Here is a 70645-nt window from a genome sequence, read left to right as displayed (position 1 = left end):
ATTCCTGCACTCCAGCTGGAGGTACCTGATTGTGCAACACTTGTTCCCATGGGTGATGGGAACACACCCCACTGATTGCCCACGGATGTGGACTGGCACCAGCAAGTGATTAAACCAGCAAATATGGCTGGTTCCCTTCCTTAGCTTGTAACTAAAGAGCAGGAAAAAGTGAAATAAACAAAGCGAAGCTGCAGAGCAGTCACGCAAGGCAAAGGGAACCAAGGAGCATCAGCAGAAAGTGCTCTGGGAGCACCATCTGTGAGCACTCCAGGGTCAGGAAATGCTGCTCCTGATGGGGTTCATGGTACGAGCGTGCATGACCGGAAACAGACTAGGGGTGAGGCGATGCAGTTGTGCCTTTCATTTGCTCAGCATCTTTTTCTTTTTTCTTTTCCCTTTTTACATAAATCCAGCAAACGGGGAACTTAAAGTCGCATTTCTCATAGAAGGTTTTTGACTGCAGAATTGTTTGTGGATTTTCTTCTGTAGGGTTGCTTTTAGCTCATATCCTTGCTGCTGTTATCCTGAAGCGTAAGGAAATGGTGGCAAGTGGCCGTGGCAGAGCCCCAGCCCAGGGACGGGGCACCCCTCCAGGACTGGGGTGCATTGCACCATGAGCTCACATACAGGGTCCTGCAGGCTGCTGTGCTGACATGTACACACAGGAACATAACCTTTCTCCAGAAATAAACAGAAAACCAGACAGTCTCGGGGCTGTCTGATTGCCTTTACAGTTACTGTCTGGTTACCTTTACCCTGTGCACCTTTACAGTAAGAGGTGCAGCTTCTGTTTCATCTTAGCAGCTCCTGAAGCAATTCCATTGCCTCATTGTTTACTAGGTTTCCTGCTCCCCTGAGCTGCTGGTCGGGAAGCTGTTTGCCTGCTCTTCCTTTGTCTGTCCCCAAGAGATGGCACTGAGGGTCAGAATGGGTCAGGATGCCATGTGCCCACCGTGTAAAAGCCTTGATGAGAGAAAGGAGGTGCTGAGATCCTTCGGAAAGCTGTGGGTGGATGTGTTCAGAGGATCAAAGTGCTGCCTTTATCTGGGCTCTGCTTTCTGCTCTTACTTTAATATGACATTTAGGGGACAATTGCAGGACACAGTTTGGTCATGCAAATGGGGAGCATGGATTGCTGGGGTGCTTGGGGCTGGTGGCAGGGAGGAATGCTCTGCTGAAGTGCTGAAGTACTTCTGCACTCCCAACCTGGGGATGCTCGGGGGCACTGGGGAGCACAATGAGTAATGCACCGAGTAGGTGGTCCCAGGCCTGCTGCCCAAACGTTCCTCTGAGCTACTATATTTGGATACCACGAGCAAAGTGACTTCACCTTCCTGTTTAGAAACAGCCCCGAAGCTGCAGCCCCATTGCTGACGCTCACCCCACAGCAAACCTTCTCCTCCTGCAGCACGAGGGCTGCGAAGCTGTGCAGCTCCTGCTTAATTGTAACCAGATTCCCCAAGAAATGTCTGCTGCAGTATTTATAAATACCGCAGCCAGCAGCTGCTGATGCCAAACAGGAAATTTTAAGCTGAACAAACTTTTCCACGTTTCTAAGTGGGAAAAGTAAACTGTAGCTAAGATCTTTTTTTCTTTTTTTCTTTTTTTTTTTTAATGGAAATAAAAGTCTAAATAGCAACAGGCTTCCATATCCTCAGAAAGGTTCATGATTCTTGAAGTCTCTGTGCTTTGCAGGTAGCCCTTCCTATAAGCAGTGTCTGCAGAGTGATATGGAAGGTGGCTAATTTATTGACTTATCTTAAAAGCAGGCCTCAACACAAAACACAAGCCATTGTGCTGTATGGTGTGGCAGTCCAGATAGTGATACAGCGTATAAATTAGGGCTGTTTGGGGCCAGAAATGGGCTGTTGGGAAGCTTTTGTAGCAGTATGTGTTGTACACGCTCTTGTGGTAGCATCCTATCTCAGTGGATTAGTGTTCTGAGCTATTAATATAATTGTTAGTGAAAATAATGAAGAATTTGAGTGGAAAATGATGAGTTAGGGGTGAAGCCTATGTGAGCAACGGCCACCAGAAGGAAATCAGCCCTTGCTATCTGGCATTTTGTGTTTTGAGCTCTTTTCCCCTGAAGCTGTTTTTATTTTCTAGGATTCTCTTGTTTCTGCTCATTTTGTGAGCTGGGATCGCGATGATATGTTGGAGTGCTAAGGCATTGAAAAATGTAACACCAAATCTCAGTGGATTTGTTTGCTTTAAACAACTTCTGCCATTTATGAAGTCACCAAATTCCTTCTTCAGGCGGAAGGCGTTATTAAGCTTTTAAAAACTGATTCGTGCCACTTCATAGACAAAGGTGTTGAAATTGAGATGAAATGAAGCAGATGTCCTCACTGTGCCTATTCTGAAATCACATTCTCCAAATCAAACATCTTCCAAAATGAAGAGGAGAAGGATAAACTATACCAGGAGTGCTTGGAAATAACTCGCTATCTTCCATCTTGCCATCACCTTCGTGCACAAGTATTCCTCAATCTTGTTTTTCAGTAAACTCTTATGATAGTGCCTTAATGGGAAGAGTTTTCTGAAGTCTTGTTTTGATGCTAAGGCTTTTACTGTTTTTGAATTCCTTTGATAGCCATTCCTTATCCAGTTCCTTGATGAGAGTGCATTTGCTTTCGAATGGTGGCTGGTCAATGCCTTGTGTGATCCCTTGATGTAGATCTTGCAACCATGTGCAGATGAGGAAATGACTGAATTTGTTTCCCTGCTTTCATGCATCAGAGCTCTTGGAACAGCCTCAGCTCTTCAGTCGGCTGTTCTGTGCCTCTTGTTCATATTCAGATGTCCTCAGGGTCAGCTTCGTCCCCTGACTACAGGGATTCAGCAACATGCAGATGCAAGACAGAACAAACAGCTGAGCCAAGGTCAGGAGCCAGGGCTGTGGCAAGGAAGAGGTCTATTTACTAGTTTTGAAAAGCTATCAGTGAAATGCCCCTCCTGCACAACTGATGAGAAAATTCTGGTTGCCTATTATTAAGCCCTAAGAGCTTTGCTTCTCCCCCAGATGTAAAGCTGTTTGATTTGGGGTTATTTTTAAATCTCTGCTCATTAGCCTGAATGGGCATTGCCTGACCCCTCTCTCTGTTTATTTTAATGTAAATAAGTGTGACAGAGTTATTCAGATGTTCTTCTCTCAATTCCTGCATAATTAATAGGGAATGGCAAGGACACAGTGGAACTGAGAGCCCGTTCTTCAGGTTTTTGGGGAAAAACACGTGGAAGTGGGTAACTGTGTCTCAAAAAGCAGAATTGACTCACTCCAAACCAAGACAAACATTGAATCATGAGTGCATTGGCTTGCACCATTCATTGCCAAACATCAGGTTACAGATGGTTCGGTGTGAAACATCACCATGACAGCTTGAATAGCGAGATGTGAAAAGAGGGACAAGCTACAGATCTAATACAACAGCTGTCTTCTGTAGCGTGGGTTGTTTAAGGTAAAGGCAAATTGGAATGTCCATAAAGAGTGAAAGTAACTGGCCAAAGCCCTGTGTGCCAAATCCCTGCTGAGGTTGCATCGCTCCACCATGCCTCAGGCTCTGGACTTAACGCACTGAGCTGGCCTAGAATCTTTATTACACTTCCTAGCAAATTAGATCTGGTTAAGGAATTTTCCAGTCAAACCTTCCTTTGCTGGGAAATGTGGATTCAGTGAAACCGTAACCTTGTGAAACATATGAGACAAGCTCTTATTATACCAAATTTTCCACCCATGGTAAAAGGGATGGAGGCTATCACAGCATAACTCACATTTGGGTTTGACAAGCTGAGGTTGGTATTTCAGGCTGAATTTCAGCTAAAATGGAGCTCACCTCCACCTTCCCTGACTTCTGGGAAGTATCAGGTGCTCGCCAGTGATGGTAGCTGCTTAGAAAAAGATGGAAAAGGGGAAGAAAAGCCAGTTCCTGGTTTTAAGCTGCTCTGTGAAGGATAGCTTCCTTCACTCTGTGCTAGGCCAAGGGAGTCTGTCCTGCTGAAAGTGAGACTGCATCTTGAAATAGATTTTCTTACAGATCAATCAAGGCTCTCAGAACTGCGACCATCAGAAAGAGTGAGGCTCTGCTCAGCTGATGTTGCAGTTGCACATACTAACATCCCTACAACAACATCATGATGCTTGGGCTGTAGGGCAGGAGAGCAGGACCTGGGAGCAAAGGCAGGATGATATTGCTGTGGCCATCTGCCTAAGCCACAGCCTGAACACCCCCATCCTGGTAATTCTGGGCTTGTCTCTAATTACATGGATTGTGATGTACACACCTTGCTGGGCTCAGCCTGGACATTAATGCCCTTTGGGGACCAGTACGTGCCACACTGGCCAAAAGCAAATGTATAATATATTTATGAATGCTGCTGTTGCAAAAGACATCCACCCACCAGTATCTGTTAATAGATGCAACACTCCGTGTACTTGAGTTATCTACTCCCAGCCCACTCCATCATGTAAAGAAGCTCGTACCTGCTGTTTCCCTCTTTTAATTTTAACCAGGACAGGAATTCAGGTGAGGATAGAGAAATGTGAGGTAGCACAGCACCTGCTCACAGCCCCTCCAGTGACTTCCAATGGCCGTGCCTGGTGGCAGGCAGCTCCTAGCTAGCTCCTTCTTTGCCCCATCTCAACTTCACAGTGCTGTGCTGCAGACCTTGGTGTTATGCTCGGAATGATGCTGAAGCTCAGCTGATGTTGTCAGCCATGCAGATCTGCCTCTCTATTTCAGTAGACTGCCTAAATGAATTTATATGCCTTTTACCGTACCCATTTTAGCTACCTGTGGAAGATTACCTGTCCTTCTGCAACTGTGTGCTTATGGGAAGCATGCTACTGTAGGGTTTTAGTCTTTGGCTGTAAGTACTGCTTGCTTCGTATTGGCAAAGACTCTGGAATTTGTTCTGTGCTTCATCTGCTGGCTTTTAAAGAGGATTTTTGTTGCTTTTTATGAGCCTTGTGTAGAAAATGAACCACCACTGTAAGGTAGAAGAATGATTGTCTATCTGAACACTTTTCTCGTTCTGGCAATCGGTGTCTGGAGATTAGATAGCCGCATCTCTGGCAGTCAAATAAATCCAAAGAGTCACACTATTACTGTGGGCACAGAATCGCCGTCACTCAAAGCAAGCTCACGATTTCCCTCTGAAGAGGGTTATTATAATTGGAACCACCTGCACACACTGAAGCCAGGAGCATTTTGGCTTCAACACAGCTTTGCTGAGAACGTTAATGCAATTTCTTATGTGAGCTAAAACCTGTAAAGGATGTTTTTCTGTTGTCTCTGCATTAATTGTTTCCAGCTTACAGCATGGAAATGTTATTTTCCCTGGGAGGCCACAGGGAGAAGAGGAAGGAGGAATGTCAGGACAAATTGAAGGTTTGGATGAATGTAGGAGGTTCTGGGGGTTTTTCCTCCTACTCTTGCTTTCATTAAGTCATGGGAACGTAGGTACAACTAATTTAGTCAGACTGAGTAGAGGAGACCTTTGTCAGCCACAAGGCAGCTGTTGAGAGTTCTGTAGCTGCAAAGCTTTCTTAAAATGGGTCATTTGGGTCTCCAGGGGTCTTGCTGTTTGGGAACAGGTCCTCAGTCTGCCTCCTGTGGCTGCTGAAGAACTGGCTGTGCAGCTTTCTTCCCCTTGTTGTTGTGTCTGTGCTGTTCTGCTTTACAAATGCCAGCCCTTCTGCCTTCCCTTCATTTGTTTAGTCTTCTCATCCTCTTTCTTGCCTCAGTATGCAATGAGAGTGCTGAATGTGGCATTGAGCTAGCTCAGCAACCTCCTGCTGGGTTGGCAGAGCGCCTTTGCTTTGAGAAGCATCCACCAATCTCTACTCTCATTCTAGCTTTTCACACTTTTCTTCCCATGTTGACCTCAGAAAATGCTCACTTTAAATTTATTTATTCTCTTGGCCAAACTTATTATCCCTCCTTTCATATCTTCTCTTCTGTTTTCCAGTCCCCCTCCTCTCTCCTTCCAATTGTGATCTTACCAATGTCCTTCTTGTGTGGAGAGTTTGGAATGCAGCTGAGCTACTGCTGCTTGAAACTGACTACAGAGAGATGGCCAAGTCCTCAGCTTCCCTAAGTATCTGAGATGTTGACTGCTCACGCTCTTTTTAACTTCTGTGTGGGAAATATCTGTGGATGCACTCATGGCACTTGAGGAAAAAGGCTCCGTGCGTGGAACCTGATGTCTGGAGTACTTGAACTCCCTGTTCTTCAGGGGGGTGTTGGAATCAGTGCCCGAATCTCCTACGCCTTTGAAGGCTTCAACCATGCATGTCAACACTTGGATCTGGAAGCAGATGTACTGAAGAAATGTTCCCAGCTCAGAATGACTCATTAGCAGAGCTTGGGTCGAGGCCATACAAGCTCCGATTGTCCCATCTCCAGCCACTGGCCTGTTCCAGAGAGGCTGCATGGAATAGATGACCCTTGCTCATTAACTAACGCATGAACATCCTTTCTCATCAGTAGCTTCCACATGCTGAAATTACTCACTTGACATCCAAATATTAATGGAAAATGGCTTTTTAATACTGAAAGCTATTCCCTTCTTGTGCTGTCCAAACCATAGCCTTTTGGATGGGCTTCTGATGTGCTGCTGCTTTCTCCAAAGCAATCATCTCCTGTAAATAGTAAAAATTTAATTGAAAAGGAATGTGTATCTGAAACCTTTAGAAAGAGAGATCGTGAAAGCGTTTTCACTCTAGGGGAATTATGAGTGGTTGTAAAGCTAAGGCACAGGAAGGCAAGCAGTGCATAGCCTGATTGACTGCGATAATTTCTGACTTATTCCAGATAATCTGGGAGTACCAGGCACGTTAACCGGTCGTTCTTTCCAGGCATCACAGTTTCTCCTCCAGAAGCAGAGCAGGGGTGTTGCAGAGTCCTTCTGGTTGGGGTATTTTGCATGGTTTGGTGTGGTTTTCCTGGGAGGGTCTCTCCCACTACTTGTTCCGCTTTTCTGTTCCATTTTGAAAGTGCAAGCTAATTGTTGTGCCAACACTAAGAGCACAGTGCCACAACAAACACCAATTTGCTAAATCGAGCGTAAGCAAGATTATTAGCCTGCTTACATAAGGTTCCTTCAGGCACGTCAAGTATTTTAGTTGTGGAATGAACGTAGTCATTTTAATATGGCCAGACTGTATCCAGACAGTCTAGGGATTTCAAAAATCATTTCCTTTAATTTATTGCTGTTTCAGGCTTTCGTTTTGCCTATAACATGGTGTGCCTAAGTTTCTTTTGCAGCCTACTCACCATCTGCAAAGTTGTTTTCAATGTGCTACTGTGCCTTGATCCGTTTCCTCAATAGCTGATGCCTCATACTAAGTAGCAGAATTGCCTTTGCTGGGCTGTGCAGTGTCAGAATGGAGCTCTCACTGGTCTTTGACCCAAGATCTTCCCACCTTGCTGTCTTTGCAGAGATGTTGGTATCATCTGAGTGGGATCACCTTTTGGGCAAGAGATTGGCCTGGGCCTGTGTTAGGCTATGATGTGATGCACAGCCGGTCCCACTTGACCTTGCAGAGCTGGTTGCCTCGGGGCTAACTCTAAGAGCAGGCAATGACTGGGGTTTTCTTTCCTGTGAGGCTTTCCAGAGGGTCCTGAGTGGAGCACAACATCTTGCATAGGTCTTGCATCATCTGACTGTCTTTTCATTCCTATCGCCTTTGCTCCCCACAGGGCAAATCACTCCCACCTTTGGAGTGATGTCAGACAAAAGCTCTTCAATGTGGTGGCAGCACAAAGATGTGGCTGATGATTTGCATATTATTTTTTTTTTCCCTGGCTAATTCTAAATTACAAACAAACAAAAAAGGAAGTAACAGAACTCCTTTGACATTGAGATGAAGAGCATTTATTCATGGTCAGAAACAAGAGTGTACAACCATCATTTGGATTTCTGATTATTGCTCTACCATGTGCCATTTAAGACCACGCTTCCTCCCTCCTCACCTTATCTGTATTCAAAAGGCTGAATTCTAAGCTTGTCCCCAGTGCCTTGAAGAACGCATTTGTTTCTGATTTTACTCAGACAATACTGTTTCTCTTGCAACCAGAAAAAGCAGTAAGCCTTTGTCTGGATCCTGTGGTTTTCTATGGCTTGGCTCTCCAGATGGTTTTGTTATTTCACCTTTGGTTGTGTAATCTGGAATGCTAATGCAGACTGTGAGCCATGCACACACCAGTTGGCTCTTAATCTGACACTTCTAGCAATCACTGGTAGTAATGTTAAGGCACACAGGAGCCTTAGTTTCCCTGGGACTGAAAGGCCCTGGAGTCAGCACACGGCCTTTTATGTATAACAATCAATGCTTCAGCTCAAGTTTCAATTCTTCCTCATCTGCTTAATGTCACCATAAATACATGTCTACTACTGTGTAATTAATGTGATTTTCACGTTATATAACGGTGTCAGAACTTTCTGGATTTCCTGTGCTCATTTGAGAAGTGGAAGAACATGGGTGTGGGCTGGTAAATGGAAAAAATGAAGTTCTTCCTCAGCCTCTAATTTGACAGAGCCATATAGAGGAACGCTGGTGAATCAATCCAGCTCCTTTGTGGATGGATGGAGGCTTTCATGCTTAACTGGTGATGATCCTATTTACACCAACGCTGAACTTGACCTCTGAATTATTCCTGCATTTTGTATGCTAATGAAAACTAACAAATGGCCAGAACACAGGAGTGATGCTGTTCTGTAGGTCATCTGTCCCCACTGGGGTTGAAAGGACACCCTTGGGCTTGGCTTCCTGCACTATGACAGGAAAATTTTTTGCCTTTTTACCAATAGACTTTTAATCTTAAGGCTTTAATCTTTAAAGCCTTCATGACTTTGCCTCCCACATTAGTGTCTGCAGGTTAAAAGAGCCCATATTCTTCTATGAGGATAAAATATGTATTTCCACATTCCCTACTGTGTGCTGGGTTTCTCCTATAGCCTTTTGGCTTTTTTGAGTTCTTTTCCTTCCTGCAGTTCCTAAAGATTGCAGCGTGTTCAAGAAGGGCTCTTGATGTCTGTTATTCCTGTGCTGCAGCATTCCACGCTGACTAAGAACTGCTGGTCAGCAGGACCCGGTCTTGCCAACCCCAAACATTCCAATAAGTTCGTAGGAGAAAATGGAGAGAGAAAGGAGATTTGCTTAGAAATTACATGGAAAAAAAAAAAATAATAATGAAGTGTTGATAGGATTTGAAAATAAATATCTGATATCTCAGAGCTCTTAGACGAATGTCTGGGGGGTGTGCAAGAAGAATTAACAGGGAATTCAGATGCTGGCCTTCAGGATGCATTTCTTTAGGAGGTGTTTTACGTTCTCCATCGGTTTGGCAAACCTCTTTCCAGACCTGTCTTATGCAGCAATAGTCTAAAATAGGAGCCAAAGCCTCCTCTAGGAGCCGAGTGAGACTCAAAGCAAGCTTATTGCTGCATGCCTGTGCTGATCCAAGCCCTGGTGAAACTGAGAGGTTTTGTTTCAGAAATCTGGAGGAAAAAATACTGAAGTTTACCCCTCTGCCTTGCAGGAGGAATTACAACCACCGAAATAGCGAAGGGACAGAGATCCTCCAGCTCTCTGAGTGAAATGAACCCACCTTTTCTGTGACATTTGAATTGTCCTTTTTTCTCTGATGTGAAAAACACACTGGCAGTGATGCAATCTGCTTGGTTTCTGCAGGAGTTACTGCAGCAACTTGGTGCCACTGTAAATTCCAGCATGCTTTTACTGAGAAGGCATCTGGAGTTCAGCTTATAGAAGAAAACTAGTAAGTGTGGAGGGTTGATAAGGAAAGTGCTGTTTGCTTTGGGGCCAAGCAATTAAACAAGTGGAAAAATTGGAAATGAAAGGAAATTTCCTCAGTAATCCACATTCTGATTTTGCTGTTAGAAATGAATTTTGTTAAATGAGATTTTGATAAGCTGAAAATTACATCAGGAGGAAAAGCAGTTTTAGCTCAATCACATTTGGAGAGGTAACGTTACATCAATGTTTATGTTTCAGTCTGCTTTCCCTCTGGACTGTAACATCTGTTCTCCCATCTTTTAAAGTGAGGATAACTAGATTTCTAAGACCAACAAATGAGATGTAGAGCATAGACGTTGGGATGCATAGGAAGGATGATCCTGGGAGGTGGCAGCAAGCCATCATGCACCCAGTTTCCATAGTGTGCAACGCCTTTATGGCCATGTCTGACCTTGATATCGAGGGAGATCTGGGGACATGGAGTGACTACTTGCCCTCCTGTACATATCTGTCTTTATTTTAGTAACTGCTGGCTCTGGAGGTGCTTCCTTTTAGTAACTATAGCTTTGGTTTGTTCCTCTGTCTCAAACATGTTGTGAGCGTGGCATCAGTGCTTTTTAAGGCTTCTCTATCATTATGCATTTCTTCTCTATGCCAGTGCCTTCAGCCATCAATTCTTAAAACAAATCAGACGCTTTTAATCTCCCTTAGTTGACCTGAGCAGTCCTTTGGTCAGGCACACCAGGGTGGATTTGGATCTGGAGGCCTTCCTACATTCCCTTGCTTTTCCTGAAGAGCTCTTCTGGCCTCAGTTTGCTTAAATCCTGTGCTGCTGGAGGCCTGGTGATGGCACGTTCCTGTTGGGAATGGTCTGAGTCTGGGCAGGGGTTGGTGCTATCTGGCACAAACCGACACCAAAGAGGACACAGCATGCTGAAGTCCTCCTGCTCTGTAGTGGTGGTAATGTGTTATTTCAAAATGGAGGGAGAAGAGTTTGGTGTGAAATTGATGCTCACAAGTAAATGCTGACATGGAGGAAAAACCAACTCTAGAGTCAGGAGGGGATCACAGAATCACAGAATCACAGAATTGTAGGGGTTGGAAGGGACCTCCAGAGATCATCGAGTCCAAATGCTTTGTACTCGGCAGCACTGGGGTGATGGGAGGGCAAGTGTTCCTTACATCAGTGCTGTTTATGAGACAAGAGATCCAGCAGAGAAAGGAGCTAGATTTGACTGTTTATATAGATGACTCAAACAGACATCTCATCTATTCATAGTCTCCCAAACTGGTTCAATTCCCCCTGGCGCCAGTAGAGAGAGTTATGGGAATTTCAGTGGGAGTTAAACTTGGCCATAGGGAATGTCTTTCCCTTCTGTAAAGCCTTGATTTTTATTTTTGTTTTTAATTGTTTCTTCCAAGACTGCGGTGCATTAATCAGCAGCAGTGTGGTGAGGCAGACAAGGAATTCCTAGAGCACTGTAGCTCTTGCTGACGATGAAACTGTTTTGTGCTGAAATCACGTCTGGGACACTGGGAAAGCAGGGTCAGAGGATGTCAGTGAGGTGCTGTCTGGAGCCTGCAGTGGGGAGATGATTCTTATGGCCCATCAGAACAGCACAGGCACGCTTGTGCCAATGAGCAAAAAGTAGTGACACAGAGGATGTACCATGGAATGGTTGGGTTGTAAGGGGCCTTAAAGCCCATCCAGTTCCACCCCTTGTGGGCTACATCCCCCCCTCCCCAGCTCAAGTTGCCCAGAGTCCCATCCAACCTGGCCTTGGGCACCTCCGAGGATGGGGTTCCTTTAGAGGTCTTTTCCAGCCTTAATGATTCTATGATTCTGAAGAATTTTCTCTGGACAGCATAGCATGGCACTGGGGCTGTGGCTGCCACTGCACTGGGAGCACCATGCCCAAGGGGGGCCATATTTGGGGCAGGGAGCAGTGGTGACCCTGGCAGCACTCACACACACATGAGAACACACGCCCAGGGACTGCTCAGCCCTGCACAATGGCAGAGGGGACGGCTCCTTTCCAAGTTCAGCAGTTAAAGGAAATGATCATATCAAGAAAGGAAACCCCCTTAACATCAATACGAGTATTAATCTGCACATAATTCAGAGTGCTTTTGATTTGGCTTGCAGTCATCGTTTCCCACTTGCTTTTGGCCTTGCTGCTGTGTGCAAAAAAGTGAGAGCTGTTTGTGAAAGCTGCAGGAATCTATTCAAAAACTGATAGGAATAGGGTTTTTTGGGTATACAAGAATGCCATGTAAATCTGAGACTTAACAGATGCAGGCATCATAATGCATGCAAGTACTATGAGAGGGGTGTGTGAGCCAAGAACACTGTGTTATCAGGGCTGTAATGGTGGAATGAAGCATTTGTGTGGGCCTTAGGGGTTTGGTTTTGCTACTGGGAATATTTTTCCCACCAATAAATGGAGGGAAAAATGTAATGAAGATGCAAGGAGATGTGTTTGAAAACAGAAAGATCTGGCTGAATAGAAGGGAAATGAAGAAAAAGTTAAAATGTGAATGGAAAGAAGAGAGTGGAAGTGAAGAGATCATGCTCAGAAAGAGCCCACCACACAGGGACTGTAGGGGCAGTGATGAGGCTTTGCCTTGGGAGCAGGAGGTGGCTGCAGCTCAGTGGTTACGAGGGATGGACCTGCTTGCGCAATGGAGCAAACCACCAACACAGCCAAACTCATACCAGGCCTCAACAATGCAATGGGAATCCTTGAAATTGCTTAAGTCAGAGGGATCTGTGTCCAAACTGTGGGAGGTTTTCTTACAGCTATCACCATGGCATCGTGGTTCCAAAGAAAAGAAATAATAATAACCGCCCCCAAACCAATCCAAAATGAGTCCATCTGCTTCCAGCTCCCACTCAAAGGGAAAGTTCTTGTTTTTCACTCTGGTTTCATTCCTGGGGTTTTATATTCTGTGATGTGGAAAAATTAAACCAGACAACAACCATTTTTATAGAAAGCGCTGCTGTCCTGGGGCTCTTGGTGCAATCCTAGAATTATTGAGTTTGGAAGAGACCTCTCAGATCCCCATGTCCAACCCCAACCCACCCCCACCATTCCCACTAACCGTGTCCCCAAGTGCCACATCTCTACAGGTCTGGATCAGCCCCAGGGACAGCGACCCCACCATCTCCCTGGGCAGCCTGTGCCAGTACCTGACCTCTCTTCCAGAGAAGAAATTCTTGCTAATACATCCAACCTGACCCTCCCTTGGTGCAACTTCAGGCTATTGCCTCTCATTCTACTGATGCAGTGCTGGTCCTTGTCACACCGTGTATTCCCATACAGTAGCAATGCTGAGGCACTTCCAAGGAAACCCTCAGGAAACCGGGGTTAATCGCAGGCTTCTTCTTGTAAATGACACTGTGTGTTTACTTGCCCCTGAACTTTTTCTCCAAATAGTGTCAGCAGTAAAATTCCTCCAAGGGATTTCTGCCTCGAGGCTGCTTGTGCTAATGCAGGCAAACATGAAAAAGTGAAGGAACATCCGACTGAGCACCAAAATGCAGTTTGTTTTTGCAAAAGCTGGAGCAAGCTTTGCAAAAAAAAAAAAAAAAAAAAGTGGGATTTGTGGGATGGCCTGCTGCTTCCCAGGGTTGAACAGCACAGGCAGGAGATGCTCTGCTCTTCCCATGGCCCCAGAGGAGCCATGGCTGCTCTGGGTGCTGCTGGCCTGCAGCCTCCTGGCATTTTGAGAGCTGATCAGTTTTGTTTGTGAGTTGAGGTTTGCTGCGGGTGTATGCTGGCATGAGATGCCTGTTGGGCAGCTCTGCATCCTGTCCTTGTTTTCTTGCTGTTCTCTTGGGGATTTTGGATTCAAGCTAACCTCTAATCCAATTGTTGATGCAGCTTATTTATACCCAGAGTCGTGCTAGAGAGAAATTACCATCTCCTAGCAGAGCTGCTGCAGCTCAGAACTACTTCCTTGGCAGGTTCCTCCTGCCCCCGGGCCTCGTGCCAGCTGAAGATGCTATTAGAAGAGGGAGGAGGAAATTATTCAGCCTCAAATAGCTGCTCTGATAAAGCCCCACTGGTCTGTGCAGCTTTCAGATCTGCCTACGGAGGGGCTGAGCGTGCACACAGGGGCACCTGCCTGTCCTCCCCAGTGTGTGACGGAGTGTTCCCAGGGGGGAATGGTTTATACTGGGAGATGGGAAACCCAGTTTCTCAAATGGTTTAATAGGAACATGTTGATTTTACTCTTTCTGGGAAATCTCAAATTCAGGAAGAACTAAATTGAATTCGTAATTGAAAATATTAGTGTGGGGGGAACAAAAGTTCTTTTCCTGGATTCAAGGTGCGAGCTCAGCTCTCTGGGCTAAACCGGGTAGAAAAGGAATGCGATTCCCAATGAAGGATGCACTCGTGCTTTCTTTTGGCCAGGTTCGGTTTTTGATGGAGAAGCAGTAGGCAGCTTTGCTCAGGAGCATCCCGTCATTGCTGCATCTCCTTTCTCGCTCGCACTGCTGGAGCAGGGCCGGGCTCGGAGTCGCAGCGCAGCGCTGGCCGAGAGGTCCCTCTGCTGGGCGACCCCGGGGCCGCTCCCCGCATCAGCAACCCAGTGGGCAAAGCGGGAGAACAACAACAACAAAAAAAGAAGAGATTTGGCTGGCTGAGCCCAGAGCAAGCAGGGGAGGATCGTGCAAAAATAACCGAGGAGGAAAACCGAGCCACCTGTGTTGTTTTCCAGAAAGAAAGGAAGCAAAACCGCTAAGGAGAACCGTTTGCTCTGTGTTTCAAAGTTTGCTTTGCTATCAGGAATTGCTTCTGCCTAATTACAGAGCTCAGCGGGGGGCTGGTGACCTTTTCTCTGTGCTCACAGGATGGGCACAGTGGCTGTGTCCGTTTGGGCACGTTGGGGCCGAACCCCGAGTGCAGCAGCGATGCTGGGGCTGCCCCTTGCCTGCAGCCATGGGCTCACTGGCCATGGCAGGGCTGTGCTCATGGCAGCAGGGTGGGAGCTGCAGGACAAAGCGAGCCAGGGCAGCCGAGAGCTCACACTGGCCAAGGTCAGCTATTGTTTGGGGTTATTAATAGCCCTGCTGGCAGCAGCGCAAAGCCGAGCCCTGTGGTGAGAGCACAGCCCTTGTTTGGCTACGAGGCAAGGAAAGTGGGACAAGTTGCTATGGGGGAAAGCAGGGGCGCCTGGCCTGCAGGGTGGGTTTGTGGCACTTTGAATCACTGAGTTGTTACGGCTGGAAAAGTCCACTAAGTTCATGGTGACCAACCATCAGCATAGAACTTAGCTGCAAGGTGGGCTTAAGCTCGGTGTTTGCACCAATAAAATGGATTTTTCTTCTGTTTAGTCCACAAGCTGCAATAGGTAGAGATGCTCTGGGGAGAAATGTGAAGAAGTAAGTGTGACTTCCCCTTTATAAACAAACCTGATGTTTGTAGCAGGGGGAATGTGGCAAAGGCAAAGTAGGCACTAAACTGTAGTAGAGGGAGATGAAAGCCCGCTGCCTATGTAAAACTCCTGCAAAATCAGGTTTGTAGAAATAAATCCGAAATGCGTCTGACAAACTTTGAGGTGCAAGAATTGGGTTGTAATTACAGGTTTTCTTTGTGGAAATTTTCTCTTTTCGTTTCTCCTCTCCTCTTACTCTTCACTCCAGTTTCATTCCTGGGGTTTTATATCCTCTCCATTTTCAATACCATGGTCAAAACGTAACAAAACCGAACTCCTCCTTGTGCTCTTCCTCTGGATAAAAGTACGCTTTGGGAAGTCACTGAGAGCACTACAGAGGGTGAGGCCTCATGCAGTGGGAGTTCAAGGGCAGCCCGGGTGGTTGAAAGTGAGAACAGTCATTGTTCCTCAGCACTGCATGGTCTGCGGCTGTGACCTCATCGTGGCTGACCTCGGCACAAGGTTCAGCCCCTTGTTAAATAAACAGCCAGGCAGTTTGACTGCTGCCTGCACAATGTGATGGTTTGGGGACGTTGGAGGTGTCTTGGTGGGGTTCTTTCAATGGAGGGACTGAGAGCAGGAGAACACCAAGAGAATTTCAAACTGTGTTGCCTATGTCAGCATCTCAGAGGTGCTGCAGGTAAAGTGGAGGCTAATGGGATCATGAGAAACCTGGGTTCCATTGCAGGCTTATAGGGGAACCTACAGCAAGATACTTAGGGTCTGCAGCACACGTCCTGAAATGTTTCATTGAAATAAACAACCCTTATTTTTCTGTATTGCCAGTTTTTCTCTGATATCCAGAAAATAATCACCTAAATAATCACCCTGAAACCCATCCATGCTTGGTGAATCATGTGAGTTCTGAAGCAAAAAATGCTGTGGTTTAGTTTTCAGTTTACTAAGGAGAGAAAGCGTGTGTGCAGATCCTAAATGAGCTGAGAAAAGGTAATTTCAGAGAAGCTGCATAAAAGGAATGTCGATAGTTGTGGCAGTCTGAACCCATTTCAGACCTCGGAGCCATTATCCATGTTTATTGTGCTGTTGTTTTCCTTCTGCTAAAGCATTTATTATTTCTAGACATTGACTGAAAGCCTCAGCTTGCATCCTAGGCCCTTTCTGTGAACCAGAAACCATCATGAGTATTTAATTGCTTGGGCTTGTTTAACTGATCGTGGAGCCACGATGGGCTGTGCCCACTGATGGCAATGCTGCTGTAATTGTGTGTGTAACCAAATGGAAAAGTGTGCACTTAGGCTTTGAAAATCTGATTGCAAGAAAAGCACTCTAAAAGCTTTGATTGTATTAATTACAGCATTATTTCGCATTATAGCTTCAGTGCGCGTGCTAGCTTGTCTTGTCTTCCTCTGTCTTGCAAGCCCAGAAGAGATATAATTACAGCACATCTTTCCTTTTGGAGTTTCCTGCTGGGATATTTTCTGCTTGAAATCAATGCCTTCCAGCGTGCCTGTGAAATTTCCTGAGGAAGTCGTTTAAATGGCTCTGTAAAAACGACTCCTGTTTTAGTAAGCAGGAGCAATCCAGCATTGTTCCCAGAACCCCAGAGCACGAGGGCAGGCGGCTGGGAGCTCGTGCCTATTGGTGCTGCTGCTGCTGCTAGTGGCCTCCATCACCTTAAGTTACGATGCAAGAGAGAGGCTCTGCTTGGAATCCCAATCTTTGCTGCCAGCAGGGTGCTGAGCTCCAGCCCAGCACTAGCTGGAGGGAGCTTCCCATTGCTGTTTTCCATAGGGATTATGAAGCAGATCATTAAAGATTTCTTACTGTCTTAACATCATCTCCTACACCCAGCATCGTGTACCTTTTGGTGCTGCTGTTTGTAGGCTGTTCGCAGGCTTGGCAGTGGCTGTTCTGGAGGGATGGAGATGTTCTCTGTCTGAAGGCCTTGCTTAGCTCCTGGGTTGCTGCCCTGGGGATGTCAGACTGGATCCAGTGGCCTTGGAAGGTCCTTCTAGATGTGGCTATATTCCAGTGAAGATATATTGATAGGCAACTTGTAGGTTTTTTATCCAACCTCCTCTATTTTTTTTTTTTATAACCCAGATACGGACAATTTTTTGCTCCATTTCTGTGCAAGATATCAGCTCTTTAGTGAATATTCACAGCATTAGAAATGTTCCGCTATAGAGATGATGTAGAGATGCTGGAAGCTGAGTGCAGAGGGGTTTATGTAGGTGAATCACCTCTGGTGCTGAAGATGTGAGTCTCGGTGTGAGCATTTGCATCCTGCTGGGATGCTGCTGAAGGAGCTGCTGTTGAGGTGGATGCAGGGAGCTTCTCAGCCGGACCTGAGCTCTCATTTCTAAAATTAAGGATATGTCTTACACCAACTCGCCATCAGATGGAGCAGTTTTGGAAGCGAGGACCAGAATGGTTGTTCTTCCACCTTGCCCAGAACCCAGGCAGTGAGCTACAGAACCATTCTCTCTGCATCAGTGATCTTCAGTTTTTGTGTGTGCATCTCTAGCTGCAGCATGGGGGAAACTGTATATATATAAATATATATTTATATATGTGCCATTGTGGCTGCCTGTGCCACAGCTGCTGTGGGCAGGTATTTGAGCTGTGCTCTAGAAACTTGTCAGTTATTCCTTACCCTGACACTGCAAGCACGGTACATTAATAGCTCTGTATTTAAGGCAGTGCTGAATGGAAGGAAGTTTGCTGGAATTCGGCATCTGAGCTGTGGTGAAACACAAAGTAGGAGGGAGACAAATGTTGGTTTCTGATACGAGAAAAAATGAAAGTGATGGATCTTTAAAGAGAGACTGAATGCCCACGTTGCCTCTGGAGGGCTCTGGGGGGAGAAGAAAGAGTTCTTTCTGACTTTCCTTCAGTTCCAGAAAGGCACAGGCATGGAATGACTGCACGCTGTCTCCATTAGCATCTTGGTGCTTTGGAGAGATGCACCTGCTGCTTCCTCTGAATAAGATCACTTAAATGAGGCACATTAAACATGAGTTTCCTTGTCATGAATTTCCAGGAGCTCAGTAATGCTGTTTTGGCAGGTTAATTTGGCAATCCTTGCAGTCTTCAAAGATTCATTAAACCCTTCAGTAAACTCTTGTATTTTTTTTTTTTTTCTTCATAAAAGACTGAAACAAAGATTTTGTGACTAACAACAGGTTTCACAAATGCTATGAAGCCAACAGTGGCTGTGCAAAGCTGTGATTTTAACCCTGCTTCATTGCAGTGCTCCTTTTTCTTGGGGAGATGTTTGCGTCCTCTCAATTAGAAATCACCCCAAAGTGCTGACCCTGTTCAGAGCCACTGCCACCGTTTGCTGTGGGATGAGGCATCAGCACCAATGCTTGAAGGAGCCTTAGGAAGCAGGGAAAAGCTGTGAAAGTCCCTGCTCATGACAACTGGTTAATTTTCGAGCAGCCTGTAGCTATTTTAGTTACCATCTCTTTTAAGGAGATCAACGCCGAGGGCAAATTCCTTCCCAGATAAATCATGCTCATTCCACATGCACAAGAAAGTGGGGAATTTTGTTTTTCAAGTGGCTGCTTCGCGTGTTTGTCCAGCAGGCAGCTCTCATGCTGTGCCAGCACTCAGTGTGTAGACGGGGTCTGTCACTGCATGGTCACGCTCTGGGCAAGGAGGGGACTTTCAGCTTTGTGAGATGCTCATAGGATAAATCTCAAGAACTCTTTTAGAGCAGGCGGCAGCCCCGTTGTGTTAATAGTCTTTTAACTATTTCAGTTTTTCTGGCTTTTATTTATTTAAAAGGAGGGGTGAGAATAGACTGAGGGCACAAGCTGCTTTCCTTTACCTTGGCAGGACGCATCTAGGAGCAGGGCAGCTGCAGCCTGTTGCTCCCTGCATGATGCTGTGCCTGCCCTGTGCAGGGCGTGCAGCCAACAGCAGCATCACTCTTGACTCGAGCTGAGCCATTGCCCACCTGAAACCTTTCACACGGTGCTGTGGAATCTGTATGGGAGCCCAAAGGAGATGCCCAGAGCTGGGAGTGAGATGGGGTGAGGGCCACAGAAATGCTTTAAGGAGAGGATGTTTCTATGGAAGATACACGGCTTACGTGAACCTCACCTATGTATGTCCATTTTAGCTAATGAGATTTAACTGTTGGCTCGAGTCCACTTCTACATCAGCCACAAACACACCGTAAATTTTCCACGTGTTTGTGAGCATCAGGAATGGCTCTTCTACTGAAACAAAAAGGATTAAAATGAACTCATCCTTAGAAATGACATTCCTAGCTTCCAGTTGTCTGCACAGGTCTGCAGAGTGCAGGGAGTTTTATAAAATTATGGAAGCCACTGCAAAAACAACTTGAGCAAATCATGTATTCCGCCGTCTGGCCCAAAGTTGATTTGTGGTCCTGTCCAAAACAACAGTTTTGGTGCCTATTAGTAAGTAGCTAGAGAGAGTTTTATTACATTTGTAGAAACGAATGCAAAAGGTAAACTGAATGCATTTCTGAAGCAGCCAAAAATGTTGAGGGGAAGATTTTTCCCTACTGCGTCTCAGAGCCTCCCTGCTCTGCGCCTTTCATCTCCTATGACTGAGCACCAACTGAAGCTTTCTAGTCCTTGCTGTGGATAAAAGCCTCTCTTAAGAGGAAATGCTGCAGAAATGTTCCTACCTTTTTCAGTAGCCCCTGACCTGAAGGCAGCCCCATCCTTGCAGGTGGCTTCTGCCTGCAGGAGCACCTGAACATGAGGGCAGTTCACCCATGCTGCTCTGTGCTCTGCCTCTGCAGTCTCTCCCATGTGAGGTTCATCAGTGTGATCTGGAAATGAGCTCTCAGTGAGCTCTCTTCTGCTCACACAAAAGCACTACGATTTCCTGCAATGTGCTGTGCATGTTAAACCTCTCCAGTGTGTTCTCGTTTGGGCAGCATCTGCTTTTCCCAGCCGCAGTCCCGACGCAGCCCTGGTATTGTTTCACAAGAATCTGAAGGCCATGTGTGTTTGTCTCCTCTATGGATAATGTAGTTTCTGTTAAGAACCATCACATGACTTTTGTTTTGATCCTTTTCCCATGTGCCTGGGGTCATCTTGGCTGCAGGCTGCAGATCACGTACAGGGCAGTGAATGTTTAGTTGCTGGACTGACAAGAGAGGTGTTCAGGGCAGTTGCAGTAAGTTATTACTGCACAGGGGTGGATTTGACAGCAAACTTCTCTTTGTAAATGCTTATTGCTGTGGTGCTTCAGAAATAAATATAGGGCTTCTGTTTCACTTAGGCCATTTTGAACATTGTATTTCCATAAATGAATAGACAAACCTTTCATATTTTTTTAATGTCTGGGTGTTTCTCATTAACTCATGCTTCATCTACCAGTGTGAAATTGAGATCTTGTACTGGCAATAATGCTCCTTTCTCATCTGAACGTTGTCAAAGATAAGGTTTCCATGTGCTCTTCACCACTGTGCCTGGATGGGAAGGCACAGACTAAAATGCTGTGAAGGAACATGCAGGTGGGCTGCTTGCAGAGAACTTTGGGAATTGACGCCTCATCCTACCCACCACAACCTCAGGCTGTCACTCAGCCTGTGCAAAAGCACACTGTGTGAGAATCCCCAGTGGCAGGTCATGCAAAACCAGATGTTCAGCTGGCGTCAGCATTTCGAGGCGGAAATGCTATCAGGCTAGCAAGAACACTGAGGAGCTTGGTTAAGTATCTTCTTCATCAGAGTTTCTGATAGAGATTGCTGTGATGATAGTCACTGAACAAATTGCTGTGTGAGGTGTGTAGGAGACAACCCCGGAGGCGATGCTTTCAATAAGCTGTTCCAAAAATCTCCTGTGCCCCATCTATTGCTATCGATGCTCTTAAAACCCTTTAAGAAAATAAAAACCCAGCTCTCCTTGTTGTCTAAACTCCGCTCTCGAAAATCTTCCTGTGCGTCTTGGAGCCAAATGCTCCAGCAGAGTGTTTGTCTGCTAGATTCAGTTCAAAGGGGGTGGAAAGAATCTCTGGAATTGCAAAACACAGTGCTGGAGCCCAATGGCTGTCCTGCCTGCCCCTGAAGCCCAGAGCGTGCTGCACGGGACTGGCCTGACTCCAAGGATGGCAGATTGGTGACTCAAGGCACTGGTTAGTCACTACTTGACGGGTAATCCATTAAGACGCCTTGAGGATTTCACTAGATATGATGTTCTCCAAACATGGCAAGGAAAGAGTAGCTAAAACAACTGCGAATTCAATGCATGCCTTAATTTAAGCATGCCTTAATCTTCCTAGCAATGTATTACCATGACAACTCCATCCATATTTCGAGAACAATCGCTTTCAACCATTAAACTATCAACTATGTACTCAGGGTAAGAAAATAATTCATAAACCAACGAACTAAGTGCAAGGAAAAGATGTGATCAGTCTTACGATACTCTAGAGAAAAAACATCCTTCTCCAATATGCATTTGAGTTTATTTTTTGTTAAAAATAGATGGAGATCAACATAAACTGAACACCGTAGTGAATGTTTGAGATAACTTACAATAAATGCTGGAGGTGTTGAAATTGCAGCAGTAAAGGTAAACGCTGTAAGATCTCATGGGGTTTTGGTAATGATATACTTAGTCCTCCTATGGATTGCTGAGCCCATGGAGGTTAAACTCATGCATTATTCTAGGTTTTAGGCAAGCATTGGTCCCTCTGGTCTACCTCTACATATTTCAGAGACTTGTGGAGAGCTGGCCAGATGAGCTCTCCATCGCCTTGTTTCTGCAGGAGGAAGATGCTGGGGCACCAGGTAATCCACAGTGGCAGATTCTGCTGTGAAACAATCAGCTTCACCCCGGCCTGTGTGTGCCACTCATGCAGAGGTCCAGTTATCAACATCTGGGTGAGATCTGTGCATCCAGAACGAGCTGCATTTTTGAGTTTTCATGCTCGCAGTTTCCACACGCTTGCCATTTTTGGCCTTGCCGGAGCAGAATAAAGCAGTAACGCAGGACATAAGAGTGGCGAGGTGGTTTGCAGTTGGCTTCTCAGAAACACACTTTCCATTTGAACAGTGGCAGTCTGTGCCCAGCAAGCTTGCGACCACTGAGTTAGCGCAGGCAGGTCAATGCGATCCCTGTTTGTTAGTTTTTCCATGATTAACGAGGATGAACACGACACGATTTCTGAGGGATTTCACAAATGCTTCCTTTGTAGTCCTCACCCTGGCTTAAACTCTGTGATTTTTTTTCTCCTCTGTGCCAGATTTTGCTCATTCTTGGCAGCTTGGCAGGGCAGAATGGGCTGGCTGTAGGACCCCGAAGGAAGAAGCACGACCAGCCACCAGATGTGTGACCTCCTCACCCTGCTGGCAGCACTGAACGTCCTTTCCTGTAAACTTCTCTGAGGTTGTATTTTCCTTTCTCTTCCCAGCCCTCAGCTGCTGGTTATTATCATTGTCAGGCATAAATGGCTTCTTTCACACTCCATATGGTGAGTGCTCCTATGAATAAGATCTTAGTACCCCAAAAAGGTTTGCATGAGGTTCAGACAGTGTTTTGCAACTAAATTAATATGAGAAAGGAATGTTTTGAACCCATCTCCCTGTGTAGGCAAGGGGATATTTCCACATTATTGGGTCAAGTATGTATGTCATAGATCTGCAAAGGAAAAAGAGGGCGAGAGTAAGAAAGATCTTTTCTTAGGGGAAGGAAGCTGTTAAGAGCACAGCAAGTTCAAAAATTGAGCAGTGGGAAAGTATTGAGATCTTGATTCAAGTTGCAGTCCGTGCGAACAGTTGTTTTTCTGCAGCAGTGACAGCAGCTCTCTAAAAAGAAATCTGACAGAGGTTACCTATTTCTGGAACCAGGTGAGAATATATACATAGATAACTGACACGAAAAAGACACTGTGAGATTCCCCTTACACTGTGGTTTGAAATTATCACCCATCACATCTATGCACTAAGGGCAATCTGGATGCAAATGCTACTTCTAATTTGCATTCGGGGCTGAAAATAGCTGAATGCAGGTTATGGTTACGGGCATGTGGATATCAAAAAGCCTCCAACCGCATCCTGTTACAACTAATGGTCTGTGTTTGCAGCACTTTATGTTGGAATGCCCTCAAATATCACAAAGTAAGCAGAGCAGGATGGCTGGGAGGGAAGGAGAGGGAAGGATCCTGCGGCCTTGGCAGAGCTCATTGCATTGCACTGATCCCTTCTACGGTCATGGGGTCAGTGCACTGGATACGGGCAAACTGGAAAATACACAAAGTGAGACTGAATTCAAAGGATCATAAAACAGCCTGAGTTGGAAGGGACCTACAAAGATCACTGTGTCCAACTCCTGGCTCCACACAGGGCCACCCAAAATCCAAACCCTATGTCTGTGAGCACTGTCCTTGAACTCCAGCTGCTCAGGGCTGTGCCCACTGCCCTGGGGAGCCTGTTCCATGCCCACCACCCTCTGGTAAAGAATCTTTTCCTAACCCCCACCTGACCCAACACTCAGTGCAATGTAAGGAAGGAAGCACTGATGCATAACTGTTGTTTTTTTTTCCTGAGAGGAATTGTGGATGTAACTCCTGTTTTGGAAAATGCATCCCATCGAATCTTCAAATATAGCTTTCAGTGGTCAAGAGGAGGCTCAATGCAGTCTTCAGGTGTCTTTAACACTGACAAAGCTCAGATTCAGAAAAGCGACCATTTCAGAAAAGCCCAAGTGCAATGATTTCCCAGTCCCAGTTTTCGGAATATGTTTTTCCTCATTTCAAAACCGTTTTGCAGAAGTATCAGAACATGTTTAATACTTGAAAAAAAAAATGTGAGCATCATGGTCACTGAACAAGACTCACCCCCCTTTCCCTTCCTTTTGTTAAAGCAGAATGAGGTTGCATGGACTCTTGTTTACAGTTTCTTACAGTGGGCTCTTTTGCTGCCAATGCCACAAATGATGTCATTTGTTTAGCGGGAGACTGTCCATTAGAAATGCCAAATGTAATTAGGATCTTTACTTTCAATTGCATTTCACAAACACTCGTGGTGAGAAATGGCTGCTACCTTTTGAACTCTCAGCCTAGCAGTGGGAGTTTCCCTGCAAGGGCTGCTGGCAAAGGCTCTGACCTAGGGTGAGAAGAGATTTCACACGGTATTTGCAACTCTCTTCCACATTTGGAAAGTTCTTAAGCTTTCAGCTGGGAGGGCAGTGATGTCACTGAGAATAACTCCTGTCCTGGTGGGGGAAAAAAAAAGAAGAAAAAGAAAAAAGACCCAAAAACCCAAACATTAACCCCTGGAGATTGCAGAGCTGAGGCTCTGTCGACTTCAGGTCCTCCAAGCCTGGGAGGAATGGGCCGAGCCTGGCCAGATGCTGCCAGCTGGTTTTGAGCCAGCATACTGGGATCCTACTCCACCCATGACACTTAGAGAGAAACAAAGGGTGTAAAGGGTGTGTTAGGGACAGGAAGAGGCGTGATGCTTGTGACTGTACTCCAGCTATTCTCCACTGTCAGGAGCCCCTGAGGGAGGAGGTGGGAGGAGGCGAGAGGAGGAAGGCCAGGAGCAGATGGCATTAATTTAGCACAGCCCAAGGCTGCTGTTCAATATGCTGTTGCTTGGTCCATGTTTGGAACCAGCCTTAAAAAATTGTGTCCCCCTGCTTGTAGGCTACCCTTGTAGCCATTCAACAAGGAGGGGGGATGAGGGCATCCATCTGGACCAGGCCTGGGCCCGGAGCCCTGGCTGACAGCAGCCAAGATGTCCTTAGCAGGCGGCGAAGCTCTGGGGGCCCATCCCGGCGCTTGCTGACGTCAATGGAAACCTTTCTGATGACTTCAGTAGGCTCTGGATCAGGCTCCTGACTTCTAATTGCAAGCATGCATGGTTTCTCTCCTTTCTTCTCATCAGAGATGTTAAAAAGCGAATGTGGCATCTACGCTATTCAAGCACATTTCTTATAGTGATGAAGGGAGCACGTCATCAGGGCAATGTGTATGTGGATGGTGCCGGACTTTTGCTATCTGATTTACTGTGGTTTAGCATCAGCGCGTGCAGCATTGGAAATACTACTCCTCGTGGCACTCAGCCCTGCCCTCTGCTTTTCCTTTCTCCAGTAAGGGCTCACCGCTCCTCCTGCTGTTCAGCCATCACCTGTAGAATTGTAAACCACGCAACCTCAAAGGGTTTATTGTCTTTCTTCGCTATTCAAAAACCACCATGACTGCTAGGCACGTCACTCATGGGTCCTACCAGCTCTTCTGCAGTAATACAAACAGGTAAACCACAAGAAAGCCCAGCCGATACCCAAGCAGCTTTGTGTCACTGAAAAGAACCTTCACCCAGACCCTCCTCCTGCCTCCGACCCTTCAATGCCAGCAGAGCTGGCTCCGTGTCCTCCATCCTCCACAGCCCACCATCACCATCTCCTCCAGGGATTTCTCTGTGGGTTATTTGAGGATACGGACACTCGAGTGGAAATATGATGATGAAGCACCTGTGTTTTCACTATATACTGTCTTTTCCTGCTGTTTTTAATGTTCTCTACATTCCTGTGTGATTACTTTTTCTCTTTTGCCTCTCTTTCATTGAGCTTGTGAATGCAAATCATTTCTGGGATGTTATTAATTTACTTCCAGCTGATAAAATGTCTGTGAGGCAGGAGGGAGCATGAGTCCTAGCTTGTGTCCTTTGAGCACAAACTACTTGCAGCCAGCAGTCTTGCCCTGCAGTTCACACTTATTCCTGTAATAAACAGGTCGATAACAGAGTTGCTGATTTACATTTAAATAATGGAAAAAAATAATCTCAAACATAGAGAAAATTGAGACAAAAGAAAGGGGGTTTTGTGGTGTTTTGTTTTTTTTTTCCCCCGAAGCCGCATAACTGCTGAAAAGAACAAGGGACTGTTGACTTTGTGCTGTAAAATTTACTGAATTGCTCTTGCAAAACCCAGCCACTGTGTGGTATCCTTAAAAGGCCAGTCTAGATTATTGATGCAGAGCTTTCCAAAATTTCCTCTTTTATTTATTATTTTTTTAGTAAGAAATTTGACATCATGTTATAGAAACTTTGTTATTGCTCACTAAGGGTTTAGAGGCAAAAGGTTCCTTTCAATGCTTCCAATTACAGTAAATCAATGAAAATGGAGCACAAGGACAGGTCCAAAGTATTTTAATGCTTACTTAAGAATTCTTGTAATTTTGATGCAATTGCTTCAATTTATACAGCTACACTACTGAATCCACACAGCCATCTATTATAATCAGCCTTGAGTTTTGTTTCTTTTTTTTTTCTTTTTTCTGCTGGGTCAATAGGAAAATACTGTGTTAGCATTCTTAGGATACATTCTGAGCTGATGGTAAAAAGTATTTCCAACTCAGGTCAAGCCATGAGGGAAATAATGTTATTGAACTTTGTCTTTAGGACTTGTAAATCAACAGAGGACTGTAAAGCCTTGGAGAGAGGGTTCTCATCTTCCCCTTTACTGAGTGCTATGCTAAGCCCCTGGACAAGCTCTTCCAGCAGGAGCAGCATCAAGGTGAGAGGCCACAACTGAGCAGCTCTGCCCTTCGCAGGCTGTGAGCAGGAACTGATGGTGCTGTGCACACAGTGAACTCCTTTCCTCTGCGAGAGATGAGGCTGAGATGCCGCGGTGGGGCCACTCTTTGTTCCAGGCAGAAAGCTGGTGCAGGACCCGCTTCCTGGAGACAGGGAGGAAGGAAACCCTAAGGAAGGAAGATTAACAACACTCTGAGTCATGACCAAATTCTCAGCTGGTCTCTAGCAGCACGTGTCCTGCTCACCATCAGTGGGTTTTAGGGCAAACTGCAGCAGACGCCCCTGACTGGGCCATCTTGTGTAGTGTGAAGAAATTGCTCCTGTTTTCACCCAGCGTTCTGTAATTTAGTATATAAGCTGTTTTTAAAGATGGTTGTCTAGGTTACATATATTGTCACGGCCTACTGAAGACATTTTATCCATGAGCAAAAGTCAGCACACAAGGCAACGTGACAAAGGCCACGCTATGGCTGATACATCATCGTGTTCTGATGTACCATTGCAGTTGGTGGCTTCAGCCAACCCCTGAGAGATTCTGAAAGTTAAACCCAAAGATTGTCGCGGTGTTTCAGAAGCACGCTGCCAGACTAAGAAGAGACTGATGAGTTTCTGTGTCCTGAATTCATTCAGGGCTTATACAAGTCCTTCCATCACTGATGCTCTTGTTTTGAAAGCAGAAGGACGATCAGGAACACTCAGTGACTGTGAGCTATGCAGGGGAATGCCCTTTCCTCCTCTCCCGTGCTGAGCCTGTGTCCTTGGCCTTGGTCACAGACAGTACTCCTCGCTGCAGCTGTGAGACCTTCATGCAACTGATACTGGCAGAGAGGCTTGGGTGCTTCATGAAAGCGAGTTCAGCAGAGATGTTTATTAACCCCAGGCTTGGTGCAGTTATTCAGCTGAATGTGGTGATGGGTTCTAGCAACACAGAAAAAAAGGCAAATCTGATGTTTGGTGGTATTGGAAAAGCAGGAGTTTTTGACAAGGCTCAGAAGACAAAGATTATCTGAAAAAAAGGGGCACGTGAGCACAGAATTCCTGGGTTTTGACACTGGTTTGCCTTCATAAATTCTGACATTCGGTCTTCAAAGAAATCATGGAAGAGGTAAAATTGTCAAAGTTTGAGATGAAATCAGCACCCGTGAAAACAACACAATCTTTTGAAAACAAGGGTAGCAAAACAGCAAAAGAAGGTAAAAACTTTTGCTGACATTCAGCTCTCTAGCCTTGGATTCATGGAAAAAAAAAGTGATAACTTAATACAGGAATGTTCTTGTTTGTGGCTTTTCTCCAATCTTTCATGGTCATTTGGAAACTAAAACAGATCCTCCTGCTCCAGACAGTCTAGTACAGTGAAAGCAGCTTGTTACAAAACATAGTTAAGAATGTTTAAATAAAAATATGTAGAATAAAGAAGGAACTATTCACGATGCATCACTACTCTGACAGGCTGTGAAGTTATTTCACCCTTCAACACAAGTGCTAAAACATAATGGAATCCCTACTGAGTGTTTTCATGCCTACCAGAACATAAAAAAAAGCATAACAAAATGCCCAGTGTGCCCCTAACTATTAGCTTGACTGAGTAAGGAGGCCAATAGAAAACAGTGGCACTGTGGGAAATACTTGTGGCGAGGAAGGAAACAATAACTGAAAGTGATAAAAATGGATGGTTCGTGCACAACCACACATTGGCTGGGGAAGTGCATTGTGCCCAGTGCAATGGCAGACAACCTGCAAGCACAGCGTCAATGTAGGCTATGCCTTTTTTCTCTCTGCTGCCATAAAGAAACGTAAAAGCCAGATTTTAAAAAGGCTTCCAGATGGGAAAGGAGGCTGCTTCTCGTCCTTTGGGTTACAAAAAAGACCATTCAGTTTGCAAGCAAAGCTATGTGAGAGACACTTGGAATGCACCATTTCAATCCATTCTTTTTGCTTCCAGTTTAACCGAGAACTTGAAATGGGCACAGATGTAGCACTGCGGCGTGCACTAAATGGTGCATTAACATAATGCTGAATTCTGCTGTCACTAATCAGGCCCTGTTCCGAAAGAAAGCAGCAAGACTTCTACCCGCACAGAAATTCCATGACTTGTCCTCTAATATACAGAAATCTCAATTAAATCATACTGAACTCACTGAGCTTTATGAACTCAGGGTTGTTGCTCAGGTACCAAATAGTGCTGAGCTGGCTCTAAATGCTAATTTGTTCCAAGGAAGCTCTTAACTCTCACTGCCTTTTTTTTTTATTTTTCTGATTTACAGTGCAGATAGAAAACTCTTCTGAAGTTTGTGCATCCTATCTGATGTTTAAATGCAAAGAACCTAGGAAGAATTGTCCTGGATTACTGCTGCTTACAAGGAAGTGTGTTTCTGCGGAGGTCCAAAAGCCCTTCTGTACTCGGAAGCTGGGATGGTTTGGCTTTGTTCTCCTTTAGCACTGATGCAGCTTCGTTCCCACCCAGCAGGAAGTGATGGTTGTGCTGTTGTCAAACTGGTGGAAATAACAGGATTGTCTTTGACTAACCATGGTGTTTCCCACCTCAGGAACTGGAACATCCTGAAATCATTCTGCCCCTAGACACGTCTTCTCTTTTTCCGTTTAGATTAAATAATATATTTAGGGCTTGTGAACAGCCTTATGGTCTTCTCAGTGTGGAGCATGCAAAAACAAGTGGGAAGGAAAAAGGCAGGTGGAGGAATGGCTCAGCCAGAAGGCAGAGCTCCACCAGCCAAACCCAAACTTCTCTTCAACTTACACTAAGGAATTTGTCCTTGAGGTGAAAGGTGGGACCCTGGAAAGCCATTCTAACCAAAATTTTGGTGGTCTATAAGTTCTGGAGTGACCAAGAACAGGGCAAACATTTTGTAATTTGGGGCAAAACCCTGAGTGCTCCTACAAGCCACTCATAGCCTCACTTCTCTATCATGAAGTGACTGCCTTCTCTCCCAGGCACCCCAGCCCATGAGCAGGATGCAGAGTGGCTCTCTCATCTTCTCAATATATTTTTCTGTACTGAGCCTTTGTTAATATCGCTTTTTTTTTTGTCTGCATAGGAAACAGAAAAATCCGTTTTGCTGGATTTGCTTTTGGTCTGACTCCCTAAATGCTACAAGGTGTTACAAAATCCTGAACATCTTTCATTTCAGGTTAATTGAAGCCACTGGTACAATAGAACACAATTTATTCTCTTTCAAATGGAAGAGGTGGAAAATGGGCATTACTTTATGTCCGCCCTCTGTTTGCCTCAGGAATATTCTGGCCAGGGGTATGAGTTGGTGTACGTTCAAATTTTTCAATTATTCTTTTACTTCTTTTTAAAATGCTCGCTTCTCTGGTGCGCAGATCAAACATTAATGAAGTTTGAAAGGTCTTACTTTGAGCAACATAAAACTTAATAAAACCATAATTTTGCATTTTACAGCTTTGGTGAGGAAAAGGTGTTAATTGAGAGTACCATGGCAAGAAAACTGCTTTCTGGCTCTGCTTACAAACTGGCTTGTTCTTGTAAATAATCAGTCCCACTTAATTACCAGACCATATTGTATTTACTAGCAACAGTCAAGCATTCCCAGACCTCATAGTTTTAAGTCTGTGAAACACTTGCACATTATGATCTCACCTCATGCTACAGAATCTCCATTCAAGTTTATACATGACGTGGAAAGTCTCCGAGATGCACTCGGAGGTGTAAAATTAGTGTAATTCCACTGGAATGAAAGAGACGTGCCAATTTGTATCAAGTGAAGCTATGGGCCACAGTGTCTCAAAGACATTTGCTTTTGTCTGGCAAACAAGCAAACAAAGTTCTTCATTTTAATGGAAAATAATGGTTAAGTTCGTCCTTGGTAATGTACCGAAGCAGATCAAAGATGGTACTGCCTTGCAAGGCTCTATTTCACTAACAGACAATTAATATGATAGTATCAGGGAAATGAATAGCTATTCCGTGCCTAGGTGTTTCCCCTTACAGACTGTAAAACTACTGGGTTTATCATTTTCTGTCTTTAGGCAAAAAAGGTAACTCTTATTTGCATGTTTGTCAGTTTGTACTTGAGAGTACAAAATTTACTTAAAAACAAGCTCAGCAAGCTAAATGGAATGCCGATGGTCTTATTATCCCAAGAGAGCAAAGCACTTAAGCCCGTGATTAAAATGAAGTTAATTGAATTTAAGCATGCACTTACGGTAAAGCATAAAACTAAATACTTCTCTGAATAGGAAAGAGATTATTCTCACACTTAAATGTAAGCACTAATAATAGTTTTGCTAACATTGAGGTTTATAGCCTTCTCTCTGCAGTTCCAACTATCCCACCAATAAAACCTGGCTCCAAGATCAGAGCTTTTCTAAGAAATTTGTATCGAAGAATGAAGATCAAGGTGTTGCTTATACAATAAATTGGCAGAGCACATTTGCAAAAAGAACACATTAAATTCTGGGTGTGATGAGTTATGTATAATAAAGGCAGGAAAGAGCTTATTTCACATTGAATTGTGCGGCCTTCTCAGAAACACAGCCCTGGTTATAGAGAGTGAAAACACCTAGCTGCTCTATGAAATCCCCAAACAGCAGTGTTCAGGGTGTAGTCAGAACTTCACTGCAAATGCAGCTGAGTGTTTTTGCACTCGAGAACATCAGCCCCAGGTTTTTGTTTGGGATTTGAAACCTCAGGTCAAATCAACAATTCCAGCTTCTGCAATTGCCTCTGCTACATCTGACTGATTCGAGACAGATGGCATTTTCTTGATGAATTTAATTTTCTTTGTATTTATGATAGGAACAAAAACACCTTCCTCACACAAAGCATAATAATCAAGTATTTCATTAATTATGTTGCTGTCCTTTTGAGCTGGACCCAAGAAACTGATACAGTTCTGTCCCACAGGAGAATATGAATTTGTTGAAATGCCTTAGCAAGTACATTTGTTTTTATTACAGGTTTAGAGAAGGATGCGAATAGACAAACGGGAAAGTTCAGTTGCAATTCCTAGACTCATCCCTGTCAAAACAGAAAGCTTGAAAATGTTTTTTTTCCTTAAGTTGTGCTCATTTGTTCCATGGCTTTAAGGGATATTTTTTTCCCATCATAATCAAACTTTCTGAATGCGAAGGGATCCCCTTCCTTGCCACCATTTTTCCCTTCACAGAAAATGTGAACAAAGAAGCCAGGTTAGCCAGATCCCCCAGCTTTGAATGGCAGTTTCTTGTTATTGCACAGCTTTCATATCACTAGAAGAGAGAAGGACCAGAGGCACGTTTCAAAACACAGTGTTCTTTGTTGTACATAATGATATAAAATTGTGGATTAAAAGATACTACCTGGTTAGCTCAGTTAATGTCTCTATCTGCACAGTTGAGCTGTACCATGCTGAAGCTTCACTAAGTGGAAGCTTCTGTTTAAATTACCCTTAATGTGGAGTTCTTAATAATAGTTTCTTAATGTAGATTAGAGCAATTAATGCATTTTTTGCTTTACACAGTGTAAACTCATTACTGGCTTTTTGGAAGTTTTTCTCCCGAGCATACTGAGAAAGCCAGAATGCTAAACACAAAATATTTCACACTTGTTGTTTGGAAGAGTATTAATCCTATCAATAGAAGCATTTTAATGCATAATTTATATGCACGTAACGCTGTATTTACAACAGTGGAGAGAGAACTGGGGTATCACACAAGCAGAAAAAATACAGAGCAGAATGTGTGATATTTTAGACAAGGAGATATGACTCCAGTAAGACCTGAGCTACAGCAGCTCAGATGTGAGCTAACTGCAGCTCTCATTAGTGCAGGTGAGGAACGTGAGCACAGCCCAGCTGGGTCAGAACAAAGCTCAGCCCGGCTCAGCATCCTGTCCAGCAGCCAGCAGCAGAGAATGCCCAGAGGAAGGCTGTGAGTACCAGGCAAAAAGGAATTTCACAGAACTTACAACCTAGGGACTTCCTGTTTCAGAGGTTGTAGTCCTTACATCTAGTGGCCTTTAACGGGTTTTTCTTTTGGGAATTTGAACCCCTTATTATGCTTTATGTGAAGAACGACCTTTTGCCTCTTATAAGCCCACAGCTAAGCTTGCTTTCACCTCCACCAGAACTGGAAGGCAGACAAAGCATTCCTTCACCTTCCCTGCTCCTCTCAAGCTTTTTAAACACGTCTGGAACATCCCTTCTTAGTAGTTTCTTTTCCAGATGGAAAGACTATTTAGACATTCCCTGTATAGGACCCATCTGTTGCTTCAGATGGCTCTTTTTGCCTACATCATTATCTCTGCCAGCTTCAGTGTTTCTTTTTGAGATGGAGAACCAGCAATCTGTCTGCAATCTGAGGTGCAGGTGCACCAGGAACTCACAATGTCGTAATGATCATCTTTGCTTTGTTTGCCTTTCCTTTTCTAGTAATTCCTGCCATTCACTGCACTTCTTGGTGATCAAAAGAGCTCTCAACACCTGCATCAAACTATTACAAAACCTTGTTCCTGACTAATAGTAGGTTACAGCACATTGTCTCAGATGCAACTTCAGTCCAACATGTGTAATATTATATTTATGTTTACACCAAATGTCACCTGTCTTTTGTTGTCAGGCAGAATGCTGAAGTCCTGCAGTTCTTCAGTCTATATTTTTGTGTTCTATGACAACTTCATTGTCCACAGACAACTTATTTCCTTCCAGCCTTACTAGCTTTCCAAGAAATAGGCTGAGCAGCACCAACGTGTGCCTGCTTGCCTGCGAAATTCCACGTACAACCAGACGTTCGCTTCCCTTCCTTTGAGTTATTGGGCATACCTGGAAGACCATTGCCTCATTTCCCCTCATCAGTAAAGATATACCTGCCTCACACGCTGACTGAATCCATCAGAGAAATCCAAAGTCTAGCTTTCCCATTCCAAGCCATGCTCACCCTTCCCCACACCTTCCTCACGGAGGTCTGAGCAATCCTGCCTGCTCTTGTCTCACATGCTGCCAAATAACCCGAGCTCTGGCATGAGAAGCCAACCCACAGCAGAGTTAAGAACCCATTGGACAGGACTGAACTGATAATTTAGACACAACTCTGGTCATAGTCACGAAGACCAATGGGTAATGATTAGACATAATGACTAATAATTAGGCTTAATCATAAGTCTTAATAGTTTAACAATAAATGCTTTGATTCTGCAAGCACCTAATCACACAAATTTTATTTTCTGCTCTAAGGGTGTGCAGCTGTCAGACTTCCTATTAGCTGGACTTTGAAACCTCTACGAGCTCTGCTGCCAACACAACTGATCAGCTTTTATTGCCTTTAGCTCTGTAAATTCGCAGTGAGAGCCATCTATTGCACCCCCATTTTTCAATACTGCTCCAATTTTTGCCACTTTTATATATTCACGCACAGTGGTAAAATACAAGTTTAGAAGGCCTGCTATGAAGATCATTCAAACTTTGCAATTGCATTTTTTACATGGAAGGTGACCTTACCCTCACCAACCTGGCTCACTTTGAGACATTTGTGTGCATGCCTGCATACAAGCAGGACTCGATGATCCTTATGGGTCCCTTCCAACTTCAGATATTCTATGATTCTATAATTCTACTGCATACATTTAATGAGTCCAGATGGTGCATCTGTTACGCTTTCATGCAGAGTGACCTAATGCAATAGTCAACGCCCTGAGACGCATGGTGCTCTCATTCTGCACACCAATAGAGCTGCACTGGATCAGCTACTCAGTGCTCCAGGCACAATTTACACCGTGGCAAAGCGGTTTTGGTACGGATTGCACAAAAGGCACAGTACAGAACATGGCTGCACGGCTGCACACCAACAGCATTATTCCAGGCTGAAGGCCGGGAGCAAAAAATAGACTACAAGCGTGGAATGTTGCTAAAGGGAGAATTTGAACTGCCTGCCCTGCTCGCACACAGCCCAAGGCCGTTCCGCGGCGGGTCCGCGCTCTCCCGCGCCCGTTTATCGCCATTCCGGCCCCGTTCCGCGGCGCTGCCGAGCCCCGGGCCCAGCGGGCAGCTCCGCCCCTCGCCCCGCAGTCGCCGGGATGAGAGAAAACAGGGAGAGAAACAGCGACCGCCTGGGAAGCAGCTAGTGCGAAAGTAAAGGGGCAGAGCATGGAGCGGCAGTAATGTTCTGAAGGTAAAGCCACGTTCGTTTGCTCGTTTGTTTTGTTTTGGTTTTCCCCGAGCTGTGGGGTAGTTTTGCAGCAGGAATGGCGTCACTTTATAAAAGTTCGCAGATTTTACTGATTTAGGGGGGTTTTTGGGGGGGATTGTTTTCTTTTTTTTCTTTTTTTTCTTTTCTTTTTTTCTTTTTCTTTTTTTTTTTTTTTTTTAAGTGGGGCTGTCCTATTTGCGATGCAGCCGGGCGAGGTGGCCGAGATCTAAATATAAGCCTGCGAAGACATGTCCCGAGATAGCGACGCCGATAGCAGAGCTATTGTTAACTTTTGGGATTCCAATTAAATCCTGACACGTTAAATATTTATTTAATGTGCGCGGAGACGGGGAATTCTCGTTAACTACGCTAATGGAGTCAGAACAGGGAGAAAGGTTTTTCTCCTACCCCCCTCCCAAACCTACATGGGGACTTCCCAGTCTAACTCGGGGTCTGCGTGCTGAAGCACGGGCTGCTGTATGAACATTAAAGGACAAAACGTTTCAGCTTTGTTTTAGGAGTTATGTTTCAGTTGGTTAAGCAAACTGGAGCATTTATTTTTCCGTTTCTGCAGCTGAATCCAAACATAACATTCCAAAGGATAAAATCTGTTACAAAATAAAACCTACTTAGTGACAGCTGAAGTTATATTCACGGTCTAAAAATGATCGGAAAGCGCCTCGAGAATCCTAACTGTCATTCCCAAGATGCGGTGAATTGTAATTTGGGTTGTGAACTATTTTAGGGACTGTGCCTTAAATGGGCCCTATCTGTGCAGCTGGAGCAAAAAGTCAATGAACTTTTCCTCAACAGTGTGAAACATGGAGGTGTTTCCATTGTAACTGTAAGGCCAACTTGTTCCAGATTTGCAGAAATATAATGTTGAAAATGTATTCTTCAAATGTTGATCTCCTTCCCTGTGTTTACTTTCCAAATGAATGTCAGAGGGCAGTGAAGAGTGGAAGAAGTCCCATCAGAGATAAAGTAGTGATTGAAAAATAACGTTTGCCTGTTGTTGTGAGAAGCTGCTTGGTGATCACCTCATCTTATTGGCTTCTCCCTCGAGTTTTAATTTCTGTTCTTAAAAAAAAAAAAAAAAAAAGTGGAAATATCTTTATAGTGAACGGAAGCAAATAACTTGGGACATGCTGTTCAACACTGCACCATGCTATGACCAGTAGCGCTTTTATTTTATGACAGATATTATTCCAGTTGTATATGTGGGTGTTGATACTGTAGAGGAAAGTATGAAACCCAACTTTTTGGTCACGAGGGTGGGGAAAAAAGTGTCCCACAGTGTGCCACAAAATTTAAACGTGAGTTCTAAAGGCCTGGCATGGCATAATTTGAGGTTTTTTTGTTTTGGTTTTTGTAGCAACGTACCCAGAAGGAGAAAGTCAGGTCCTCTCAGCTGCTCCATGGGAGAGCTTTAGTGCTCTGCATTGCCATCACTAATTGGTGCTGTGCAATCCTCGGGTGATAAGGTGCTGTTAGGAAGTTGTCTTATGAGTAATTAAGTTTAGGTCTAGGTATTATAAAACGCAGTGTCCTCTTGACTGGTCTAAGCCAAAAGTATCTGCATAATGACTGGAGGGATTTAGCCATAGGTATTGTTCTGGCATATACAGTAGGAGGTATTATCTTTACTATCATAGATATAATTATTGTAACAGATCCCTTCTATTTCAGGTTGCTCCTTTTTCCCTTCCTTTCATTTTATTGAAAGGACATGCTGTACCTTTCTTCAGTTTAAAATGCTGATCTTACCCATAAGGAAGAGTTGAGGGTATTTTTGTTTTTTTTTAATCTCTGAGAGTGTTTCTGTTTATAGTATTCAAGCTTCTCCATAGAGTGGGTGTAACCAGGAGAAGAATTTGGTCCATAATGCGAACTAAATTTTCAGTGCTTCCACTATTTAGAGCTCCGCTGTGTTAAAAATAGCTTCCCTGTGGTTTTGGCCATGGAGCCACAAATACAAGTTTTCAGCGCTGAGTTATTGTGGATGTTGGTCCCAACTCTCACTACAAGAAATGGAATTCCAGCTCATGACTGTCTCAACAGATGGCTGTGTTGAATGTGAGCTTGCATGTTTGATCTCCTCGCTGTCCCAAAGACAGGATTTGTCCCACTCAAATTCCAATCACTTTCAGAAGGGAGTGAGCTCAGAAGGCAGAGCTTGGCCTTTGGAGTAAAAAAGCCCTGGGAATAACCGAGGCCATGCTCAGTTTTTCATGAGGTGGTAACTTGGAGGACTGTGCACAAGTGTGGCTGACAGTGGAGGGATGTTAAGCAAGTGGTGGGGAGGTGAGTAAATCTTCAAGAAAAAATAATAGAAACAGTTTTATTTGTAGCTAATATTGAGCACGGTTGACATAAAAGAAAGCTCAGTGATATACGATGTTACATCTTCCCTGTTGTCTCCAGGTTGTTGCAGGCAGCTTGCAAGAGGTAAAGGCTGTCTTTTCTCTGAGTTGAGCAGTGAGGGTCAGACTCCAAAAGGTGTTCTTTTATTGTGAGGTTATGTTCTGGAAATCGTTGAACCCCACAGGTTTAGAAGAATGGGAGTGAGAGTACTGTGTGTCTACTTACTGTCGAAGTAATGATGAGTGGAAGCTAGGAGATAGTCTAGAAAAGCAGCAACGCTGGAAGAATATTCAAAGGAATTGTACCATTTTACATTCTTTTATTTATCATTTCTTCTGTGGGAGCAATGTATAACTTTGTGTTAATCAGCTGGGACATTTTTTCCATTCCTCTGGGAAGGTTTCCGCCTCCCATTCTGAGAAGCAGACTGAACTTAGCAGTATTTTGCCCTGACCAAATGCTGTGCATAGGTTTCAGTGGTAAAGGGTTCCTGCTTTGATAGGGACTTTGCAACAGGTCTCAGGGTTCTCAGGCAAAGCCTTCTATTCTTGATTACTTCTTAGGCATCTTAGTCTTCCTACGGTGTTCTGTTGCCCTTCTTAGGACTTTGACTTTTTTTGTCAGGTCTTTTGACATTTATAAGTTGAATGGTGTGTTCAGTTTTGAACCTTTAGCTGACTCTCAGATCTGTCATCTCAAATACCATCTCTAAGATATTCACATTTTTATTCTGTAGAGCGTGACAAGACACTGTTGATTTGAATTGACAAAACCTCTACACAATGTCTTTGTTTCAAACGTCTTAGAGATGTAGCAGTACTCAGTTACCTGTTTGATCTCATTTATCCTTTCAGTTTAGCTAAGAAAAGCTGGCAGCTTTAAACTTGCTTGGGAGTGTATCTTTGGCTTACCTGCCCTCCCTGATCTACAATTCCATGTTAATGTCTTATATCTATAGCTTCAGGAAACAAGAGTAATCCTTCCCTCTCCTTCTTTGTATTGCTTTGTGAGTTGAGTAACGTAAGATTTCCAGAAGTGTGGCTGTAACAATAACAGGGAACTGAATGGCCACGAGCCAGCTAGCGTAACTTTGCAGCAGCCCACATCACCAAAGGCTTAAACACTTCTCATAAATAAACACTCCTAATATATTTCATCCAGACACCAAGCTTTTTTTTTTTTTTTTTCAATTAGATTTAACTTTCTTAAATGTGTGATGTGATGTACACATTTGTATTGCTTTCTTGTTGTGAGGCAGCCACTTACCATCATTGTGCTGGCACTCAGCGTGCTGTACGTTGTGAGGTTATTTAAGAGGACCAAATGGCCAGTGTGAACATTACCTTCCTTTCCCCTGGCTCTGCTTAAACATAACGCTCTTTTTCTGCCTCAGAAACGCATGTAAAGGTATGTATAGTATGTTAGCCCCTCCTTAGCCTTTCCCACCCTGAAAATTTTCAAACAGGGATGGCACGTTCCTCTCTTCACTGCCAATAAAAGAAATAAATAAATAAAAAATTCCTTTCACGGCATTTTCCCCTCCCCCCCATTTCTTCCCAGCTGACAGCTGTGAGTGTAACTTTCAGGAGCTATCCTATCCAATTCCCCTCATTCTGTTTTTGAGTTGGATTTGGTTTAAATACGCAAGTCATCTTTCACACTGCAGGGTTTTTTTAAACATAGCAATGAAGTGGCTTTGCCAGTGCAGGTGGAGATGCAGCAACTTTGTTTGTTTGTTTTGAATGTATGTGTTATAAAAAAAATAATTCCCCCCTCACGTCAATTTAGAAAGTTGTCTGAGAATCATTTTGAATAATGCAGTCATCTCAGAAGTGACAGGAAGGCCAAAGTTTCATAATAATAAAGCTTTTTTTTCAAGATTATTTCCTTATAATTCAAACAATCTATTTGATTTTCAAACTCTTTCAAACCAAACAAAAAATCCTATTAACAAATGGAAGGATCATATTCAAAATGTAGCGAGAAAATCAAAATAATGTAATTTAAGAAACTTATTGAACTTCGTGGTTGCTTTTCAGCCGTGGAAGTCCTGATACAGAGTGGGGCAATTTTTCAGTTGATTAGTTTGTACTTTGATCAGACCGTTACAGCTAGCTCCAACATAAACATGTACAGCAGCTCAGGTTTTATGAGAAGACAGTTTTCTGTCCTCACTGCCATTAGGCTGTGTGCAAAGGAATGTGAGACAGGTAGTTGTACTTCAGTTGATTTTACAAAGCCAGAGGAAATGCGTAAAGATGTGTGCAGTTGTCTCTGCGGAATCTGAACACACAATTATAATTAAATTGTTGAGGTAATAAGAAGGTTAGCTGGTTATTTTTTCCTGAGATGATCGGAGTTGCATGTCTGTATTTTGAAGACACCAGGTTTGCCAGGGCTAAAAGAGGACTGATGGATTCATCAGTTATGAAATTCACGAATTTCCTGAATTCATAAAATCCCTTGATTTCTGGAAACTACGTTCAGGATGCCTTGAGTCTACTTGCTGCAAGCCTTTTATTGAGCTTTTTGTTACGGGAGTACACCTGCTGAAGTACAGCAGTAGAGATTTAAGTGACAAAAACCATGTATATTGTAGACAGGCATAAGTGGTGTTAATTTTCTTGTCACCTTAAGGGTGTACAGTCTTGGATCATTAGATGGTAAATGTAAATTAGCCTTTACGCTGCCCCGCTGACTAGAAGAGTCAGTAATCTGTGACAAAATGACAAAGAAAAGGAAAGCTGTTTTTGCAGCTGGTAGATTATGCAGACAATTTTGGACTAGGATAATAATAAATATATTGTGCTTAAGAGCCAAGTGCTTTCAGAGGAGCGGTGCGCTGCAAACAGACATGCCTGACTTGCCAGTAGTTTTAAACTGAGAACTTTGCACAACTCAGTTTTAGAAAACTTGCAGTTTTCTCTGTCCTCTCCCATATGCTTGCATGCACACCTGCAGTGTTCTTGGTCATTAGAATTCTAGTACCTCTGCAGGAGGAAGCACATCAGGCCTCTGCCTTGCAGCCTTGCTTGACAACATACAACTGTTTTGTAACTTCTTTTAATAAGAGAACATTTTGTTTTGTGGAGACATGATGGCTGGCACATGAACAACACCTAAAATGCCTGCTGCCAATTTGTTGTTTGTTACTTGGTTTATTAATTAAGTTACACAAAAGATTTGGAAAAAGACCAACAGTTGTTTTTTGTTTCTTTTTTGTCCCGTATTTTGGACTGCCTAGCCAGAGGAGAACAATTGCTGGTGCAGAGATGCATGAGAGTCCCCAAAGGAGGTTAGCTCTGTTCTTTCACTAAACTAGACTGAAGCCATACACCTTCACTGTTGTCATAAATTTTAGTTGAGATATCCTGTTGGTCTATTCATTGAACTCTGTATAGATCTGATCAGAGTACGCCAGTGCTAAAAACTTCTGTTGGCTTTAAAAACAATCAAAAGCCACATGGTTTTGAACCAGAAAATAATTTCCTAAAAGTGAAAACATGTTTGAAATTGAAACTTCAGTGCACTGAAGTTGGCTCACTGGATTCTTTTTCTCATTTCTACAACCTTTACCTTCCTTTTCTTTAGTTTTTTTCTTAAGTTACATAAATAAAGCATTGCGTTTCATGTGGTTTCTTGCTGGCTTAATTATGTAACATACAAAATGTAATGTCTAGATGCAATCACTTTTCATTTGCCTGTTTCTAACGTTTTTTTCAAAACAGTAATTTTTTAGTACCAAGATTCAGTTGGCACGCCGGATACAATTGATAGAACAGATTTTTAATGGCTGGAAGTTGGTGTAGTTACATGTCCTGCAAGAGATAAAAATTTGTATAGAAGTGATGGTTTGGCCTAGTATATCCTTCCTATGGGATATTTTTGCCACAGGAAGTAACTTTTCTCTAGAAATTTATGTAGTGGATCAGGCTGGGATTCAGCTGAGCTCAGCAAAGTGTCTGGAAAGACCTCTGGTCAGCCTCCTTTCAGGCACCTTTGGATTATGAACTAGTTAGTAGTCTTCCTGTAGAAAGTTTCCTCTTAAAATCACTCTGTGGGCTAAAGTGTGAAATACTTTGCTCTGTTTGAGCATCTTCTTTTTACCCACACAAAGATAAGCTTCTCAGCTTATCAGTGCCATCAGTTTGGGCCTTGGCAGTACATTGTGGTGAGCAGTTCAACTTGCAGTGCAGAGCACATCTTTCCGTGCAAGTCTCTAGAGCCTCCCTGCCAGTCTGTCCTTCTAAGAGGCTTTTGCATGGAAAACTCTTTTTTTTTTTTGTTATTGATTTCAGTGGAAATATGCACATTCTTTAGTTCTAGCTGAAACCAAGGGTTTTGGTATTCTTATCTTCTGTGGTCTGTTGACGGGAATGTCAAAAATTGAAAGGATGAAGTCACGGTCTGGAACCTGAGACCCTTGTATCCATCGATTTACATAGTTTAAAATGCCACGAGATAAACAGTTAGCTGGCAGTGTGCTTGATCAAGGTCAGGCATTGCTGTGGCTCGCAGGAGGTGCTGGCCAAGCAGCTCTGTGCCGTGAGCTGCTCTGCACTTCAGCACGGAGCTGGGAGGAAGCAGCAGCCATTTCCACAGCATGCAGCAGGGGCTGCGAGATAAGTTGTTTGTACAAAAGTCCTGATGCATGCACACCTCTGTGGAGCCGTTCCTAACGCTGCTAACAGGTTATCCCAGATCTTTACACTTTTACGGTCACGATGAGATCCAGCTACTTGCAAGCTGTACCTCAGAGCCGCACATAAAGCTCAGGGACGCACAACATCCCACAGAACAAGGCCGGTGCCTGGCCCTGGGGAGCAGATGGGGCTGGCTCCCGTCCCGCAGCGTGCCTGGCTCGACCTTCGCTAGGCCTCAGCTCTGCATTCCTCTCCAAGAGGTTCGTGTGGGGCAGCACGGAGCTCAAGGAAAACTTTTTATTCCTCCATCTTGAGGTAAATTACGCTCGGGACAACAAAACGTGAACGCTTGGATGTGAGTTTTTTTGTTATTATTTTATTTTATTTAGTGGCTACTGGGAACGACTACCACCGAGCCCTTCCGCCTCTCTCCCCCGCCTCCCCCCCCCCCTCAGCGCTCCTGCCCCGGCCCTTCCCGCCGCGTCCGCTTCCTCCCGTCCGTCGCGCGGGGCGGCAGCGCGCATGCGCCGCGCTCCTCATCCCGCCCGCGCCGTCCCCCCGCCCCGGTTCCCCCCGCCCTTCGCGCACATCCGGGTCCCGGCGCTGGCCCCGCCGGCGCCGCCGCGCCGCTGTCCCCTCCGCGGGTGCCGCATAAAGTTTTGTTGAGAGCGGGCGGCCGAGGCCCAACCGCCGCCTCCAGCTTTAACGGACGGAGGCCGGGAGGCCGCCTCGCTCCGCGCCGGGTGGGTCGGGGCGCCCCGAGGGCAGCCCGTGGGGGGGCGGCGGCGCGGCCGGGCTGGTGGTGAGGCGGGGGGGGGGGGGAGCCGCGGCCCGCTGGGAAACTTTCTTCCTCTTTCCGTTCCCCCCGGGGGGGGGGGGGGGGCCCTCTGGGGGCGCGGGGCCGCTGAGGGGATCGCGCTGCCGGCGGGGGGCGGCCGGGCCGGGTTGGAGGCGGCAGGGGGGAGATGGGGCAGCCCTGCTGTGTGCCTGAATGGAGAGACGCGGTGCTGCAGTGCTAACGAGAGGATGGGCAGTTTCGTGTTTGTTTGTTTGTTTTAAATATACGAGAAACTTTGTTTTTAAATGGTCTTAAACTCCGGACAAACGAATGCGTGGAGTGATAAATGCCCGTGCTCCAAGCGCTTTGGTTAAGAGGCACTTTCTTGCAGGCACACTTTTCCAACCCAGAGTTCGGCCTGTACTGCCAGCTGCTTGGCAAAAGATGGATGGAAAAGGGCAAGTTTTGTTTTCTGGGGGCTGTAAAGTTAATAGGAGGAAATACGGTCTTGTGGTTAAAGCACAAGACTGGGAATCAAGTGATCGGTGTCCTCCTAATGGAGTTTCTGATAGCAGTTTGAGCAAATCCAGTGAGCCTCAGGAAAATGAAAATGGATTTCCCACAGGCTCAGTGATAGTTGCTGAATCTCTAGGTGGAATCTGTGGGTTTATAGCTGGCATTCAGTGAGTGATGGGAGTGTTCTGCTATAACTAAACTTGTGAGGAATAACTGTCAGCATGAGCACTAGGCTGTAAGTTTTGGGCTGGGAAATGAGATCGTCAGCGTGCTGTGGCTTTAGATGAAATCTGTGTTAATTTTCAGGTAATTTGTCTGCCATATGTGACTTTAAAGTTGTGAGGAATGAAGCTGGTACTGTGTGCTGTGCTTCTCAATGATGGGAGTTGTGCACAGAGTGTCCTTCCAATGCTCTGAGGAATTGGAATCCGATTGAAGAGGAAGGATAGAATGGTGCAGACGTTTCACTGTCACGTGCCCGTGCTGTTCAATAGCTGTAATACTTTATGAAGTTGGCAGCTGTTGGTACTGGAAGTTAATAGAAGAAGCAAATAACTTAATTGAAGATGTTTCATAATTAGTGTGTGTTGTAACTTCTGAGCGCTCTGTGTAGGGTGTTGCTGAATTTAATGTCTTAATCCCTACTGTTTGATAGTGGTTTACTCTTACATCTGATATTTAAATTTTGTTCCCTTGGTCTTGAAATTGCTGGTAAGTGCTTAATGGCACTTATTTTTGAAAACAAAATCGCAGCAAACCTTGTTTTTGCTGGAGTTCATGTCCCCAAACCTTTAGTTTTCTTTAAAATATGGAGAAGATACACTTGAGGAAGGAATGTTCTTGTTTTGTTCTTTTTTTCCAAAAGAATTTCCTAGTGGAAGCCCAGGAACTGCACAAGATGGGCAGTCATGGTAGGGGTGAGAAATAGAAAAAGAGGATGAGTGGCTTCCTTTGCATTTTTTTCTCTCTTGATCACAAAAGGTCACAGCAAAAGGCTGTACAGCGATTGTGCTGCATGCAGCTGCACTGGGTCCTTTTTGTTGGAGGTTCAGAGTTTTAACCTGTGATGAACCTGAAGGAATTGTAACTTTGGGCCCTATGCTTCTTGGTTCTTGTTATGAAGTCCAATTCTTCATCCTGCAGCTTGAATAGATAATCTCTTTAGCAAAGTTTTCAGGATGGTACAACATTATCTGAGCTGGAAGAAATTCCATCTCTCAAGATAGCGTGCTAATGCACTATTAAGTGTAGTTTATATTTCTGTAGTTTGTCTAATGGCCTTTGAAAATTATGCAGTGATCTGTAATGCTCCAGAGGACACTTTTAATTTCAGTAGGATGTTCTCTGTGTTCTGTTTATGGCTCTCTAGAGAAAACTCTTAAAAATCCTTTGTTGCCTTTGCCAAACTGTGTACCTGCAGCCATATTGCTGTGGCAATTCAATACAAGCCTGTATTCCTTCCTTCACTGCCAGTTAAATGCTTCATGTTGATTCAGACACATTTCTTTTACTGTCTCTGCTAGCTTTGTTAAAATCAGTTTGAATGTGTTTTTTTTCTTGGAAGGTCTTGAGATAATTTTTTTTATAGTGGCTGGTTTGTTTTGTTGAAGGAGAGCAGAATTAAAAGATATTTGTTAGCTGAGAACACTTGAGGTGTTTCACGACTAACACTGATAAACAACTCATTCCAGACAAATTGAACAGTAGTTGAGGACTTCAGCAGTTATCATTAGTCACAGTGCAAGTTCCTGTGCTGTTTTCTGGAAGCCTTTTCAGCGGTGCTCCTGTGACCACGTAGAAAAGTTTGGCTGGCACTTCAGTGTGCTTGACCAGCGTGGGTTGGCAAGGTGCAGGACGCCGTCTGCCAAGTCTGTATCCCTGCTGACCTACCACCAAGGCTGCGCCTGCCAGGACTGTCATCCTTGACAGAGGATCTTTGTCAGAATTGCTGCTACTGATCCACCAACTATGAGGTAGTGTCTCTGAATTCTGGGTCAGTGGATGTCACAAACTGACAAATTTAGAATACTTCGCCATTCATTCATTCTGTGCAAGGGGGGAAAAAAAGCTTGCTGAATTACTATTGTCAGTGTCCCCTCCAAATCCTGTAGCTTTTGTAAACTTGTCACAATCTTAATGCAGTTCAGTTGGAATGGAAGTGTATACACTCACACACAACTTTATTTTTTTCCCATCTTTTAAAGCTTTATGAATGTCCGTAGCCCCTGCTTTTAGGCTTTTTGTTGGCAATTCACATATTCAGTGGCAGTGTTTAGGATTTTATTCTTTAATGAAGACCTTTACATGAGCAGCCAAATTTTTGTAAAGCTTTGTTAATTTCTGCATGTATTTTAGGGCATTTGGAAAGTGTGTCCATAGGTATGGCCATAAGTATGTCCAATTTTTCCCACTTCTTTTTTTTCCCAGATGGAGTATTGAGTCCATTTTAAACACTGTTTGCTTGGCCTTGTCTACCAACAGTGGCATAAATTTTTGTTGTCACACGTAGTGAAATGTAACCACGTCCTTGTATGTGAATTTAATTGAGAAAGGGATACCAGCTTGTAGTTATCTGCTGTGGTTACAATAGATCCTGAATATCCTTAAAAATATGAGGCAGTGTGAGGGCTTGACTGTCAGAAGTACTTCCTATGATAGATGATGACATTTTTCAGCATAACGCTTCTGTTGGAAAATGCCAGTTAGCTGAGAGAGCAAATGTTTCTGGTGAAATACTTAGAAGAGGGATTCTGGTTCTCGGGTTGAATTTGCAGCTTTTGAGAACTGCGAAGTCGTGCAAGTAGAGCAGTTTCAGACACCAGGCCCATGCAGGCATGTGATTTTTCTTTTCTAAATGAATGTGTTAAGAAATAGGTACTACCTTTTTTCAGGCTTGGAAAGGCTGGTTTTTTGCTCCTTCTGACTCCCCCGCTCTGTGTCACTCTTTAACTGTTTTTGTTGTGGTGCAAAATGAGTTTTCAACTTTCTGTTCTTTGGTCACATTTTCTCCTGCGGTTTCCTTGGCATCGTTTGGAAATCGAGGTGCCTTTGAAATGCTGTGGGGTTCTAGTGAGCTCTTTGTGTTTGGACCACTTTCGTGATACAGATCACTTACTATCACTTGTTCTATTTTATTTTTTTCAGTGAGTTATAAGAAGACTAAGAAAAACCGAAATCATCACCTTTGTTATCTGAGCTGCATGGTTTTTATGATATCAGTTCTGCCATGTACTTGCATTCATTACTTGCATCTTGGGCTTGGCCTCACCATTTTTGTTTCTTTGAAGAGTGCTGGTTAAATACTTCTCAGCTGACAAGAGTTACATGCTTCATTTTTTTTTTTAAGCTGTGCTAGATGCTGTGCAGATGTGGAAATGAACAAGTACTGTGTGAGAAAGCCATGTCTGAAGTTATAAATGCATTTTTTTTTGTTTGGGGAACCAGTCAGAGTTAATAAAATTTTTGAAGGTATCGGGCAATTCTTTTCTGGTCTTGTTTACATGTATTATTAGTTAGAATACGTTGCCTTATGAGGCATGTTTAAAGCAAAGAAGTCCTGTGCTAGTATAAAAGCAGCAGTGTTTCAGTCAACTGGATGTCCCCTTAGATACACAAGTCCAGTTCTGATGGAAGTACCACAAGTTCCTTGTTGGTATCCTCCATAAAATCTCTTTTCATCTTTTACTTACCCCAGGGGACGTGAATTAAACAAATAGTTGATAATATTCTTAATGACTAAGGTGTCGCATAGGATAATTAAAGGAAAATATTTTGTGTTCCAAAGCTGTGGTGATGGTTGGGAATTATTGCCCAAGTTCTTAAGTGTGACCTGAGGATTAATTTTAACCTTAATATGCAGGGGAAAAATATGGAGCTAGTGCTTATACTATGTTTGTCCTCAAGAAAGGACTAATTTAATGCCATTGCATTTAAAAGGAAAAAAAAAAGGATCTGACTGAAACCAGGTGGATGTACCAGCTTGTGCTTTTGGACAGTTGTAAGAATGTACTGATGGCTGGATATATTGTAACAAGCTGTAATTGAGGGTTTTGAGCTTTCTCTTTGTGCATGTGGGGTGTTGGTATGTGCATGGACTTCAAACACTGAAGCATATCAAGGTTGAAGGGGTCAGTTTGGTTAGGCACAAAAACTGACTGCAAAACGGTTTGGACTGGCAAGTCTGAAGCAATTCTAATAAACTACCAATTGTGGGACTGGTTAAAAGGGCTGGTTTGTTTATGTTATGAAATTGAGTCTCCAAGCAGTTTCTAATCATGTGCAGTGAAGTTCAGCTTTCAGACTGAGTCTGATGCTACAGGAAGCTTTCTTAATTTGCAAACAAGTAAATTAGGCTGGAAAAGAATAACACTTGTGCATTTGAAATGCACGCTTAGTGTTGACAGCAGGAAAGGAAGATAATGTAGTTGTTAACCAATTTATGCTTCTTATGGGGTGATGGACTACTTGATTAATGGTACTTAAAATTCAGATCTTGCAGCTGGGAAATTCTGTGTTTGGAATAGGAGGCAGTAGTCTAAGAGATGCTCAGAAGAACTACCAGTATTGGTGAGCTGTGCTGTTAACTTGCTTTGTTTGTAGTTAGTTGGCTTGATGAGGCATTAAGAAGGGATTCACACAACTAGTTCCCTTCCATTTGCTCTACTCTTTAGTAGGAAGTATCAGCAATGTCTGCCCCAAAGTCTTACGGGATGCAGCCCCCGCTACCTTTAGTTTCTATCCATTCAGATCCCTCTTGAGCCATCTCATGCACTACTGTACTCTGCAACATGGTTTCCAACTAAGATTCTCATTCTACTTCCACCTAAGGAAGTTATTGCCTGCTGATTCTTGAGGTGCAACAGTGTGAGCAATTTATGAGACACTATGAAGGGAAATGTCGCTCTTTAAAGCATGTTTTTCTGCTCTCTCATCTTACAATGTTGTGCTGCTGGTAATGCACATGTCTAAAACCTTGGGAGAAATTGGTTGTAAATGTAGATGATCTGGTGAAGCTTGTAAACGTCATGATTATATAGAAAGCTGTCAGTCATGAGGTGCTGGGATTGCATCAAATGCAAGTAAATGTTCCAAATGTGCTTTATGCACCTCATGTGGAAATGTTAAAACTCCTGAAGAGTTGTAGCTTCTACGTGAAAATGTTTTGATTCCTGTGCATAAATGCCCAAAGCCATGCTTTGTGACCTTAAATGGCTCCAAAGAAGGGAAGACTTTGTCGACAAATAATTTATGAATCTTTTTAATACCGTTCTGGTATTTTTTAATGAGAAAACTATAAGTCTTCCGTGTTTTTTGTTCCAAAACGAACTTCTCAGAGGCCTATGACGATGGTTTCAGTGTCACTTATGCTTCTGGAAGCCTGTCAGCAGTTTGTTGCTGGGTTTCTTTTTCCCCACGCTGCTCTAGAGCAGGTAAAAATGCACTTCAGAAGAGTCTAGAAAGCAGCATGGGTGGCTGGTGTGAATTTGCTGCAAGCATTCGTATCATTTACAGCTTCTTCACTATCATTTTTCAGTGCTTGTATGTAGAATTTTTATTTTTTTGTGAGGTTGCTCCAGGAATCCTTGTGCTGCTAGGCTTTGCGTTTGATTGGGATTCTGACTAACAGAAAGTTTTGAGAGCAGATTTTTTTCTTTAATTATTGTTTACAGAGACAAAGTCATTTCTCAAAATTCTCTTGACTTGCCCTACAAATACCAATTACTGTAGGGAATTGCTTTAGTAGAGCTATTGCAGCTTTCTTTGCTTCCAGTTAGCTTGTTTATTCTGAGTATAGTCGTGTGTAAATGATGTTGAAACGATATACAGCCTGTAAAATTTCATTCCTTGCTATTGCATGTCCTACTGCATTTGAAATACTGAAGGAAAGAAAAATGCACGTGATCATAGAAGATGGGGCAGTTGTAATGGAATAGATCAGCTGCAAGAGCTAAGAGGCGTTTATTGAAATCTCTTTGGAGCTTAACTTAACAGCAGGATTTCTGCCTCCGTGCTTACAATTCTTTGAAAGCATACTTAGAAAACAGCAGTTTTTAATTGTCATCTCGTTGGCCTAAGATTCTAGGTGGGTTCATTTCCTTTGTAGGGGTGTGAGCAGCTTCTGAAATCTTGCAGAATGTACCCAAGGCTTGGAAGTAAGTTAATTGTGACCATAAACAGCTTTTACTTTTTAGAACGCTAAACTTTTATCACAATAAAAGAATAAATTTAGTCTGGTTTTGGCCAAGTTTATCTCCCTTTATGTATTTCTGTTACTTTGAAGGGTGAAAAGGTTCTCATGTGGAACTAAACCTACGTTGGAGGTTGGCCATGTCCTGATTTCTTCAGAAAGTCGGTGAAACATAATTTAAAAAAAAATAAGAAAGCTTCTTTTCTTTTCATTTTTGCAGTGCCCGCTTCTAAGGACCAGGTGGGGCAGTGGGAAGCATCAGACTTTTTAATTTCTCTTTGTTTTCATTGTGTTTGTTGTTATCTTCCATTTCTTTCTGTATTACTGAAAAGCTGAAGGATCAAAGAAGTGCTGGTGGGGCTGAGCTAGGAGTGAAATATGTTTTGTTTTTTTCCTGTGAAAGGTTGGTTATAAAATTTCAAACCTGTACTCTTCATCACAGCTGAGTGTCTTTAGTTCTCTTCCCCACTTCCCTCACCTTCTGTGGCATAAAATCTGGAATGGTTGTATGTGGGACAGCATAAATGAGGCCCAGAGGGGTGTGCTGCATCTTTTATTGGAGCTGCTTACTATGTAGTTTGGTGTGGGCTTGAGCTCTCAGTGCAATACCAAAGTACAGTAAATGAGTAGGGTTAGTGAAAGCCTTTTTGTTCTTGTTATTCTTGTTAAGGTACCCATCCATGCCTTTAAGTGTGTTTTTAAATGTCTAAATGCTTGGAAAAGCCTTATCAGAAACTCAGTCAAAGGTGGGAAAAGATAGCCTTAATTAAATGCAGGAATCGAAGGGAAGCAGAGTAAAGGTTCACAGACCTTCATGTTAGCCCTTTTTCACTTATGTGCACATTTGGTGTTTCAGGGTCCATTAGGTTTTTTAATTCACCGCAGTTTATCAAAAGTTGAGAGACAATGTTGTTTGGCAGTTCTGTAGCAAGAAAGGAAGCATCTTTTGTTATTGACATCCTTTCTCTTAGCTCTGCTCTTGCTTTTTGCCAGCTGCTCATTGTCTATACTTGCTTATTTAGTATTCACAAGAGATTTTACAAGTTCTTATCAGCTCTTTGCCACAGGACATCATTTCCTCTTGTCATCGTTACTCCTTAATTTGGGAGGGGGGATGGTGTGTGAAGGGTGTACAGGAGAGCCGGTGAGTGGCAAAAACACCATTCATGAATCTGCTTGGGGTGCACAGCCTTGTTTTGTTTCTTCTCTCCTTTCTAAGGCAGTTCATAGCAAAGGTCACATATCCAGTGCTTGCTCTGCCGTGCTCCCCCCTGCTCTTTTCTGGGGAAAGGAAAACGATTTTTTTTATTTTTTTATTTTTTGCCAAAAGCTAAAAATATCCAGTGCTTCAAATATTCTTCTTAGAAGATATAAGGAAGTGCAGCATAAAAATAGCTGTAGCTGAAAAGATTGGCCGCAGTTCTGAATGGCTCAGAAGGGATTGATTTGGGGGGCTTCATGCTCTTTAAAAATGATGGAGTATCTAATTGGAGCTCAGGTATTTGAGCTGTAGTGTTTTCTCCTTTTCAGAAATAAAGATCTATTTGTAAGGCTGATTACTTCTCTGGAGCAGTGTCTGTGGATCCTGCTACTTCCACCATGACTTCTGCTTGTTTCTGGTAGCAGCTTTGTATCTTCAGGTGAAGCTCTGTGATATAAGACAAATATCTTAAAGCAGATTTCCTGTTTGTTTTCAGCTCCTTCCAGAGTTTCCTTCTGAAGAAGTGTTTGGACATTAATGTTGACAGAAGCCATGCAGTCTCTTTGATCCTCTAAATGTCTCTTTTCTCACCTATTAGAGATGAATAGATGGGAACTCTGGTAATGTTTTCCTATATTCAGCTTTAGGCAGAGATTCTAGTAGGGTAGGAGGTTTGTTACGACAACTAGAGTTAAAATGAACATTCTTCTAATAGTATCTTTTTTTTGTTCTACGTTATTATTTACTTGTTTACTAATTGCTTGTTTACTCGTCTTCTTGATAGAGCTAAATTGGAAGAGTTGATTGTTATTTTTGAAGTGAAGACTTCATCACTGACGTCTATATGTTTATTTGTCAGCGTCCGAGAAGTAATACAGCTCACCAGTGGCAATAACTGCCTTTGGTATACACTGACATTTATTTGAAAACAAGAATTAACAAAAAAAAGGCAAAACCCAACGAGTCTTTTGAAGACGTGTGTCAAATGACGTCAATGGCCAGTTTGTTCTCCTTTACTAGCCCAGCTGTAAAGCGTCTGTTGGGCTGGAAACAAGGAGATGAAGAGGAAAAATGGGCGGAAAAAGCTGTTGATGCTTTGGTAAAAAAGCTGAAAAAGAAAAAAGGTGCTATGGAAGAACTGGAGAAAGCTTTGAGCAGTCCAGGACAGCCCAGCAAGTGTGTTACCATCCCTCGTTCTTTAGATGGACGACTTCAGGTTTCTCACAGAAAAGGCCTTCCCCACGTAATTTACTGTCGTGTCTGGCGTTGGCCTGATCTACAAAGCCATCACGAGCTGAAGCCATTGGATATTTGTGAGTTTCCTTTTGGATCTAAACAGAAGGAAGTCTGCATCAATCCTTACCACTATAAGAGGGTGGAGAGCCCAGGTATGTTTGAGCGTGGCTATCAAACAAACAAATAAAATCCCCAGGAATCACATGTTCTTTGCATCAGTACCATGCGATTAACCTAACTTGGTGTATGGGGAGGTTTCGAAGAATAACGTCTTCAAAAGTGAATTTTTTCTTCTGAGGTTATGGTGAGACGTTGTCCATTCCATACCAGCTGTTTTTCCTTATGGTAAAACATGGCTTTCCCACAGATCTTTAAAGACTGCTACCTGTAAAGTTAGTGGCAAAGTCCTCATTTGCAATAAAGAAGGAAGGCAGTGATCAAAAGTCTCTGCATCTCTGTTGCAACTGACTGTTGTCTGCAAGTGCTTTAGCACTTGAAGTCTGAATTCCAGACTTCAGTGCTCCTGAATTTGAAGGTTGAAATCCCAACTTAGCAATACTTACGTATTGTATTATATATTATATATATATATTTTGTCTTCAGTGAAAAGGTTTAGATGTAGCTATGTAGTTTGACTAGTAATATGGACTGAATTTCCATCTGTACTGCTTTTGTAATACGCAGAGTGGGTTTTACACTTCTAAACCAGTAGTTTGTTGTGCACTACATGTGAACTGCTTTGGTGTTTTGTAATTTAAAAAGTTGCTCTCAATTGCATGAAATGTAAGTGTATTTCTGCTCTGTTTTTCTGCAAGACTGGAGTGTTAGTCCTTCATACAGAGAGAGGGGTTGGTGGTACAACAGATTAATGCTTTCCTCCATGCACATTGGTATTGAAATTTTCATGGTGAGCAAAATTGCACGTTGTTTATATCCTTTTCCTTCTATCTAAGTGGTTTGTTTGGTTGGGTTTTTTTGTTTGTTTTCCAGTTCTACCTCCAGTGTTAGTGCCTAGACACAGTGAATTCAATCCACAGCACAGTCTACTCGTTCAGTTCAGGAACCTAAGCCACAATGAACCACACATGCCACATAATGCGACGTTTCCAGATTCCTTCCAGCAGCCCAACAGCACTCCATTTTCCATTTCACCAAACAGTCCCTATCCACCTTCTCCAGCCAGCAGCACTTACCCAAGCTCCCCAGCTAGCTCTGGACCATCTAGTCCATTTCAGCTACCTGGTAAGTACAGCCTAAATGTGAACTTAATGGAGAGATTTTATTGCAGTACTTAGCTGCTGTGATACTTACAATAAATTGCTTTGTTTGCATTTTAAGGAATTTTAATCCTAGTTTTGTTGCTGGTCAGAGTTGACTGTCATTGTTTTGTCTTTCCAAACGTTCTCTGTCATGTATACTGTAGTAGTAAAATACTTTGCACAGCTTCAATATAAGATAATTGATGTGTGCTTTAGAAGAATGTCTAGCAATGAAAGAAAGCAGATGGAACAGTCCAAGCAGAAAGTTTATTAATATTCTTCTCTGGAGAATACCTAAATATAGCATTTAACTGAAATAAAAAATAACTCTCAATAGGAGAAACTTAAATACTTTGAAAATAATGGTGGGTGGGAACTAAATGGAAAGAGCAAAGGAAAGAAGGTCTTGAATCTGCCTGGTTATTGCTGTGATTTATAAAGCTGAGAAGGTAAAGGATTAAAGAATACATTTTTGCAGGAGCTCAGAGGCCTTGTTAGTGTCCATTCTACATGGTATCCCTCCTCTTGTTGTGTGCAGGTTCCTGCAGACCAGGTGTTTTAACCTCTCTTGTTGAAGGCTGTTTTACTGTGTTTACAACTCAGCTGTAAAGCGCAGAAATAAATAGTCCACGTTGTTGAGGTTTATTTGCTCTTTTTTTTTCTCTTGTGTGTAGCTGATACTCCACCTCCTGCATATATGCCCCCTGATGATCAAATGGGGCAGGATAACTCTCAGTCTATGGACACAAGCAATACAATGATCCCTCAAATCATGCCAAATATATCTACCAGAGGTAAGTTGTATAGTATGATGCAGAAGTAACCTTGTTTGGCTTCTTAATACTCGTAATCGAATTGAATGTATAACTTCAAATGGTGCAGTAAATCTGTGCTGGTAAATTGAAGCAGTACAAAAAAAAAATGGATTTGCAACAGCAAGAACTAAGAAACAAAATTTGCTGTGCTCATCTGCCTCTTGCTTTTAATGTGTAGTGTGGCTTAGTGTAAGTTGAACTTTTTCATTTGCTGCTATTTTTACCTGCTGTCAGAATTGTATATGCACAAGGGCACTGAAAATTATGACCCAAAATACTAATAATTAAAAAAAAATTGAAAATGAAAAAGTAGACAGAAGAATCATGTGTCACCTGATATCATAATCATCTGAATCTTTTGTGTAGGATTTTCTTTTTGCTTTATATCTGCCTTAAAACAGGAAAACAAAATCAATGGTCTAGCAGATATGTGTGAAAGTAAGTTAAAATCATTAAGATTTTAATCAAGAGACTTGCTCTTGCCCATCACAAATAGTGACCAAGTTGTTACTTACCTATTGGTATTTTGAAATGCTTACAGTTTCAGATGTGATGTGTTAAATTTTATGTAAACTGCCATTTCCATTTTGCTTGTTTTCAGATGTTCAGCCTGTTGCCTATGAAGAACCCAAACACTGGTGTTCGATTGTGTATTACGAATTGAACAATCGTGTTGGGGAGGCCTTTCATGCATCTTCTACAAGTGTCTTAGTAGATGGGTTTACAGATCCCTCCAATAATAAAAACAGGTTCTGCTTAGGTTTGCTCTCAAATGTTAATCGCAACTCAACCATTGAGAACACTAGACGACATATTGGGAAAGGTGAAGTTTCATTCTGTTTTGTACACTTACAAAGTTAATCCTTGCTTTTACTGTTACTGCTTTTATTTATGAGTAGTCATTGTAGCGTAGTGCAGAGATATTGAAACAGTTTGTGATTTATCTTCCTCTCTAATATCTGAAGATATTTTTTCTGTGTGGATTGGTTCTCATCGATCTAGGAGTTGCATAAGTCTTTTTCTTTAGCAGTAATGTAAGAAAGTACTTGTATTTTACAAACTGTTGTTGTAGGGGCTTTTTTGTTACAGTCAGTGATACTCTGTATGTAGAAAGCTTTATTTCAGCACCAACAAACGCACAGGACTTCTGAAATCCTGTATCTTCTGCTTAAACACTTCATGCTGCTTTAGAGTGTATCAGAGTGCTGGTTCTTCTGTTCATGGAGCATATTACACTGCTGTCTGCAGTATGTTAATATCTTGCATAAGTTGGCAGCGAGACTTTGAAGTGCTAATGTAAAACTGCAAGGGCTCATTTGTCTGAGTGAATCCATGGGTGTGTTTGTGTGTGGGAGGGATTCCTGGAGACAGCAGGTTGTGCAGGATCTTCTAGTTTTCCCATAATGTTTGGCTGATAGCACGTAGAGATGCACAGTGTTCATCTTTGATGGAATGTGCTTGAATTATCTTAAAATGCAGTGCTCCTTTTCTGAGTACCTCCTTTTTCATAATTAAGTCCTTGAGAAGAAAACCTGCCTTCTCTTGCGTGTAAGAGACATTTTTTAGCACATAAAATCATTTGTTATGTTTGAACTCCTGTTTTCTTGATACAACTCACTATTACTGCTGAACTTCAAGGCTTGTAATGTCTCTTAGAAGGCTTTTAGGTAGAAATTAGGCATGGCAAAAAATTGCAGTTGTTCTGGAGACCAAATACACCTTAATATTTGTTAGAATATTAAAGTAGATGCAGTTCCTTTGTCTGAGAAGAGGAAATGGTATCAAGTGAGAACAGCAGACTTTTGGGAGCTGAATGGAGGTAGGGGAAAGGCTGTGTGAGCTTCTTTTGGTTTGAGTTACTGCTGTGGCTGGTACTAGTGGACAAATGTTACGTATCCACTGGAGAAGGTAATAAATCTAAATTAGATCCAAAATCTTGTGGAGTATTGATCTCAAGAAAATCTGGAGCTTTAAAATGTCTGTGTGTTTAGTACTAATTATTAATCTAAAGCTTTGCTTTACAGTAGCAATTCTGAGTACAATTAAGATTGTTTTGGTATACAATATTATTTATGGCTTTTTTTTGGAGAATCTTGTGATTTTTTTGCTGCCTTAAAGCTACCTGCTTCTAATTTCTCAGCTTTTTCTGCACAAGTATTGCATTGCAGGAGTAAATGACCTCTAATTATACACTGGATTATTTTTGAATTACCAGTATTCTTCTCAGACTGCTGGATGTATTTTGCTTCTTTTTAGCTCCCCCAGTAGGCTTATACCCAAAAGAATTTAGCAGCAGGTGGTAGTTGCCCTTGTCTCTTTAAATAAACACGATTGTGTAGTGAAAATGTGTTTTTGCACACCCCAGATTTTCTGCCAGCTGCTTATAGTAGGTCAAGCCAATGGTTCCTCTGTGTGAACTTTGTCCCACCTTAGTCCCAAGTGGATCTAGCAGTGTTCACAACAGTTGTTGCTGTCTGAAAGATCAGCTGGCATCTGTTGACTTGCTGGAGCCTCATATGGCAAAGCATGGAGCAGTCAGCAGGGCATTTAAGAAAGCTTACCAAAGTGAGCCACATCTCAGGTGTGTGACTGTGACGGGTGGAGGAAAGGGAGAAGGTCTGGCAGAAAGAAGGCAGGAATCTCAACTGAAGTACCAGTGAGAGTCTGTGTTTGAGCACTGAAGGGATCAGTGGGTGGCTTTTAGACATGTTGAATAAGATGTAGTGCTCTAATAAGCCATTCATAACAGAGGAGGGAATAATTTATATGCATAGCTGAATGCAGACAGTGGTGACAAATCTAGAGCCTCCCTTGATTTTTAAGGTCCGTAAATCCTGATATTGGTTAAGTTGTCCAGGTAGTTGGACGTGCATCTTTTTTTGCTTGATAAAACGTGCCAAAAAAGTGAGCAGGCTGCAGACACGCTTTCACATTTCTGTCTATCCCTGCTGCTGAGAATTTCGTTGGAATTCCCATAGGCGGAAGTTACCAGTTTATAAAGCTGCAGTTTTAAAATCTGCCTGAATTCTCTAGGAAACTGGCTTGGAGTAAATGTTGGTGTGTGGAAGTAGGATTTTTTTTTGTCTCTTCTGTAATTGACGAGAGAAGGACATCTAGTGGTTGATGTGTAACGAAGCTTGTATTTTGAAATGAGAAACTGTTACCCTGTGGGCATAAGACAAAACAGCTTTTCTGAAAAGCTCTTCAGACAGAAAACTGAGTTGCCTCTGATTTCAAGGGGATTGTATTAAGTACTGTATTTTTGGAGGGGAAAAAAAAATTAATGCTTTTCTCAAACTTTGTTTTCAAGGAGTTCATCTCTACTATGTTGGTGGGGAAGTCTATGCTGAGTGTTTAAGTGACAGCAGCATATTTGTACAGAGCAGGAACTGCAACTACCACCACGGCTTTCATCCAACAACTGTATGCAAGATTCCTAGTGGATGCAGCCTGAAAATCTTTAACAATCAGGAATTTGCTCAGCTTTTAGCTCAGTCTGTCAACCATGGATTTGAAGCAGTGTATGAGCTCACCAAAATGTGCACCATTCGAATGAGTTTTGTAAAGGTAAACAAATTATTTTGAGAGGCATTTAAGCTTACTGTGGATTTCAGTAGTCAGCAGACTGTGCCAATGTAACAAAGCTATTTTGACCTCATACGAGTCTTTTCAATTTAAAATATATTGGGAAGGTTAATTATGGAAAGGGAAATTGATGCAAGAAAAGCACAGCTTGTCTTGTTAACTATTGCCTGTATTTACTTCAGTATTCAGGACATGATTTTAATCATTGTAGCTACTGTTAAATTACGAAGGGAGGTCTGGACTTGTGCACTGAAGTTGAATGAGCAAAGCTAGCTAACTACACAACCCCTAAAAAAGCCAGTGTGGGTAAAGAGGAGCATAAGTGATTACAGAACAGGTGTTCAAACTTCAGACACTTCATATAAATAAAGATACATAACCGCATTTTCAACGTGGAGAAAATACACTGTTTAACAGGACAGTTTGACATTACAGATTTATTCTCATAGTAGTGTTTCCTCAAATTGGCTGCCAGTTTCAGATTTAGCTTGAAGTTCAGGCTTGTGCCATCCAGATTTTTTGTCTGTTGGTTTTTTTCATCTTGTCCAAAAAGAAAGCTTGAAATGATGTGTTCAGAGTTAAAGTGAAGTGTACTAGGAAGTCTTTATACCACAGATATAAATAGACTTGTTGAAGTCAGTACAAATCACTAGATCTTGCCTCAGGGTACCCCAGCTGTTAAATACTGAGTATACAAAGAGCTGCTTTTCTGAAATTGTTGAAATTTTATCTTGCCAATTGTGATAAATGCTGTTCAGATGGAGTGTGTGGAGGAAGAAGTAGAAAAGAACTGTAGCTAGATCAAGGAACTGCTTTGGAGTCAGCAGTCTGCTCTCCAAAGGAACTTGGATGGTGATGCTGGGCCTCTAGCAGGGAGGACTTGATTGAGGCTTCTGGGTGCAGCTTCTCTGCCACTCCTTTCTGACCTGCTGATTTTTGTTTTCTTGAGATGATAAGAATTGTTTAGATTTTGAGTTAACTTCAGATAAATTCCTTAGATGATGACTGTCTGCTAGATGCAGGCATGTTTTCTTGATTGATAACGTGGTGTTCATTTTTTGTAGGGGTGGGGAGCTGAGTATCACCGACAAGATGTCACGAGCACCCCGTGCTGGATAGAAATTCATCTTCATGGGCCCCTCCAGTGGCTGGATAAAGTACTTACACAAATGGGTTCTCCTCTTAATCCCATTTCATCTGTTTCATAGTGTTGAAATTCCATCTTCAGCCTTATTTTTAGTGAACTTATTCTAATTCTAGAGAAACTTCCAGCGTGGATACTGTGAGCTATATGGAGAATGGATCTTATGGTTTTACTTTCTTTTTTTTTTTTTTAAATCCCTTTGTGACCAATTCCATTGTGTATAGCTGAGCAGTTTTACATTTCAATTTGTTCTTGTGATGCTTAAGTGACAGTTGAGCCCTAAGGGAAAAAGAAAAAAAAAATCTATTGGAAAAATTCAGAACGCTTTTCCCCTCCTTGGAGTAGAATTTAAACAGGCATATGTCTTAACTGGAAATTATTTTTTGTCCTGTAGGGGCAGAATGATGAAGACTGACTTCAGAAAATAAATACATATCATAGTTCATTGTTTTTTTTTTAATGTTTATAAAAACGATTGAACATGTGCAGCTCCAGCTTGCAAGCTGTATTTTTAGTGTAGTTGCTTAACAAATTAAGTTTGACGTCTGTCATAAAGAAAATTAGGCTTTATTATGGCTAATTTGCCTAATTGAACAATGTGACTTTCTTTAAATGTACACATGAAATATACTTTTTACAAATGTCGGACTGGTGTAAAAACACTTTGTCTATTGGAAAATGCTGTCATAAACACATTGTATATGAATGCAGAATAGCAGTTCTTAGTCTTTTCCCACTTCAGTTTTGTACTATTGCTTTTAACCACCATTTTAAATAGTAACTGATACAAGGTAAACATCTTGCACGTTTCTGGAGTAGTGATTTTTGTTTTTCTTTGACTTACACTCATGCCATTTGGATGTGGTTGCCAAGGCCTATTTCTTTTTAGGTACCCTGCTCTATTTTAACATAAACACTAGTATTTGTAAATGGCAGTGCCTTGCTATTTTTTCGAAGGAGTAAGTTGTTTTTTTTAATTTTCTTTTTGGTGTTTTAGCTGTTTATTTTGCCTGTCTGGAATTGATCTGTGTTAAGCCTTTTAATCTCTCAGTAGTCATTATGCAGTATTAGTGATTACACTGTATTTAATTCACTTTCAGTATGAGTTTGAGTCTCTTTGAAGGCTGCGAGTGGCTTAGCAAATTAGTAAATGAATGCAGAAGCTCTTCCTTCCAGATCATGTAATTTAATACAGGCCTGTTGTTAATGACCAAAAGCAATCACTTCTTTTGTAGGTGAAACAGTGATTCTTGAGCCTGTTCTTAGCGACAGGTGTTCGGTCAGAATACTTGTAATTGGCAGCTTTATGGAAATCAAGGACTGCATTAGTATGAAATGTATCTTTTTGTAAGGAATTACATTGCCTCTGCTGTTGTATTACTCAAACACTGTACTAAACACTAAAAGAAATCAGCTCAGTAACATACGCGTAGTTTTCCCCTGTAAAAGTAAAAACGATTGAAGGAACATTCTAAGAGAATTAGAAGTGAGTTATACAAAATCCATTTGCATGCAGAAAAAGACCTACTGTTAGTTTTAACTCCTCCATTTTCCTGGATATCTTTTCAGGACAGGGTGCAGTGTCTGGGGGAGAGACTGAAACCTCTGAAATGCAAACACTTATTAAAAGATGTGCTGCAGTTAACTACTGCAATCCTGAGACGTTGATTGCTTACACAACTTCTTTTGTCTTCTATTGAATGACATTTTCTGCTCAAATGTGGAAATCATGCATTATATGGTACCTGAGTAAGAGATCATAAAGGAAAAAAATTGTTTACGTGTCATTAAAATGTTTCTTATGAAATGCCTTAAAGGAATAAACTGTAACACTTCTGCAGAACCCTCATGTTCTCTTGTACAGGTATTTCTGTAGTACTTGGTGATTTTATTGTTGGTTTGTTGTCTTTTTTTGTTGTTGTTCTTGTTGGTTTTTTTTTTTTTTTAAAGCAATTTCTTCAGTGTGTGTTAAAGCGAATGTGCATCTTCAGGAGAAGGGAGGAAAACAATATTTGCCACTCACTTCTGGGGTCTTCTCTTTCATTCTTCGAAACAGCAACCCTGTTGACTGAATAAGATGCAAAGTCACTTGGCCACAGGATCAGGCTTCCCATTTTCCTCTCCCCGGGCCCGACTTCTATCAAGTTGCTGAATATGTATATTTGACACTACGGATATTTTTCTTGACGAGCTTTTAAAATGAATGTCTTGGCACATTGGATCAAAGAAAGATCTCAGTTGTAGGTACAAGCTTCTGCTTTATCCAAAATGTTTTTCACCCGGCTTCACCTCCGCTCACTTGTTTGGATGCGGCTGACTAAAGGACTGAAGAATGGGCGCTGGAAGTAGGTGTTTGCAAGTCAGAGCTGCTGTATTGTGGTTAGATTGGCTACCCATGCAATGAAGCATAATTTCTGCAGTGCTCTCTAGCTAACCCACTTCTGATGCTGTCATTAAGTATTAAAGTACTCTGGCATTTCTGTGCTTGTGTACATACTCTTGATCTGTAATATATGCAGTGCTGAGGTTATCCTTGCGGCTGCTGATTTTGCCAGGGCAGGCTTGCAGGAGCAGACCAAGTAAACGATTTGCCTACGCTCTGCTTTTCTGTTCTTTTTAAGTAGGACTTATTTTTGAGAGCTTCTTGGTTGATGTGCCTACTGGTTCATGGTGTTCCTGATCGCATTTGGTTTGTCTGTGCTGCCGATGGAAAGGTGAGATAGTGCTGCATGGATAAGTTGGATGAGAACTGTTTGACACTAATTACGTTTTAAGTGTAGTGATAACAGAGATTGCTGCTTCTGTTGCAGCGTGCTTGTGTGTAAGTCACTTTATCTAGATGGAGGGATGGAGAAATGAAATCAGCCAGTAGCGTGGTAGTGGAAGATGAAGCATTATATATAGCCCAGCTTAGACTAAGTGTTACTCTGCAGCAAAAACTGTTTTGGCTTTTATAAGTGTAAGTATTTTCTTCTTTTAAGGCCTATTTCTACTTACAATCAAACACAGCACTAATTAACAGCTTTGACAATACCAGCAAGGAGCCTGGAACAGGCATACACTGAAGTTCTTTCTGGGTTTCCTTTCATAGTCACTAAGATAAGATCTGATCTTGGATATTCCTCCTCTGTGGGCATCAGTCTTGCTGGCAGTCAGACCAGCGCCTTGGGGAAGTATTGCATTGGTTTCATTACATCAGACATCAGATAGTTACTCATGGAGGGCTGGTGTTGGTTTATCGTATCTATAGGACCAAAATAAAGCTTCTAGTATGGCTGACTGATGAGAGACAATTAACAAAACATCCCATTAACTGAAACAGTGACGGAGTAGCCTACACACTGATTCTGTGTAGAGCTGTTTAAAATACTGGAATGCTTTCATTTTTTGCATGAAGCTATGGCTTTTTTTTCCCCACAGTATTACAGTGTGTAAGCTGTCAGTTGTCAGATACTCTTACAGTGTACATCCAGACAGACATTGAAATATTTCAAGCTTTCCCTTTAGTTTGAAATGTTTTGGGGTTTTTTTGTATATTGTTTTAGTTATCCAAAGTACAGCTAGTGATGGTCTTAAAACAACAAAGCAGTTTCTAAACATTTTGCTTCAAAAGACAAATGTGACTTTTTGTGGTTGTGAAGTTGCTGTTTAGGAAGGAAACCCATCCTGAATTCGAATCAATAGACCAAACCATCAGATCACAACGTAAACTTGCTTTATTGTGCTGCTCCATAAGCCTGCTTCTGTGTTTGTTGCAAGCATAACCTTTATGCTTTTGTTTACATTGTAGGAAACACAGTTCTAGTGATGAGGTTTTTCATTTAACTCTAAACATCTTTTTATTTTGTTAATTTTAAAATTACTAGGTTTTGCTATGTTATGTTTTTAAAGATTTTTTTTTTTTTTTTTTTTTTGCATTCTGCTGCTCGTATTTCAATAAACATACAAAAAAAAAAAAACCAACAGATTTTTTTCTGATTTTCTTCTTCTCTACCTCATTATGTGCTGAAGTACTTATTTACAAGTGTTGGTTCTTGTAACTCTCCAGCAGAGTTTTTTTCCTACAGATGTGTAGTGAATGCTTACATCTCTGTGAGTAGCTAGCTGAAACAACCATGGAATTGCTCTTTTCTCTGTTTTGGTGTGGAGGAATTGGAGGGTGGGAGGGGGGGTGGGGGGGGGGGTGAATATTTTTTTACTTTAAAAGCAGAAAAGCTTTGGGCAAATCCCAGCTCCTGTAGCCACCAGTTTGCATTGTGTGTTATAAATGAGTCAGAGGCTCCTTCTGTTCACTGTATGCAGAGACAAATGCAAATATCTACCTGGCTTTTAAAGCAATAACAAAGCAATAAGGTGTTGGGTGTCGTATGCTGGGCCAAGAGAAATGTGCCTGCCTTGCCTGGAGTTCTCTGTCCTGGTGATCCAAGGACCATCCATTCCCTGACATCTTCCCAAGGAATTCTGCTTGCCTAGAAGAGCTGTTGCAAAGAAACTACTTTTGCTGCAGGTGTTCTGGGTGTGTTAGTGCTGCTGCTGATCCATCTGGCAGGACGTGGGTCATGAAGAACATCTCTGAAGTTTCATACGGAAGCCAAGTAACGTGGAATCAATGAAGTTTGTTTAGGGAGCTCGCCACTTCAATGACATACTTGTATCACTGAATTCTGCCCTTCACTGGTGATGTGAGCTGTGTGTTTGTGACAGATGATTGTGTGATGGAGTGGGGCAAGTTAGAGCAGAATCCGTGCTAGTGTATTCCACCTGCCGTTGTTAGAAAGCTCTGCTGTGTGTTATCTACTGTGTTCTCCAGACACTGTAGTATAGAAAAAAAACTTGGGCCGCATGATGATGACTGGCTCCAATCCTGAATTCTTAAACACTGTTAATCTTCTGACTTGCGATGCAGAGCCAGCTGTCTTCTGTGCGCACTAAGGCATTTGTAACGAGTCCCAAAGTACCTGTAAATTGCCAGCCACTCAGCTATGTGTACATGCTTTTAGGTACTGCATCATCTTACTGCTCGATTAGTATTGGCAGGAGGAGTTTGTGCTGATGGGTGCTCTGCAATTCAGCCAGCGTTGGCACTTTGTGTTGATAACATTCAACACAATCATTCCCCTCAAGTTTTGGATAGCTGCATATAAACTTCTAAGCAAAGAAATGTCATCCTGTGCGTTTTTATCATATAGGAGGGGCAGAGATGGTTGTCTGTAGCTCAGTGCTGTGGATTTTCACTCCAGCTGCTGGCACATGCAGTAGGAAGCAGAGGAGTAGCTTATCCGGACTGATAAACGCAGCCTGCTTGAGCTGTGGAGAGGAGGGGCAACATTTGTGCCATCTGCCTTGCATCTGCCCCTAGACCTCCCAGTGTGCTGTGGGAACAACAGAAATCTGAAACTCGGAAAACAATTGCTGCCTAAAGGGCGTGAGGCCATTGCATAAACTGCTGAAATCCACGTGCAGCGCTGATGTCTTGTTTCTGCTTCCAGGTACTTCAATCAGGCATCCTTTTTGGTGGCTTTCCAGTTCCTGCACGTCACAACTGGTGCCCTTTAGGCTTTCAAAAACAGCGTTTCCCCTTTTCCTCCTTTTATGTGTTGTGCTCTTGCCACGTGAAGACAACAGCTGTGCTGTCCACGCAGCGTAGGACACTTCTCTGCAGAAAACCCACGTGGTGGGATTGCTGATACACTGGGGACAATGGCGTATCGTGCCTTGAGGATGGGATACCTAGTTTTTGCAGGTGGACTGAAACATGCAGCCTGGTTTTTTTTTCTGTCCTGTATTTCTGTATTTAGTCGTATTTTCCTTTTAAACTAACTATCCAGAGAGACCTCCAGAGTGCAGTGCAGAGGAGCTACTCTCATGGTGCCTGGTAAGAAGGCAGCCTTCAGCTGATTGAGTTCTAGTAGTGCTTTTGTATTAAAAGAGGGAGCAGGCCTTAAAAGAAAACTTGGCCTGTGCACCAACATAAAATACCCATGTGAGACACGCTTCAGCATTTTACAACTTCCAGGCAGTTTGCATCAAATTCTTCTTTGAATACATTCTCGTTAACTGCCTTATAGGGCCCTATGTTGAAACGTGCTGTAAAAATACTTCTGTAAACAACATACTTTATTTTTTGTTTTTTTTTTTTAGCTCTGAGTGCAAGCACAAGGGAAGGTCTGGATTGCTATCCTATTAATTCTGCTGTTCTCTGCTTCTCAAGGTATGTTGGAGGCTGCAGATTCGTTGGCTGGTAAATGCTGTTGGAGGACAATGGGGATCCAGGTGAAAGCAAAATATTCCTTCCAAAAATCAGGAGGCAGGAAATCCAGAGTCCACAGATATGTCAGGCAGCATGCTTATTTTTGCTGTTTTTAATCCCTTCGCTGCTGTCTTAAACTTGTGCTCTATTGACAGATGGCCAGAAGCCAGCAGCACAACTGCCCCATGTCCTGATTTGTGGTGAGGTGCTTATACCTGATGCAGTGCGTGGCTGGGCAAACTGCAGTGAGCAGCTGTGCATGGATGTCTCTGGAAGGAGCTGTAAGCCACTAGAAATATTCCATGGAACTCAAGAAATGAAGATGGTTCCATTAAAAAACAAACAAACAAAAACAAACAAACAAAAAAAAAAAAGTGAGAGGCACAGTATTCTCATTTATTCAGTACATTCTGATGTGCTAGCTGCTGTGTTACTATGGATGTGTATGATGGAAAGACTGCTAATGGGACAGAGCGGGTGTCTGTAGGGCTGGTTTATCACTGGTCTGTCAGTCTGTATTTAATTCTTGGACTCCTTGTCTTGCCTGGCTGCTGTCAGAAGGATTTTCAGAGGTGCTGTGCTGGAGGCAGCGAAGCAGAAGGCAGCAGTCAGGGTGCCCATGGACTACCAGGTGTCCATCTGCCTCCTGCTTGAGGTCGGAGGTGGGTTTGGTAGGACAAAGCCACTGCTCAAGGAGTGCTCTGAGCAGCTCTAGGGCAGGGGGCTGCTTGTGCAGTGATGGTGTCATAAAAATTCTGTGGGTCCCTTACTGTGTGCTGGCAACATAAGAAGTCTCATACAGCAGCTGGTTTAGATTGCAGTGGTCCTTGCAGGCAGCCATTCTTTGTTCTGCCCCTCTGTAGCCCCTTGCCTTTACTAAGAGGAGGCAGGTTACGCTCCAGTGTTGGCAGTGATATTTAGTAGCAGATTGGTATCTTTAGAGATGGAGAGGATAAATGGCGTCTCCTCCTCTTTTTCCCCCCGTAAAACATTTGGGGAGGGGGAGGGAACCAACAAAATAACAAACCTGACAGCTCTGTTATTCTAAGAACAGGAGTTTTCTTCTTTATAGACTTTTTCCATTCTCTTTTTGAAGTTGTACCTCTCCTGTTGTAAACAACGTGGTTATTTCTAGGTCTAAATAAGAAACGCTGTGTAATACTGTCATTCCTGTGAAATCTCATTTTCTGAAGCCTCTTAGACCCAGGGATGGCTCTCAGCAAACGTACCAGCCTCTCAGAAACCTTGAGCTGTGGGAGTGAGTTAGACTTCAGCTGGAATGGAGAAGTTGTAGGGATAATGCAAGACAAAATAGACCCTTTTCTGTAAAAACCACATAGAGAATCTGAAGTGTTCTGTAAAAGATTGGTGTTGCAGTCCTGGAAGGTCAGAAGGGAACAGATTGTGTCCATGGTTGTGCCATAATGCTGGGCTCAGCCCTGTGTGTTGGGATGGGGCATTGCTGGGAGGGTAAAGAGGGAGAGGGAAGGAAAAAACTTGGAAAAACACAAGTGTAACCTCCTGCTTAAGGGACTTTCTGTTAGGATTAGCAGATGTAAAGCAAACTTATCTGCTTATATCTGAAGTACGTGGTATAAGCTCAGGATCTTGAGTTAAGGAGAGGAAGAGAGCAAACGCCTACAACCAAATGCCCAATTCGAGATATCTTTCTCTTTTCAGTCTGATCTCTCTGCTGATGTTTTAAATGTTTCAAGTACCTTGTGGAAAAGGCTGGGAAATCAAGATTGTGCTCTACCCAACTCTTCGTTGGAATCCCTCTTTATAAGCTTGGAAAGCGAGGAAAAGAAATGCCTTGGTAGATAGGGGTGTAACTGCAAAGCAACTATTAAATTCTCACTGTTCTTGGCATTCGCTCATGGCTTTGTGCCAGTCCCCAGCCTCCCTCCTTTTCTCCTCCCAATGAAAAGCTTCATCTTTCCTAATGAAAGCTGAGTTGAGGAGCCCTGTGGTGGTGATTCCTGTCTTCAAGTGATGTCCTGGGATGAGAGCTCTTCATTTCTCTCCAAGACGCTACTAGACTCAAACTCATTAGCGCAAGTACCGTAACGAATTGGTGGGACTCTCATGGTTTGACACCAATTAGGAGAGCGTGGTCATGCAACACCGCCCTGCAGTTTGCTTTACCATGCAGCACCAACCTGAGGCATCCTTAATAGAAGTGAGGTACTTAGATTTTGTGTTTATTTTTTGCTTGTTGCATTGTTTACTTTAATGACAGCCTTGTGAATCCTATCAGGAGTCCTTCCCAGCTGTCAGCAGTGATGGAAGTGTAGAACATGCTCAACTCCTGGTTTTTGCATAGGGGAAAGGGAAAAGCAGGAGGATGGATGTCCATAGAAGTGCCCACCCCAATCCATTCGCACCTGGGAAAAGCAAGAAAAAGGATGGGTCCTTTTGGGCTAAGAACATTGGTGTCTAGGGAGAGCAACAGGGTAATTAATAACAATCAGAACCACAGAATGGTTGTGTTGGAAGGGACCTCACAGCCCCAGCCCACACAGTGCTGGCTGTCCCCAGCTCAGGCTGCCCGGGGCCCATCCATGACTGTGGGCACCTCCAGGGACGGTGCAGCACAGCTCTGGCAGCGGTGCCAGTGCCTCAGTGTCCTCTGAGTGAAGTCTTTCCTTGCAATATCAAACCCTCTGTTACTTTAAAGCCATTCCCCATGCCCTCTCGCTATCAGACCCTGTAAAAAATCAGTCTGCTCCTGTTTATAAGCTCCTTTTAAGCAGAGATGTTTTCTTTGCATCTATTTCATGTATAGCTTAGAATAGCATTGATGGAGCTTTCTTCTGCAGTTGATGTCATTCCTTTGGGAGCATTGCTCCAAGTATTGCGCTGTGGGGGGAAAATATGGTTATTCCAGGGTTATTCTAGAGCATTTTAATAAAGGAAAATGTACAGTATGGTGCAATGCAACATGTGTTCTATCAGGTTCTGAGGGTTTTGCCAGCAGGAATTTTTAGACCAAGCTCGTTATGGCTGATAGATGAAAACAAGCTGTCATTACTTAAAAATAAATGAGAAATGGCTGATTTGATAAAAACTCAATTTATTCAAAATGGGCTGAGATAAACACGCTTGAATTTATTCTTTATTTCTGCATTAGAATAATTGTTTGGAATTACACCAGTGAAATTTGGTTCGGATGAGATAAAAATTGGCCACCTGTCAAGGAATAAAGTATTTCGGGCTGCTCTGTGGTAGGCTTCACTTTTTTGAGTGTAACAAAAGATGGTAACCAAGGCAGTGACTTGGAAGTATATCAACTGTGCAACTTCTTTGTATAAAAGCTCGCTGTCAGGGCCCAGGTATGTTCATGTCTCTGTCCCACGTGCTTGTGTGTCACTGCACCATAGCATCTCCTCATTTGGATGGAGTCCTTTACGTGCATGTGTACACACAGCACTTCTGCTGCACTCCGTGTGATAAGGACGCATTGAGGGCCGCAGTTCTGGCACTGCACGAGCTCCTCTCCTTTGCTTGGAGGTCCACGTGCAAAAGTGGGAGTAGAAGTTGGTTTTAAGGGTGTGTTTCTGGCCGTCTGTGATTCAGCTGTGCGTGGAGACACTGCGGCTGAGGAAGCAACCAGAAAAGAGCCCTTTGCCCGCTGTGGGAACATGAATACTGTTCTGGGGTTTGTGCTGTGTGGTCTGTAATTATGGCACTCTAACTGCAAATTTCCTAAAAACTGTCATCTATTTAAATAGCATGCCAGCGAAGGTGAAGCAGGAGTACAGCTTCTAGAACAAAACCAGATTGCTAATTAATCTAAACCAGTGTATGTTACCGTTAACAAGTGGTGAATCAATCATGCTGTTGCCCTTTTGATGAAGCATGCTCCTGACTGCCGGCCTTATGGTGACAGCAAGGAGTGGCAGTACTGCCATGGAGCAGCTCCTGCTGTAACACAGTGGCTCTCCAAAGTTATCTGCTGCTTGTACGGAGCTCGGAGCGCTCTGCTCTCCCCTTTCATTAGTTTACATACGATTAATGATGCTTATTTTCTCTCCTTCCTTCTCTCCATCCTGATTATTTTGGTTTCATGCCTTGGCGAGCAATTTCCTTTGCAACTTAAGGAAGTTGAAAACGAGTTACTCAGGTATTCAGTGGTTCCCATAGCTGGCAGCGACTTGAAACCCGACTGAAGATGCAATAAAACACCACCACCACCCCCAGCAGCATCCCACTCAAAACCTAAACCACCGTTTCTGGTTTTCTCCTGCCAGGCATGGCTCCCATTGCGTTACCGAGCGATTCAGCAGCAGTGGAGAGAAACGGGTCTGGAAAGTAAACTCTGGTCTTCAGAGTGGAGCTGTTAGGTAAATACGCTGTGTTTTACATTCAGTGCTGTGATTTCATAAACATGGGTAGCAAGCTGCACCAGATGCACAAATCAGAGATTGCTGTTAATGCAAATGTCCTTCTATGGGCACTGAATGGGTCGGTGATGACATTTGCATACATATAGCGCTTAATCTGGAATCGGGGGGCAATTTCCTTTTTGCTCCGATCAATTTGCCAATGCGTGGTCTCTCCAGTTCGTCGTACAGCCTTTTATTTACAGCTATTCCCATTGCATACGGCGTCTCTTTCAGCAACCTTTCCCCGCGGCGCAGCCTATTATTTTAAGGAGGGTCGAAGCCACCCGCTGCCATGCGGACGAGAAAGCTGTGCTGCACAACGCTGCTGCTCCCTGCTGCTGCTGGAAGACGCTGTTTTCCTCCTCGTGTCACACAGCCTGTGTCCTCCACGGGCTCCTCGCTTCCCGGAGGGATCTGTCGTAAGGAAGAGTAGCAAAAAAAGAATTTTTCAGCTGGCAGTTAATGAAGAGCACGATGAGTGTCACAGTCAAGAGCAGAAAGAAAAAGAGGATGATGTAAGTCACCAGGTCGGGCTTGTTGATCTCGCCTTCTTTTAGCACCCTGGCTGTCGACATGTAGAAGGCGGAGGAGCTGACGGGTCGCTGCGTGCTGCCCAGGTAGGGAGTGTTGGTCTGAAGGATGAGGTGAGCTTCGGTGGCACTGGTTGAGTTTAGCAATTCACTATACATGTTCTTGCTTAAATTTCCTCCACGGTCGAAGTAAAGAACGAGAGCACACACAGTCACTGTTTGGCATAGGGAAGGAAGAATATTCCCGCTTGTAAAATCCTGACAGCGAGACACATTTTGCCTAAAAGTAAAACCAAATTACTCCCCAAGCCGTGCGAGGGGATTTGCTCTTAAATCTCCGTGGCTCATATTTACAGCATTCATCCACAAGACATAAATCACAACCGGCGCGGGTACCTCGGTGCCGCTCTCGCCTGCGGGCGCATGGAGTGCGCAGCCCTCGGACCTGGTCTGGGCTGTTGGAGCCCTCGATGCCGTCCAGGGGAGGGCACGGCGGCTCTCCGGGTGCTTTTCCCCACTGGAATGGAGCCTGGGTTAAACGGGATCCGCGGATAGAGGCGGTTGAAGCGTTGGCATCCCGCTGGGTTCGCTGTGTTCTCCCCCGGGATCCTGCCCGCTGCCGGAATCCCGGTGCATGAGTTGAGTTTCTTAATCCCGGTTATCAATGCTCTGTGTAGCTCCCGTTCCAAGGCTGGGCTTGCTGCTTTCCAAGCATTTCTTTTCGCTTTGAGGGAAGAAAAAAAAAAAAAAAAAGAAGAAAAGAAACAAAACACAACAAACCAAATGAAAAGGAAAAAAAAAATCTCTCCAACGTCCCTTTGTTTTTTTAAAAAAATAGAAACAGCAAAATTCTCCCTGTAAATCAGAGGGGAGAGAGGATCTTTGGAAACCTCCCCTCTGCCCTCACCTCA

At 43.2% G+C, this 70645-nt stretch overlaps 2 protein-coding genes across 5 annotated transcripts in view; one reads left to right on the top strand and one right to left on the bottom strand.

Annotated features, from left to right (window-relative positions):
• The first annotated feature begins 34702 nt into the window (after positions 1-34702).
• Positions 34703-61049, top strand: SMAD5 (SMAD family member 5). 2 transcript variants are annotated; one of them, XM_042826251.1, is made up of 7 exons: positions 34703-34823; positions 51315-51918; positions 52757-53008; positions 53700-53819; positions 54442-54663; positions 57151-57407; positions 58490-61049. In XM_042826251.1, exons 2-7 carry the CDS (start codon positions 51516-51518, stop codon positions 58631-58633), a joined length of 1398 nt encoding a protein of 465 aa, XP_042682185.1. In that variant the 5' UTR covers positions 34703-34823; positions 51315-51515; the 3' UTR covers positions 58634-61049. The 2 variants fall into 2 exon arrangements, with proteins under 2 accessions (XP_042682185.1, XP_042682184.1); XM_042826250.1 differs by lacking the exon at positions 34703-34823 and adding an exon at positions 42488-42591.
• Positions 61050-67910: 6861 nt separating this feature from the next.
• The window catches only part of SMIM32 (small integral membrane protein 32), a 4099-nt gene continuing 1364 nt past the window's right edge, over positions 67911-70645 (bottom strand). For 2 of the 3 annotated variants that reach the window (XM_042826325.1, XM_042826324.1), the window contains exons 2-4: positions 70642-70645; positions 70131-70458; positions 67911-69949 (exon numbers count right to left, since the gene is read on the bottom strand). The exon at positions 70642-70645 is cut by the window's right edge and continues 192 nt beyond it. In XM_042826325.1, the coding sequence (XP_042682259.1) occupies positions 69573-69893 (321 nt within the window). In that variant the 5' untranslated portion in view covers positions 69894-69949; positions 70131-70458; positions 70642-70645 and the 3' untranslated portion in view covers positions 67911-69572. Of the gene's footprint in view, positions 69950-70130; positions 70519-70641 lie in introns of those variants that run through there. The other variant, XM_042826326.1, reaches the window with a different exon arrangement.

Source organism: Centrocercus urophasianus, unplaced genomic scaffold (assembly GCF_019232065.1).
Source record: "Centrocercus urophasianus isolate 14NV4802_14NV808 unplaced genomic scaffold, USGS_Curo_1.0 seq_26, whole genome shotgun sequence".
Lineage (NCBI taxonomy): Eukaryota > Metazoa > Chordata > Aves > Galliformes > Phasianidae > Centrocercus > Centrocercus urophasianus.
Note: the sequence above shows the minus strand (reverse complement) of the source record. Positions and strands in the feature narration are given on the sequence as shown.

What these genes read in the sequence shown, in the direction of transcription:
- SMAD5 (XM_042826251.1), top strand. Translation starts at nt 51,516, where the DNA reads ATGACGTCAATGGCCAGTTTGTTCTCCTTTACTAGCCCAGCTGTAAAG. An exon ending in GCCAAATATATCTACCAGAG is followed by an intron (nt 53,820 to 54,441) that starts GTAAGTTGTATA and finishes GCTTGTTTTCAG; the next exon opens with ATGTTCAGCCTGTTGCCTAT. An exon ending in TTCGAATGAGTTTTGTAAAG is followed by an intron (nt 57,408 to 58,489) that starts GTAAACAAATTA and finishes CATTTTTTGTAG; the next exon opens with GGGTGGGGAGCTGAGTATCA.